The sequence below is a fragment of the Oncorhynchus masou genome, chromosome 6 (genome assembly GCF_036934945.1).
Source record: "Oncorhynchus masou masou isolate Uvic2021 chromosome 6, UVic_Omas_1.1, whole genome shotgun sequence".
Lineage (NCBI taxonomy): Eukaryota > Metazoa > Chordata > Actinopteri > Salmoniformes > Salmonidae > Oncorhynchus > Oncorhynchus masou.
Window position 1 is genome coordinate 33,276,551 of NC_088217.1, and position 55,286 is coordinate 33,331,836.

At 41.8% G+C, this 55,286-nt stretch overlaps 2 protein-coding genes across 3 annotated transcripts; both read right to left on the reverse strand.

The window, feature by feature from the left end:
- Positions 1-613: 613 nt before the first annotated feature.
- On the reverse strand, positions 614-9,210 carry LOC135541926 (proliferation-associated protein 2G4-like). Its single transcript, XM_064968431.1, has 12 exons — positions 8,999-9,210; positions 5,616-5,744; positions 5,091-5,196; positions 3,957-4,026; positions 3,713-3,869; positions 3,467-3,545; positions 2,994-3,072; positions 2,724-2,857; positions 2,448-2,542; positions 2,239-2,366; positions 1,955-2,008; positions 614-1,872 (listed from the first exon to the last, which is right to left on the reverse strand). The coding sequence occupies exons 1-12, from the start codon at positions 9,081-9,083 to the stop codon at positions 1,807-1,809; spliced, it is 1,182 nt and encodes a 393-aa protein (XP_064824503.1). The 5' UTR covers positions 9,084-9,210; the 3' UTR covers positions 614-1,806.
- A 1,060-nt stretch (positions 9,211-10,270) lies between these two features.
- LOC135541927 (receptor tyrosine-protein kinase erbB-3-like) lies at positions 10,271-43,026 on the reverse strand. 2 transcript variants are annotated; one of them, XM_064968434.1, is made up of 28 exons: positions 42,428-43,026; positions 34,668-34,822; positions 32,695-32,881; positions 32,083-32,208; positions 31,167-31,229; positions 30,912-31,030; positions 30,629-30,770; positions 30,292-30,405; positions 30,044-30,161; positions 27,618-27,691; positions 27,402-27,492; positions 24,618-24,835; positions 24,350-24,482; positions 24,136-24,229; positions 23,704-23,858; positions 23,575-23,628; positions 23,290-23,431; positions 22,999-23,118; positions 22,731-22,829; positions 21,784-21,969; positions 19,928-20,077; positions 19,579-19,654; positions 19,297-19,443; positions 16,119-16,216; positions 15,727-15,888; positions 15,510-15,569; positions 12,293-12,557; positions 10,271-12,009 (listed from the first exon to the last, which is right to left on the reverse strand). In XM_064968434.1, exons 1-28 carry the CDS (start codon positions 42,504-42,506, stop codon positions 11,120-11,122), a joined length of 4,317 nt encoding a protein of 1,438 aa, XP_064824506.1. In that variant the 5' UTR covers positions 42,507-43,026; the 3' UTR covers positions 10,271-11,119. The 2 variants fall into 2 exon arrangements, with proteins under 2 accessions (XP_064824506.1, XP_064824505.1); XM_064968433.1 differs by having other exon boundaries at positions 19,922-20,077.
- Between the last annotated feature and the right edge of the window lie 12,260 nt (positions 43,027-55,286).

Here is a 55,286-nt window from a genome sequence, read left to right on the forward strand (position 1 = left end):
TGCCAGGGTAAGCCAACATGAAACAGCCCTTATTTTAAGGGTTTCTAAAATCCCCTGAGATAATATTAAGTTGGAAAAACAATTGGTATTGTGACACCTCCACTATGGGGCTCTATTGTAAACATGGTATTGCCACTGACCTATATCTTACTTACTTTGATTTCTCATGTTTTTTTTCTACTTGACTTTTTAATGTACTTTTCATAGTAATACTGATATTGATTACTGCATTGTTGGGAAAAAGCAAGCAAAAAAATACATTTTACTGTACTTGTGCACAACTTTAAAAATGTGAAACTTTCCATCCATGTAACTGAATAATAATAAAATCTCATCAAGCAAATCAAACAAAGGTTTAAAAACTCTGTGAGCAAGTTATTTTTCACCACACTAAATATCTGCGGTCCTCCTTACAGATATAATTAATCAGAAGAACTCTGATCATAGTGAAACTGAAGGTCCAGGGTCCCGTAGATAATATAGGATTTTCATCTGTGCCCTGTACAGTCCATGAGTTGTGCTCTGATGGTAGAATTGTGTTTCATAGATCAAAAGAATCAATAGAATAATAGTGGAAATTACTTTCTTTTTTTAAATAAAAAAAACAAGGCACTGGTATTATAAAGTTTATTGAATGTTTTCTTCATTTTTTGAAAATAAAACAACACAGGGGATCTGTATGTTGACTTACATGAACTCTTTGTGCATGTCTGAGCTGACCAAATTAGGTTACATGGGGAGGTTATTCTGATGGCTGGCTTAAAAAAAATACTTGTATGCAATTACATCAAAAATGTGTGCATAGTTTCCACAGAAAAGTAAACTAACTACCTGTCACTAAAATCATTCTATTACAACTGTTGTCAATGTAGCTTTGCCAGATAATGATATATCTTACTTAGCAGAATAATGGGTTTTTGCATAAAATATGATTTCATGCAGTTCTGATTGAAGACACTGTTTAAAAGCTCCACTAAAAAGTTTCATGTTAGATGGTTGATAAAAATTAGGTATCGTTGAAAATAAAGACCTATTTCTAAAAAAAAAAAATCCCCTACCAGGAAAGGGGCTGGCAGTAAACGTAGCAAGGTTTGTTCCCCATAACCTATTCAGGTGTTGGTGCGAGAATTCTGTTCTCTAAATTCTGTGCTCTAACCGTTCAATTCTGTCATGTTTGAATAACTAACACTTGAACCAAATAGGATTCTAGGGCAAAACATTTGAGGGGCTAAGTCGGTCTCCTTCATGTACAATGAAAATACCAAGTCAGGTTATCAGGGTTTAGAATTATTACAAAGTGTGACTGGCACCCCAACATTATTTTACAACAAATATCATCCAGTTTAAATTAAAACTTGCTTTATTTACTTTTTTTAAATTTAGAAAGTTTATAAAACTTCACCTATAGATGGCAACCATCCTGAAGTCAGGAAGTTGCATCACCTAACGATAAGGTGTAAAAACACTGCTACAAAAGGTTATTTATCCATCATATTCCAAAAATGTGTTTCCCCAATCTAATATTCCAGTTAAGTATCAATGGCAAATATGTTGTTTACAACAATGTGTTACACAGGTGTGACCCTCATTCAGAATCAAATGAATGATGTGGGACACAAAATTGTATTTTCAACAGATTTGAGATCTATCAGATTTATTCAATGGGCCATATGCTAGAAAAGGGCATGTGGGTCAAAAAGAGCTAACAGTTGGGGAAGATTTAGATTAACTTTTTAAGTTTCCATTCTTTGGGGGGGGGGGGGTGAGTGTATGCATGTGTCAGGGTGTTGGAAGACAGGTAGCCATCTACTCTGCCGCCTTTTTGCTCTCCTCAGTTGGCTGTCCAGTAGAGGTTTCCACGGTCTTGGAGGCCTAGGAGAGAGGAAGGAGGGCACAGATAAGAATGGAGAGAGCGAAGAGTGTATCGACTTAATTAGTTTTTCATATCAAATACCTTCTTTTTCTTCTTCTTCTGTGTTTTGCGACTAGCTGAGCTCTGCAGTAGAGTCTGGGGGAGAGAGAGGGATTTTGTTGTCAATCATGAGACTTCTTCAATGGAAGCCACAACAGAGCTGGCAAGTGTGGAAATACAACGGTCAAAACCTCAGACGCCAACTCACAGTTATCTAGTTCAGGCTCTGAGATGCAAATCCCTGTTCATGGATAGTTATTCATGTAATATGAGCAGTGAAGAGCCTTTCAGGTAGCCTGGGGCTCTGGGCTGGGAGCCTTGCTTACCCTAAGCTCTGCGTCCTGCACTTCGTGCTCTGACTTGTAGAGCTCTGGCTCAAAGGGTCCGCTGGTGATTCTATGGGGGCCGTTGGCCATCAGCAGCACTGTGAACTTAAACTGGGCCACAAACTCTCCTGAGAGACAAAGTGAGAGATGAGACAGGTAAATCGAAACAGAAGAGCACAGAGGATAGGAAAAGACAGATGCAGACTCACCCTCTTTCTCATTGAGCACACTGAAAGGCTGAAGCAGTTCGTGTTTGGCACACTCCACCACGCCCAGGCGGGCTTTAGCCTCGTCCTCAAACGCCCTGAGAGGAGAGCAACAGGACAGACCCGTTAGCTGAGGAGGTTTCCAACAGACATTCAAAGCACCTGACTCAGCATCAGAGATGGTTGATGAAAAAAATGTAAATAAGAGTACGGTCTTGATATGGGGTTGGTTATAACATCTCTCTGACACTCCTAATGTGCTTCCATTTGGTATCCTACCTGAGAGTGAAGGGCATGGCGTCGAAGCGCCGCTCCACCTCACTGAAGAACATGCGGGAGGTCTTCATCTTCAGCCCGTACTGCTTACTGGGGTCCCTTTTGTAAATGGTGGTCCTCTGGCCTCCATCCCTGGCCTGGGTATAAGAGCATAGAAACATTGGACAGTCACATTTAGCCAGGTAAGAAATGTAAAGGAAAAAGATTAGGGGCTTCTTAGGACCGTTCATTGGGGCAGTGAACAAAAAAAATTAACATCTCCCTCTCTTTTACCTTCCCTTCACCAGTGCTGATCAGGACATCCACAGCGTAGACCTCGTGCACCTCAAACTCCGCCTTCTCATGGTCCTTCCTGCAGACGGGCATCAACAGTTGCCAATCAGAGCAACTCACGCAACTCAAAGCTTTCAGTTATCATTCAGTCTTAGTGTCCTCCTGTCTGTCTTTGTGGTATTGCACTTTGTCAAAGCACTATTCTCTGGGGTGACAGGAATTATTACAAAGTGTGACTGGGTGGCAGGTAGCCTAGTGGTTAGAGCGTTGGACTAGTAAAATGTAACTGAAAGGTTGCAAGATCGAATCCACGAGCTGACAAAGTAAAAATCTGTTGTTCTGCCCCTGAACAAAGTAGTTAACCCACTGTTCCCCGGTAGGCCATCATTGCAAATAAGAATTTGTTCTTAACTGACTTGCCTAGTTAAATAAAGGTAAATTAAAAGTGTTCAAGTTCTCAGACATTAATGTACCTTTGCTGGTCTGTGGGGTTCTGAATGATGGTTTTCTCTCCATCGATGATGTGCTGCTTCAGCTGATGAGATAACATACCTTAAACAGAAAGGCACCAAAAAACAACAACATTGCAACGTTTTTCTCCCTACATTTGACTGTTGTCACACAACAGTAAACTTCATACGTTAAAGGTCAGATAAAACTGTTGATTCACTATCTTAGACCCATGAACCAGAGTCAACTTAACTAGTGAAGGAACTCACCCTCAATGGCCGTGCATTTGAATGACTGAGCAATCTTGTTCCATGCCTCCGTCACCTTTGAGTTCTGGTTGCCAGGCTTGACAAGGCGTAGGGCTGCCTCCGCGCACATGTGAGCTGCATTGATCACATCAGCTTTCTTCCCTGTCACTGGAGCCTCCTACATACACAGGGCAGAGGTGGGCACTTTAAGCCTGTTGCGATGAGGGATCAAAAACCAAGTCATAAGGCCATACAAGGTACATACCTTAGTAGCTCCCACAACAAAACTATGAGCTACATTAGAGATGAAGCCGTCAACATGGACACCAAGATCACTGCAGAAATAAAGGGGGCAGAGATGGAAAGGAAAAGGGGAGATGAAAATGTGATAAGTCATGAGGAAAATAGAAGTGCATCAAACATTCAGAATTATTTCTGCCAGGGGTGTGAATACTTATGTAAATGAGATATTTCTGTATTTCATTTTCAATAAATTTGGAAACATTTCTATAAACATGTCATTATGGGGTATTCTGTGTAGATAGGTGAGAAAAAAATTGAATCCATTTTGAATTCAGGCTGTAACACAAACTGTGGAATAAGTCAAGGAGTATGAATACATTTTGAAGGCACTGTATGTAATTGTGTAAAAGGACTAGATGAGATTATTATTTCAATGTTGTGTTCCCAAAGATCATATGGGAAAGACGTCAACAAACAATACAAGGTCAGACAAATACGAAAGAATCGAATGTGTGTGATTATATTACGGTGAGTGAGGATATGCTGAGGGTAAGTTTGGTTACTGGTTTGTTCACGTTCACCTATAACAATACTGCAGGGGGCTCAATGTATCTCAAAGACAGCAACACTAGCAATTTCATTGTCATGGTGGAAGGACACACCCAGGATTTTGTTATAGTAAGGAAAAAGGTTACTTTTCAGATTCTAAGAATGGCACAGCCATACAGTACCACAGCATAAGCTGGCATTTAACCATTAGTTGGGTCTTAGACACATTACACTCACAATATTCCTAACAGTGACATTATTATATATTGACACAAAACAGGAAAGGTAGGGTCAGAGATGAAGAGAAAAGTGGGCAATTCAACAACGAAGATGAAGAGGCTTGTTTAACTACGCAATGGCTAAAGTGACAATTGAATACCAATGCCAGATGAACAAGACATGTAATCCAATCATTACTTAGAAGTTGCCACATGACAGATAGACATACGGCACACATAGACATACAGAGAGACGAGACCTAACAGAAAATACAAGCCAACAGCCAAGCATCAGATGCATGAGAACACAGCACACAAGATGACAGACGAGAGGGGTACTGGGGAGACAGAGTGATGGGGGCCACGTTACTGCAGATGGAGGTTCCTACATTTTGACCAGGTCCCCATCTTTAAGTGTGTAGTCAGGGTCACTCTTCAGGGGAGAGAAGTGGCAAACACAGTTATTGACTGAGACGCTGGTAGGGAAGGCAATGCCTGGAAAAGGGAAGAGAGAACCACCAAATCTTTAATTTAAAATAATCGGTAGTGTTTGTGAGAGAGACCTGACTGATGTCAAATTACATCCCTATTCTTGCCCCATAATCACTCTTCATAGTTATGTCATCTCACTGGCATATTCAATGACCCATCCCACGTTCAGGCTCATTGTGAATGTGTGGCATGGACACATGCAGACTCCTGCCACAGGCTGAACTGATCAGGTGATGTTTCTAATTTGGAGACAGTATGACAACACATTAACCACATCATGAGAACAACCACTGCTTTGAACCACCTGCCCTACATAAACAGCTATGGGAGACAGGGCAAACAGTTTTATCAGTACAGTAAATAGCCCCATTCCTCTTGCACTTCTCACCCATCCTTATCTCCCCTCTATCCCAGCCCCTCACCTTTCTTTAAATCCTTCTCCTTCCTGAAGACCTTGCCAGTCTCGACCATGATGTGAGCATCTCCCTTCTCACACAGGTTGACGACAGACACCCCTGACTTGGCCGCCTCAATCACCACACGCAGGGCCTCTGGATAACAGAAGAGAGGGTGGTCAGGGGAATAGGAGGTGGAGCGGTATCAGACAGATGAGGTCAAAAAGATTAGAGTGTAGAAGTGAGACCAAAGATGTCATTATTACATTTAATCACACCATATGCGTTCTCTATGAATAAGACTACCCATTATGGTTGTATTGTGTCATGAATCAGCAGCCATTTAACAAGTTTCATTGTCAGGTTACTTTTATTTTATTATTTTTTTATTTCACCATGTAGGCTAGTTGAGAACAAGTTCTCATTTACAACTGCGACCTAGCCAAGATAAAGCATAGCAGTGTGAACAGACAGCAACACAGAGTTACACATGGAGTAAACAATAAACAAGTCAATAACAAAGCAGAAGGAAAAAAAGTCTATATGTGTGCAAAAGGCACGAGGAGGTAGGCGAATAATTACAATTTAGCAGATTAACACTGGAGTGATAAATTATCAGATGGTCATGTGCAGGTAGATACTGGTGTTCAAAAGAGCAGAAAAGTAAATAAATAAAACAGTATGGGGATGAGGTAGGTAAATTGGGTGGGCTATTTACCGATGGACTATGTACAGCTGCAGCGATTGGTTAGCTGCTCAGATAGCAGATGTTTAAAGTTGGTGAGGGAGATAAAAGTCTCCAACTTCAACAATTTTTTCAATTTGTTCCAGTCACAGGCAGCAGAGAATTGGAAGGAAAGATGGCCAAATGAGGTGTTGGCTTTAGGGATGATCAGTGAGATACACCTGCTGGAGCGCGTGCTACGGGTGGGTGTTGCCATCGTGACCAGTGAACTGAGATAAGGTGGAGCTTTACCTAGCATGGACTTGTAGATGACCTGGAGCCAGTGGGTCTGGCGACGAGTATGTAGCGAGGGCCAGCCGACTAGAGCATACAGGTTGCAGTGGTGGGTGGTATAAGGTGCTTTAGTAACAAAGCGGATGGCACTGTGATAAACTGCATCCAGTTTGCTGAGTAGAGTATTGGAAGCCATTTTGTAGATGACATCGCCGAAGTCGAGGATCGGTAGGAACGTCAGTTTTACTAGGGTAAGTTTGGCGGCGTGAGTGAAGGAGGCTTTGTTGCGAAATAGAAAGCCGATTCTAGATTTGATTTTGGATTGGAGATGTTTGATATGAGTCTGGAAGGAGAGTTTACAGTCTAGCCAGACACCTAGGTACCTATAGATGTCCACATATTCTAGGTCGGAACCATCCAGGGTGGTGATTCTAGTCGGGTGTGCGGGTGCAGGCAGCGAAAGGTTGAAAAGCATGCATTTGGTTTTACTAGCATTTAAGAGCAGTTCTGAGTCATAACCTACCTAGGGACTGAGGCCAGTCTCTGAAGTCCATAGTTGGAAACCAGCCAAACATTCAGAAAGTATTCTTACCCCTTGACCTTTTCCACATTTTATTGTGTTAGAGCCTGACTTTAAAAAAATAATAATTTAGATTGTAGGCCAGCGACACACACACACACACACACACACACACACACACACACACACACACACACACACACACACACAATACCCCATAAAGTCAAAGTGGAATTATGTTTTTAGAAATTTGTACAAATTAATTACAAATGAAAAGCTAAAATGTCTTCAGTCAATAATTACTCAACCCGTTTGTTATTGCAAGCCTAAATAAGTTCAGAAGAAAAACGTGTTTAACAAGTCACATAAGGTGCACACGCATTGTGTGTAGTCTTAAACATGATTTTTGAATGACTACCTCATCTCTGTACTTCACACATACAGCACCTATTAATATATATATTTTTTTAAATTAAATGTAACCTTTAACTAGGCAAGTCCGTTAAGAACAAATTCTTATTTACAATGACGGCCTACACCGTCATAGGTTCGTTTCGTGGAGTAACTACAATGTTGTTGATCCATCCTCAGTTGTTTTCTCCGATCACAATCATTTAACTCTGTAACGGTTTTAAAAATCACAAATGACCTCATGGTGAAATCCCTGAGTGGTTTCCTTCCTCTCCGGCAATGGAGTTAGAAAGGACTCCCTGTATCTTTACAGTGACTGGGTGTATTGATACACCATCCGATGAATAATTAATAACTTTACCATGCTCAATGCAGTGTCGGCTATTTTTATTTTTTACCCATCTACCAATAGGTGCCCTTCTTTGCGAAGCATTGGAAAACCTCCCTGTTTGTTTGTGCTTGAATGTGTGCTTGAAATTCACTACTCGAATTTTTCTTTAACACAGTGAGTCCATGCAACATATGACTTGTTAAGCAAATATTTACTCCTGAAATATTCAATACTTAGGCTTACCATAACAAAGGGGTAGAATAATTGACTCAAAACATTTGTAAAAGTCTCGAAAAACAAGATTCGACTGACATTGTGGGGTATTGTGTGTAGATCAGTGGCAAATGTCAATTTAATAATTTTGAAATTCAAAATGTGGAAAAAGTCAACGGGTGTGAATACTTTCTGAAGGCACTGTAGCCAACAGTATATCCGTTAAACCTAAATTTCACTTCACTTGAAACAAGTAGCTAACGTTAAATAGCTACCTACCCACACAGCTGGCTAACTATCGAACTCTGTTGTTCCAATTAATCTGTTAGTCAGGCACCATCATATAGCTACAATTTGTGTGGTTGACATGGAAACATAAATGCAGTTATTCCCAAACTGTGAACTAGCTCTGCTATGACTTCTAGAGTAGTTAGCCAACTAGCTACATCTAGATAACAACAAATAAGGTGGTTGGTTAGCTAGCTTGCTTGCTAAACTCGACAGCTAGCTGTCTGATGTGACTGTTAAATCATCTACAGCCCACGTTGTTGACAAAATAACCGCGTTAACATTGTTCACGTGAAGTCAGCTTGCTAGCACCAAGTTACTAGACAACTAGGACTGGGCCCCATTTCCATTCCACACGTTTCTAAATCTGCGACTAGCATGTCAAAGCACATGGCTGTTGGACTGTGCCTTCTTAGTCATTGATTGGACTTGTTCGACAGTACATGTGACTGCCAACTGGCTGATCTCCAACATCACCTTGAATCATAAATAACGATTCATTATTATTTGTAGATCCGTCAGTCACAATACACCCATGATACATTCACTGTTTTGACGCTCTCGAACAAGGCCATTGGTACGTGCCTACCTGTTATGGTGACTACACTGTCACTACGGGCTGTGTGTACGAAACGAATGTAATGCAGAGTAGGTCACCTCATTTCAAGTCATTCCGATCGGACACTTACGGTTGGCGATGTCACCTCCCATTTTGTACTTGGTGACAACCAAGTCCTCCGCGATGGTCTGTTCTTGTTCTTCGTTGTCAGACATATTGACAACGTCTCTCTTTACAACACTTTTCCCGATATGTCAAGCTCCAAGACCAACACACATCCAAAGCTCCACTCCGCTGCTAAAGCCCAGTACCCTCATTCCAGATTCTCCTCCCACCTCTTTCCTACGTAAGAACAAAAAACGTCCCAACAACCATGCCGCCAAAATGAGAAGTGAAGCTTCATGGTTTAGATTGTAGTTTTTCAATCCCCTTCAAGTTACCATACCTATGCACTTAGCACCACAGAATAAACTACATTTCACACATTCATCTCATTCCACAACATGGGTTCCGTCACAGGTCGTCTTTTTGTATTGGCACTGTGACTGAGCACCACCTTTGCTGCAAGTATAACATGCCAAGAAAGGTTCTTATCACTACTGGCTCAAGTAGTAAATATTGTGCAAAATGTGGGTGACACATCATCATCCTTATCATCATATTCTCCGGTGACTCTGGAGCAGTCTAAGCTCTGGAGAAGAGTCCTTTAGATACAGACGGAAAATGATTCGGTGGTTATCATCAATCCAGACAACAGTGATCACTCAGACTCACTGAGCACGATATACGGAGAGAAACCCCATCCCAACAGGGGGCCTTACTGCCTTTGTCAAGACAAGTTGTTACTTTATAATGTGATAAAATACAAATACCACATGATCATCTGCTTTGAATTAAGTTTGTGTTAATCATGGAAATTGGAATTTCAGCACTGTGCCATTTCTTTTGATGCCCTAAGGGGAGAGGAACATTTATGAGTGTCTTACAAGTAGGCTAAACATTTGAAAACATTCTGATTTATTCGATATTCGAATATGGTAAAAACTGATTTGGTTTCTGAAAAGATAAATGAATGAAGAATCACTGAACTGGAGAGCTAGGACAAAATTACAGTAGGTACACACACACTTCCCAGCTGAGGAAACAGTCAGCCTGAGGCATGGGTTTCAGTACCAGAGTGCATGCTGCGCTTTTAAGCATGGATGTTGTTTCTGGTGTTGAGCTCTAGTAATCTGCTCAAACCAACTGCAATAAAGATGACATGGAACGTGCCCCTTTATTTCTCACTTACCCCAATAATTGGGACTGTCAGAAGAAACAGCAAGACCAGCACAATAGAGATGAATTAAAGATCTAGTATCAACAAACTGAATGAGAATTATGTCCCCCTGATAAATAACAATTATGTACATTCTTGAAAGATTTTTATTATTTAAAAAAAAGCTAAAAACATATCACTAAAAGGTAACATTAACATATTAAAAACATGAAAATACAAGTGAAAAAGGAGATTGTACAAATACATCTTTTGTTCTTATGAGTAAACACAAATACAAAGCTTGTAATCTGGCCATTTCATTTAGTGCCTCCCTCACTCACAGTGCATTCCCACTTGTAATACAGAAAGAAAACATCCCAAAGCTTATGTTATTATGGATATAAAAAATGATCAATGTAAACCTGTAACAGACACATTAAAGATACAAACATAGAGATTCTGGGTTCGAGTCCAGACTCTGTCGGAGACCCATGGGGCGGCACACAATTGGCCCATCGTCATCCGGGTTAGGGGAGGGTTTGGTCGGCAGGGATGTCCTTGTCCCATCGCGCACTAGCAACTCCCGTGGAGGGCCAGGTGCAGTGCATGTTGACACGGTCAGCAGGTGCACAGTGTTTCCTCCGACACATTGGTGAGGCTGGCTTCCTGGTTAAGTGGGCATTGTGTCAAGAAGCAGTGCGGTTTGGTTGGGTTGTGTTTCGGTGAACGCACGGCTCTCGACCTTCGCCTCTCCCGAGTCCGTACGGGAGTTGCAGCGATGAGACAAGACTGTACCTACCAATTGGATACCACGAAATTGGGGAGAAAACATGGTAAAAAAAACATCATAAAATAAAGTTATAAACATGCCACACATATTTTTAATATTGGAGGGGTTTGTCCCCTCCCCTGGTCCTTCATTGATTTCAATTGGCATGGAAGAGCTACAGAGGCGTCTATCCTCTTCAGTGCCAGTGAGGGAGATCCACTTCCCTACGTGTTCACAGCGTTAAGCTTCAGGAACAACCTGCTCTGCCAGTAGTCTGGATTGTCAAAGGAGCAATCTCCGCCACTAGGCTCCCCTACCCCTGCACACACTTTTACAAATGCCCCAATCCCTGTGTGCTGACCCCCCATGCCTCCCACTGCACCTTCACCTTCTCTCTGCACATTCTCGTACTCCACTGGGTCCCCAGCTCCAGGGGAGGCCAGGGAATCCATGTCCTCATACTCATCCACCTCTCCCTCTCCTCCTCCTTGCATCCTCAGACCCTCCCTGCCTCGCAGATCTTGCCGCAGCTTGGGCTGCCTGTTAGTGTATTGATAGTCGTCCTCTTCTATGTATTCTACTACGTATTCATTGTCCTCCTCTTGCTCCACCTCTCTCTCGCCTTTCATCCGCTGTTTAGGCGTAGCTCCAGGGTGAGGCACATCTCGTGTTGGGGGATCGTCTGGTCTTTCACTGGCTTCTGGTCCAACACTTCGAATGTCCATGTACTTGTATTCCATATCACCGGAGCCCTGTTGCTCTGTGTTGTCTGAATCAGAGTTGAGAGCTGGGAATTCATAGTCCTGGTGTTCTTCATTCTTGGTTTGGTCTCCCCTGTTCTCCCCAGCTGATGTCCTGTACCCCATGCACTTTGAGTACTCTGTGTCCGGCACAGAAGAGCATTGCCTCTTGTTCATCTTCAGCCGATGTGGGCCATCTTTGGAATGTCCAGGTTGCTGCCTGGGGGAGAGATACATAATGGACGCCTGTTTGTTCATGTACTCATATTCCTCACAGGCACTGTCATGGTCCTCCGAGGGTCCTGATGGGTATGAGGAGACCTTGGACGTCTTCCAGTGAGGAAGGGTGACCTGGGAGCTAAACAGTAGGGTCTCTGTGGAGAAGGGTGACAAGAGAAAAAGGAGTGAGTAAGGTGATCCAGAGATCTGAAATGATCTGAGTACTCTTGCAATTAATACTGACATTCATATACTCAGAGTTATAACAATACCATGCAACCATCCCCAAACATGTCATGCAAAACCATATACACTTTTTATATGGCTTAATGAACATTCATAAATGCAATATGTTCAACAGACAGAAACTCAAAGATAGATGTTTCTATGCATATTGTGTGGTATGTTGGTTTGCGTCATCTATCTCTGGTATATCACCTCTCTCTGGGCTGTCACCCAGTCCGGGGAGCATGTATCCACTCTGGTCCTTCTCCCCCTCTGTGTCAGGGGAGGGGGTCTCAGACATGCTGTCCCTCTGGGACATGTAGGCACTGTCCTCCCGATGCCGCTTTCTCCGCATGCTGCCAGCCAATAAAAAGTATTCACTCATCTCCAGCTCCACCACAGTGCCCCGCCCTTCAGAACTCTCTGACATGGTGCGGGCGGAATTGAGGCGAGAGCGGGACGCTGATGGCCACACCATCTATCCAGGGGAAAGGGGGGTATAATGCAATATGAGTGATCAATCCTATAGGATTGATATAGGGTGGAAGACATGTTAGCATGTTCACGTTTTCATGTACACTCCTGTTCAAAAGTTTGGGGTCAATTAGAAATGTTCTTGGAAAGAAAAGCCTTTTTTTTTGTCCATGAACCTTTTTGGGATAGGGGGCAGCATTTTCACTTTTGGATGAATAGCGTGCCCAGAGTGAACTGCCTCCTATTCTGTCCCAGATGCTAATATATGCATATTATTATTAGTATTGGATGGAAAACACTCTGAAGTTTCTAAAACTGTTTGAATGATGTCTGTGAGTATAACATAACTCATATGGCAGGCGAAAACCTGAGAAAAATCCAACCAGGAAGTGTGACATCTGAGGTTTGTAGTTTTTCAAAACTTGGCCAACCGAATACACATTGAGATATGGATGAGGTTGCACTTCCTAGGGCTTCCACTAGATGTCAACCGTCTTTAGAAACTGGTTTGAAGATTCTACTATAAAGGAGGGGCTCATGAGACCTCTTCGAGTCAGTGGTCTGGCAGAGAGCCTTGGGCTCATGACGCGTGCTCCCGACAGAATTACCTCTCGTTCCAGTGCTTTTTCTGAAGCCAAAGGAATTCTCCGGTTGGAACATTATTGATGTTTTATGTTAAAAACATCCTAACGATTGATTCAATACATCGTTTGACATGTTTCTAAAGGACTGTAACGGAACTTTTCGAGTTTGTCTGGATGAAGTGCCTGCGCCTCATGAAGATGGATTACTGGTCTGAACCCGCTAACAACAAGTGGCTATTTGGACATAAATGATGGAACAAATCAGTAATTTATTGTTGAACTGGGATTCCTGTGAGTGCCTTCTGATGAAGATCATCAAAGGTAAGTGAATACTTACGGTGTTGTTTCTAACTTTGTTGATTCCAAAATGGCGGATATTCCTCTGGCTGTTATGGGTTCCGAGCGCCGTTCTCAGATTATGCTTTTTCCGTAAAGTTTTTTTGAAATCTGACACAGTGGTTGCATTAAGGAGATGTCCATCTTTAATTCTGTGAACAACACTAGTATCTTTTATCAATGTTTATTATGAGTATTTCTTGAAAAATCACAGGATGTTTTGGACTCTGCCTAGAAGGCCAGCATCCCGGAGTCGCCTCTTCACTGTTGACGTTGAGACTGGTGTTTTGCGGGTACTATTTAATGTAGCTGCCAGTTAATGACTTGTGAGGTGTCTGTTTCTCAAACTAGACACTAATGTACTCTTGCTCAGTTGTGCACCAGGGCCTCCCACTCCTCTTTCTGTTCTGGTTAGAGCCAGTTGCACTGTTCTGTGAAGGAAGCGGTACACAGCGTTGTACGAGATATTCAGTTTCTTGGCAATTTCTCACATGGAATAGCCGTCATTTCAGAACAAGAATAGACTGATGAGTTTCAGAAGAAAGTTCTTTGTTTCTGGACATTTTGAGCCTGCAATCGAACCCACAAATGATAATGCTCCAGAAACTCAACTAGCCTAAAGACTGACATTTTTATTGCTTCTTCAATCATAACAGTTTTCAGCTGTGCTAACATAATTGCAAAGAGTTTTCTAATGAACATTTAGCCTTTTAACCTCTTACATCTACGGGGGCGCTATTTCATTTTTGGATGAAAAACGTTCCCGTTTTATACAAGATATTTTGTCACAAAAAGATGCTCGACTATGCATATAATTGCTACCGTTCGAAAGAAAACACTCTGACGTGTCCAGAAATACAAAGATCTTCTCTGTGCGTGCCCTTTCAGGCAAAACCAAGATGAGATGGCATCCAGGAAATGACAAGGATTTTTGAGGCTCTGTATTCCATGGTCTCCTTATATGGCTGTGAACGCGAGAGGAGTAAGTCTGCCCTTTCTGTCGTTTCCCCAAGGTGTCTGCAGCATTGTGACGTATTTGTAGGCAGATCATTGGAAGATTGACCATAACAGACCACATTTACCACGTGTCCGCCCGGTGTCCTGCGCCGAAATTGGTGCGCAAAAGTCACCTGCCAGTATTTTTCCAAACGATACAGAGAGTAAAGCAAGCTTCCACGAACTGCATGTCAATGAAGAGATATGTGAAAAAACACCTTGAGGACTGATTCCAAACAACGTTTGCCATGTTTCGGTTATTATGTAGTTAATCCGGAAAAAGTTTTACGTTGTAGGTGACTGCATTTTCGGTTTAGCCAGACGCAATGTAGAAAACGGAACGATTTCTCCTACACACAGACGCTTTCAGGAAACACTGCGCATTTGGTATGTGACTGAGAGTCTCCTCATTGAAAACATCAGAAGCTCTTCAAAGGTAAATGATTTTATTTATTTGGTTATCTGGTTTTTGTGAAAATGTTGCGTGCTACATGCTACACAAAATGCTATGCTAGCTTTGCATACTCTTACACAAATTAGTCAATTTCTATGGTTCAAAAGCATATTTTGAAAATCTGAGATGACAGTGTTGTTAAGAAAAGGCTAAGCTTGAGAGCAGAAGCATTATTTTCATTTTATTTGTGATTTTCAGAAATCGTTAACGTTGCGTTATGCTAATGAGCCTGAGGCTTTAGTCACAAACCCGGATCCGGGTTGGGGAGTTTCAAGAAGTTAAAATTATAAACTTGGATTAGCTAACACAACGTGCCATTGGAACACAGGAGTGATGGTTGCTGATAATGGGCCTCTGTACACCTATGTAGAAATTCCATAAAAAAATCTGCCGTTTCCAGCTACAATAGTCATTCACAACATTAACAATGTCTACACTGTATTTCTGACCAATTTGATGTTATTTTAATGGACAAAAAATTTGCTTTTCTTTCCAAAAACAAGGACATTTCTAAGTGACCCCAAACTTATGAACAGTAGTGTATCTTTGTATGCAAAATGGTCATGGTTCATCTCCAGTGACTGACCTGAGGGTTATCCAGTCCTGGGGTCATAGGCAGGTATCCAGCCTGACTGCTGTGAACACCCTGAGGGGAATACAGAAATGGGACAGCACAGGATGGAGATTAGCGGAAAACAGGGTACGGGCCAGGGGTTTTCCTAGATAAGTCACATGATCCGGAAAAACTTGTGGCTCCTTGTATAGTGTATGAATATGGAGGGATGCCTCATATGAGCCCTCACCCTGTGACTGTCCATTCCTGAAAGTCTCGAGAGACTCCTGGCCTGTGACCGGTAGAGAGGGGGCGTGCCGTCCTCATCCTGGTCCTCCTGCCCCGCCTCCATGTCATCCAGCTTTGTGCTTCGTTGGTGAGATACATCCGAGGGAGAGTCTGACGGGCTTCCCTGGTGGAATGCAACTTCAGTCATCATAATCATCGACTTCTCCAACAACATCATTTTATCCTCATGAGCTGACATTTGGTTTGGATGAACAAGAGTGTGACTGTCAAGTAAACGGCACAGTCTTTGGACTGTAATGACTGGCATTTGGGAGTTGAAAAGCACATTCTTAGCATATATATTTGTAGGGCTACTGGTAATTGATTTCTCCCAAAGATGGCATTCTGTCTTACCTTGATCACAAGGTACCTCGGCGGGTCCCTGGCCATTCTGGTAAACTCATTGGCCAGTTCCTTGAAGGTGGGACGGACATTCTCGTCAATCATCCAGCCTGTAAATTATAATAATGCCACGTGAGTCCCATTGAAAATAAAGTGCCAGTTGTTTGTGCATTCTTTATCAACTATACTTTCAAATCAAAACTAATTATTTCAATGTAATACATCCAGGGTACTCTAGGGACATGTGGGTGAGGACATGTGCAGCACAGTTCTGGACATATTGTAGCCTGTTTAGGCTCTTGGCAGATGCGCCAACAAAAAGGGTGTTAGAATAGTCCAGACGGGATGAAATAAAGGTGTGTAGGAGTCGCTCAGCTGCAGGTTGTGATCGCATAAGTCTTAACCTGGCAATGTTCCGTAAATGGACATATTAAACTTTGGTCATACCCTTGATGTGGGCATCAAACGAGAGCTGACTGTCAAATATCACACCCAGGTTGTCAACCTGACTGGAGGGGAGGACCTTGACACCATCAATATTGAGGCTGTAGCTGCTGATGTTGATAATAGTGCGAGTGCCAATCAGGACAACCTCTGCCTTTTTGCAGTTTAACTGCAGGAAGCTCAACTGCATCCATGCCTTGAAGTCCTGCAGGCAGCTGACCAGGACTGCAGTGGGCATTGGAAGTAGGGGTGCTGAATTAAAAAATATATATTAATAGAAAAAACATATATTTTAGTGTACCCTGCGTGCACAACCCATGTGGAATTCGAACTGCCAATCTGTGGTCATGAACACCGAGTTAATCTCAGGCTATGCTGCCCTTCAGTCCCTTGGCTTTTTGGCCCTGACGGAGACCTTGATCACCCCAGGGAACACTGCTACTCCAGCTGCTCTTTTTTTTCTCTCATAGTCCGAGAGCATCTGGTCATCACGGTGGTGTCACAGGTCTACTCATTTCTCCTAAATGGAGATTTTCCATCTCCTCATTTGAATTCCATAATGTCACTGTCACTTGTCCACTCAAACTTAACATTATTGTAATCCATTGCCCACCAGGTGCCCTTGGAAAGTTCCTCAATGAGCTTGACACGTTGATAAGCTCATTTCCGGACGATGGCTCGCCGCTCTTCGTACTTGGCGACTTCAACCTCCCAACGTCTGCCTTTGATTAATTTCTTTCCAACTCTGTTTTCGTCTCTCTTTCCTCCAACCCCAACCACAGCCCCTACCCAGATGGTCATGCGCCGTCGCAATCTTCCCTCTCTCTCCAACTACACTCTCCTCTGCTATCCTATAATCTCTCCATTCTGCTAAATCCTTCTCCCTCCTGTCTCCTGATTGTGCCTCTTCATCCCTACTCTCCTCCCTTTCCGCATCCTATGACTCACGCTGTCCCATTTCCTCCAGGCTGGCTCTGCCTTCACCTCCTCTTCCGTGGCTGAGTGACTCATTGCGAGCTTACAGGACAGGGCTGCGGGCAGCTGAGCAAAAATGGAGGAAGCTAAACTAATCCTTTCAATCCCTCCTCTCTACCTTCTCTTCCTCTGTATTTGCTGCTGAAGCCACTTTCTGCCACTCTACATTTCAAGATTCTGCCTCTAACCCTAGGAAACTCTTTTCCACCTTCTTCTTCCTGCTTAATCCACTACCCCTCCCCCTCCCTCCTATCTCTCTGCAGACGACTTTGTCAACCACTGAGAAAAAACACTGAGAAAAAGGTCAACTAATCATTCACTCAGCCTATTGAGTCCACTGATCTCACTCACACAGAACTACCCTACAAGGTGACGTGGAGAGGATCTGTGTCTGCACCACGTAGTCTCTCTAAAGGTGTCCCCCAGAACTCGGTTATAGGCCCTGGTCTTCAACCTTCCCAAGTTCTCGCATATCACCCCACTCCTACACACACTCCACTGGCTTGCAGTTGAAGCTCACATCCACTACAAGACCATGGTACTTGCCTACGGAATAGCAAGAGGAACTGCCCCTTCGTATCTAGAGGATATGCTCAAACCCTACACCCCAACCTGAGCACTCCATTATGCCACCTCAGGTCTCTTGGGAAGCTCCGGCTCCAAGCTCCTCTCTGTCCTGGCACCCCAATGGTGGAACCAGCTTCCCCTGAAGCTAGGACAACAGAGTCCCTGCCCATCTTCCAAAAACATCTGAAACCCTACCTCTTTAAACAGTATCTTAAATAATCGTCCTCCTCACCTCAACCCCCCCCCCTCCCGCCCAAAAATACATAAAAATTAAATAAACTTAAGTAGCACGAGCACTTGAGGCACCGCCCTATCGGACTACCATTGTGTGTGACCTACTAGGACCAATGGCTACAAACTTGTAGCGATCAGTGAGATAGGACCTGAACAAGTTCAGGACAGTGTCTGACAGGCCAAGGGGCTTCCCCATGCAGTTTAGCAGGATGGTGTGACTGACCATGCTGAGTGCTGCACCGAGGTCCAGCAGTATGAGGATGCTGGCAGCCCCAGAGTCAGCATTCATGATGAGGTCATTAGTGACCATTATCATGGCAGTCTCAGTGTTGTGTCTAGCTCTAAAACCCAACTGGAAGGCTCAAGTAGGTTATGAGTGGCCAGATGGTTTTGGAGTGGGCCAGAAACAACTTACTCAGGAAGGGCAGGTTGGAAATAGGCTTGTAGTTCTGTAGGTTGTCAGGGTCAGATCCAAGCTTTTTAAGTACTGGTGTGACTGCGGCCAGTTTGAGCTGAGGGACACATCCAGTGATAATAAACTTGTTTATAATTTCAGTGAAGAAAGACTCCAGAGCAGGTAAGCAGGTCGTCACAAGGGAGGTGGTAATAGGGTCAAGTGAGCAAGTGGTTGGCTTCATTGTCCTAACCAGCTTGACTATATCAGCTGTAGTGACTGTGGTGAAGGTGGAGAATCTTGTCTCAGGGAGGGTAGGACTCAGTAGCTCAACTACTGGTGCTGGAGAGGGCAGGATGGTGTTATTCATGTTTTAAATTTTGCTTTGGAAGAAGCACAGGTATTGATTGCACCTTTCTGGGGAGGCTGAGGTAGAAAAATTGTTCACAGGTTGGAGGAGCTTGCTCACAGTAGATAACACCACCCGGGAGTTACCACTGTTTCTTCGGCAGAGTGGCTAGAGGGATAACTAGGTATATTGGTATTGAGGGTGAAGGAGAGAGGGTGGTCACTCACACTTGACCATGACCATGTAGACATCTATTGTGCAGATGGGTGGCTGGGAAAGACGCTCGCCCTTCTCCAGAAGGTCTGGCACTTCTTGTGGACGCATCGCCGTGTAGGGCTCCGCCCCATATGACATCATCTCCCACACTGTCACTCCTGCAAGACAGAGAAATATAATAGACACTGTAAAATTATGGTAATTCAACATACACACAAGTACTTTGAACTTACTTACCGTTGATATAAAAGTCTATAAAAGCACATGAAACCCACACACAAACAGTGACTCACCATAGCTCCAGACATCACTTTGATGTGTGTATCTGCGGAACAAGATGCTCTCCAGAGCCATCCATTTAATGGCCGTCTGTGGTGAGAGAGACAAGACAGGGAACTATGTCACCATGAATTACATCGAGTTCAAAGCCTGAGGCCATTGGAAAAAAACATATTAGTTAGTGTTCATGGCAGCAATACAAAACACGTATAGAAACAGGGCATTTATCTAGTCAACATCTCACTTAAGACATGACAGCAGATGCTTCTAGCCAATTTTGAGCAAAAGATAAATAATAGGCTGAGACATTATCCATGTCTAGTTTTTCCATGTGACCTAACGAGGACGTCAACACACTTTCACCTCATTGTAGAAGTACTTTTTGTCATCGGGGTAGAGCAGGTCTGTGATGCCGTAGTCAGAGATCTGGACCATGTAGTCACTCTTCAGGAGAACGTTACGGGCTGCCAGGTTTCTGTGGACCATCATGTGTTCCTGCAGATAGTACATACCCTGACAGGGGAGAGCACACACCTTGGTCACATACACAATCACACACACACCTTTATCACATACACTTCTGTCATATACAGTGCCTTCAGAAAGTATTCACACACTTGACATTTTACAAATGTTGTTAAGTTACAAAGTGGGATTAAAATGTATTTAATTGTCCTTTCTTTTGACAACGTTCGACACACAATCCTCTGTAATGTCAAAGTGGAAGAAAAATTCAATGATTAGAATTACCTATGGCAGCGGTTACAGTTGTGAGTGTTTCTGGATAAGACCAAGAGCTTTCAATACCTGGATTGTACAATATTTGCAATAAGTAAATTCTTCAAGCTCTGTCAAGTTGGTAGTTGATCATTGCTAGACAGACATTTTCAAGTCTTGCCATAGGTTTTCAATCTGATTTAAGTAACTGTAACTAGGCCACTCAGGAACATTCAATGTTGTCTTGGTAAGCAGTATATATTTGACCTTGTGTTTCAGGTTATTGTCCTGCTGAAATGTGAATTTATCACCCAATGTCTGCTGTAAAGCAGACTGAACCAGGATTTACTCTAGTATTTTTCCTGTGCTTAGCTCTATTCTGTTTCATTTTATCCTAAATAACTCCTTAGTCCTCCCTCGTCCATCAAAAAAATAAATACAACAATCACGTAATACTAACATACATTATTCCTCTGAAAAATACCCATAACATGATGCAGCCACCACCATGCTTGAAAATATGAAGAGTAGTACTCAGTGATTATGTGTTGGATTTTCCCGAAACATAACGCTTTGTATTCAGGACAAAAAGTTCATTTCTTTGCAGTATTACTTTAGTGCCTTATTGCAAACAGGATGCATGTTTTGGAATATTTTTTATTCTATACAAGCTTCCTTCTTTTCACTCTGTCATTTAGGTTAGTATTGTGGAGTAACTACAATGTTATTGATCCTTCCTTAGCCACTGGCGTGACTGGTAGTCCCAAAGGGCAGCGCACAATTGGCCCAGCGTCGTCCGGGTTTGGCCGGTATAGGCCGTCATTGTAAATAAGAATTTGTTCTTAACTGACTTGCCTAGCTAAATAAAGGTTCAATTTAAAAAAATGTAAAAATATTATCACAGCCATTTAACTCTGTAACTGTTTTAAAATCACCATTGGCCTCATAGTGAAATCCCAGAGCCGTTTCTTTCCTCTCCTGCAACTGAGTTATGAAGGACGCCTGAATTTTTGTAGTGACTGAGTGTATTGATACACCATCTAAAGCGTAATTAATTTAAAAAAAATTTGTTGCCCTTCTTTGCGAGGCATTGAAAAACCTCCATGTTCTTTGTGGTTGAATCTGTGCTTGAAATGTACCTCGACTGAGGGAACTTAGAGATAATTGTATGTGTGGCGTACAGAGATGAGGTAGTCATTAAAAAATCATGTTAACCACTATGATTGCACACAGTGTGAGTCCATGCAACTTATTATGTGACTTAAGCAAATTTTTACTCCTGTATGTTTTTATGCTTGCCATAACAAAGAGGTTGAATACTTATTTACCCAAGACATATCAGCTTTTCACTATTAATTAATTTGTAAATTCAAGTTGTAACACAACAAAATATGGAAAAAGTAAAGTGGTGTGAATACTTTCTGATGGCACTGTACATAATCACTCACCCACTCAACCACACACACACACACACACACACACACACACACACAGTATCTCACCTTGGCAATCTGCACACACCAGTTGAGCAGCCTCTGTGGGTCCAGGCTGTCCCTGTGGTGCCTGATGTGCTCCAGTAAGGACCCCTGATTGCTTAGCTGGGTGACCAGCTGGAGACTAGCACCTGGACAGACACCTAAGAGCCTGACGATGTACTGGTGGTCCAAGCTACCCATCACCATCATGTGCTGCAGGGGTTATCAGAAAGAAATCTAACAGCATTAATAACAGTTTCTTTTCCCCCAGAGATTCAGTGTTTAATAGTTACATGTACATGGTTACAGGTGTGATTGCAGGGTAAAGTGAAAATCCTAGGCCTTGAGCTCCAACATGCAGAACTAAGTGAAATAAAATAATGAAATGGTAATAAAAAACAATATCAATATAAATAGCACTATATACAGTACAAGTCAAAGGTTTGGACACACCTACTCATTCAAGGGTTTTTCTTTATTTGTATTATTTTATACATTGTAGAATAATAGTGAATACATCAAAACTAGGAAATAACACATGGAATCATGTAGTAACCAAAAATGTGTTTAAAAAAAATCTAAATATATTTTATATTCTTCAAAGTAGCCACCCTTGATGACAGCTTTGCATACTCTTGGAATTCTCTCAACCAGCTTCATGAGGTAGTCACCTGGAATGCATTTCAATTAACAGGTGTGCCTAGTTAAATGTTAATTTGTGGAATGAGTAGGTGTGTCCAATCTTTTGACTGGTACTGTACATCATAACAACTGTCGCTGTGATGAATAAATAAATGTCCATTGGGATGGAAGCAGAGGAAAGGCTATGGGGTGGTAATAACATACATATTAACAACTGCAACAGTGATTTATGGCGGTGGGGTGCAGCAAGAGTCAAGATAAGTGGGTATCAGGTCAGTATGCTTTAAGGGGCAGGGGTTCTTGAGAGTGGGTGTGTGAAAGTGTTTTCTTACCTCTGTGATCTCATGGAAGGTATTTTGCCCCATTCGATCATGAATAGTCTTTATGGCCACGGGGATCTTCACTGAGTCTCCCTCAGGAATCCAAATTCCCTGAGAAATATGGAGAAAAAGAGAGGGGGAGAGGGGTTGCCTCACAATGAAATGAAGACAAGTAAGGTAAGTAGCACAATACATGTAGGGCCTACGGGAAAATCGGAGAGGTGCAGGGTGATGATGATAATAGGGGCTTTAAGAGGGCGACGGTTGATGATGTAAACACCTTGTGGACGGAGCCGAACACACCGTTGCCCAGTAGCTTGATCTTACGGAGTTCAGTGACCTTCAGGATCCTGGCATGAACTTTGACCACTTTCTCACCAGGGTCCAAAGGCTCAAAACTCTACAGAGACATGCACGTCATGCACACAATTAATATCGACACATATCAAGACAATAGACTACATATACTCTTATTAAGATATCTTAATTATCTCTCTTTCTCTTACTCTCTCACACACACACACACACACACACACACACACACACACACACCACACCACTCCCTTCCCACCTCTCCACTCTCCAGGTATCGCCTCATGGCTCTCTTGCGCCGGATGGCAAGACCTCGGCGGTACAGAACACTCATCACAAAGATGGAGAAGCCCACTATCACTGCTGCCAAAACTCCCAAAACAATTCCTGTAATGGATTGGCTGGAAAGAGACACATGTATCAGCCAATCAGCACCTGATATACAATAATGAATAATGCTACATTCTAGACTAAACAAAACTTACAGTGAGGAGAAATCAGATTGTCAGTCACAGGTAGAAAAAAATATAGAAACTACACTCACCCATCAGTTAATCTGGTGGAGTCCAAACAGTCCCCAATTCCTGGGCCTGAGCAACTGAAAACACCGAGCAGAGAGATATTTAACACACACGCACACGCACACACTCCACCATTCTAACTCGTCTCTCACCCCTGGGTGCAGTTGAGGTGGCAGGGCTCACAGCATCTCTGCTGGTTGGGGTATTTAAAGATGAGACCCTTCTCCCCCATCACTCCTTCAGGGCATGAGGAAACACAGTGAGGACCGTCCCTCAGACTGGCACACACCACACACTCATTAGCTCCCTGCAGAGAGAAAGTGAGAGTGAGAGGGAGAAAGAAAGAAAGCAAGCGAGCGAGGCGGAGAGGGCGGTAGAGGGGGATAGAGAGATGGAGACAGTTGACAATATCCATGTAATTGTGGTTCAAAATATTATCCACAAGGTGGCAGTGAAGCACTACATTTGAGATAGTCCTGAAAACTTTGAGAGACACTTTTCAACTAATCAATCTAAACTCATAGAACTGTCTTTTTAAGATGCTTTGAGAGAGGTCTATGGGCAGATGTTAGAGGTGAGCATACCAGTCCTATGCAGGTGGGCTGTCCCTCCTGGACCTCACACTCCGAGTGACAGGGCATACACTCTCCCTTCGGACTTGTAAACTCACGCCCCTTCCTGGAGAAAAGCAGAGATTGAGATTGAAAAATAGGTTAAACACATAGTCACGTACACACATTGAGACATACTGACAAATCTACATTATAATAAAGACGCAGTTTTTTAATGAGTACTGACCCAGTGAGAAATCTGCACTGATTGACACAGGTTCCCCCCCGGCTGTAGTTCTTACAGGATAGACACTGGTCTGGCCCAGGACCCCAACACCCCTCCGACGAACACAGAGGGTCACACATGTGCCCCTCCGCAACTACACACACACACACACACAAAAAAAAAAAATATGCAAAAAACTATTAGTAAATCACTAGTCTACCCGCAAAAAAAAAATTCTTAATGATTTTGAAGATGTCACCCAATCTCTCTCCTCTATCCCTCGTCTCACCACATTGGCTCCTGGGTCGGTTGTCCTTGACGTCGATGTTCTTCTGGTGGCGCTGTGGGCGGGAGCTACTACTGAAGAGGCGTGTCCAGTTGACGGTGTGGTGGTAGCATAGCTTCCTGTTTCCTGTGATGTAGACACCGCCGTCATTGATACTCTGCAGTGAGCGCAGCCCCAGGTAGGTCAGTGACGGGATACGCATCACCAGCAGGGCATAGCCCCTGGAGAAGAGGGAGGAGGGAAGAACACAGGAGGAGGAAGAGAAACAAGGTAGAGGGATAGGGTGATGACAGGAAGAGAGAGAGAACCATTAAGGTGGAGGGAATGGAGGATATTTCAGAAAAAAATATGTACAAATGTATATTGGTGCTGGGAACATCAATCAAGTCAGGAAAGAGAAGTAAATGAATCCCAGATAAGGCATTGCTGCTCCCAAACATGAATTAATTGTCTACATGTAGACAGAAAATGTGTGTGTTATTATGTATAGAATTCATATGCTATTGTGGTAGAGACTCCTAATAGCCAATGTGGTCATCAGTGGAGACTGCTCACAGGAGGAAGGGGAGGACCAGCCTCCTCAGTGAATTTCATAAACATTTGAAATGTAAAACATTTAAAAAGTTATTTAGATAAAACTATAGTAAATACAATGACATATCACCAAATAACTGATTAAAACACACTATTTTGAAAAGAAGGCCAACAGTAGCCTCAATAGCACTCTGTAGGGTAGCACCATGGTGTTGCCGGAGGACAGCTAGCTTCCGTCCTCCTCTGGGTACATTGACTTCAAAACAAAACCTAGGAGGCTCATGGTTCTCTCCCCCTTCCAGACTTACACAGTAATTAGGACAACTTCCGGAAAGACGTCCTCAAACCTATCAGAGCTCTTGCAGCATGAACTGACATGTTGCCCACCCAATCAAAGGATCAGAGAATTAATCTAGTACTGAAAGAATAAACTACAGCTAGCTAGCACTGCAGTGTATAAAATGTGGTGAGGAGAAACAGAAAGACAATAGTTGAACAGTTTTGAACAAATTATTTTCTTTCAAAATGAAGGAGAAGCAAGAGCGAAATAGAGAGTCATTTTTTTCACTTTCCCTTACTTAGCTAGCTAGTTTAGCCTACTGAAACACCCTGCTCAAACAGAGGGATGCTATGTTAGCTAGCTGGCTATGACTTTCCAACACAACACTGGAACTCTTCCAAGTCAAGATGTCACTGTGACTAGGGTGGGCAATCTAGTTTCTTTATTTCTATGTTGGCAGCTGTCCATCATTGTCTCTGATTGGGGATCATATAAAAGTTGTCCTTTTTCATTTGGGTTTCGTGGGTAGTTGTTTTCTGTTTAGTGTCTGCACCTGACAGGACTGTTTTGGTTTTCCCCGCTTTGTTATTTTGTTAGAGTGTTTTGAGTATTACATTTATCATGAACACTTACCACTCTGTGTTTTGGTCCACCCCTTCATACGACGATCGTTACACAAGTTAAGCTTTTGGTATTAGTAATTTATTACCACCAGGGCCTGCCGGTGTAACTGCTTACTGACTGTACACTAACTTTACTGTATGATTTTATCGGGTTTACTAACACGTTAGTTATTTTAGCTATGCTGACTATGACGTTACTTTAGCTTATGGTGACAACGATGTAGGCTGTTTGTAGAGGTTTGGCTTGGAAAGTTTTTTTCGCCTGGTCGCATACAGCTGATTTGTTGTGCATTGAAGTCCACAAGCGTAGGGAAGAGCAGGAATACAACGTGGCTGTTATGAGAGTGAACTCTGTTACGTGTGATCAGGGGTGTAATCATTCTGTCGATTCTGTTGAAAACGTTCCTTAAATGTAAGCGAACACAACAAAACGGGGATAAACACACCTGAATTTGTCCAATAAAACTCTTGTTTGCAACTGTTGGACTAATGATCACAGCCTATATCAGCTAGATGCAGGCAAAAGCGTGCAAGGCGGTATTGAATATCACTCTGTCACCTCAAATTTTCACCTCAAGGTTGTAGCAACCTCATGATGGGTATATGGAAAATTAGAGTAGTAGTAGCCTACACATGTAGTAGCCTACAGCTATAACCTGTTACATTGAACTGGGTGAACGGAATATGAATGAGAGTCATCCAATATGCTGTAAAAGAAATAAGGCCATGCTCATGAAAAGAAAATCGTCCTCCATTTTAAACAGCACTGACCTCCACTGGTGGTCATAAATTATGATCAAGTTCAAAATACAATCATCAGGATTATACCTCAACTACACTAAAATCCCCCACTCATCACCAGCTGAGACACTTCTCATACAGTTCAAGACCACTCGTAACCACTTCAGGGTATTTTTGTTTTGTTTAGCATTGCCTGAGTATGACGCTGTTTTTTCAGTTCACACAGTATCAGGAAGATTAGTAGTCAGATTAGTAAAACAACTGTCACACACTACTGGACTTTTTAGAGTGCCCGCCGCTGAAGGAACAAATGAGAGCGAGAGAGGAATAGAGAGAGCGAGAGAGAAAGAGAGAAGAGACCGAGAGCTAGGGGAGCAGAGCAGGGGATGAGAAATGGGGTGAAAGGGGATGAGAGATAAAGTGGTGACAAGACACACAGGACACAACAGGGCAGTCTATGCATGCATGTCTACAATGCAGTTAAGCACAGATGGAGATGGAAATGGGTTCAGTGGATACATACTGTAGAAAGTGATATTTCTTAAGTGCAGAGAGACAAAGACACAAGTCTAATGTCAGAGAGTGAGAAAGACAGAGATAGATGGTCACCTGTAGAGGGTTCTTCCTTGTATGGTTCCCAAGTTGGAGAACACCGACAGGTCAGTCAGATTTTCAGGCCAAGACTGGATACTCAGAACGTCTGGCAACCGCAGAAGGTGTTAAAACACAGAACACCTTCCAAACACGAATACATCATATCACTCACACTGCTGCCACTAAACAGACACATGCATTTGAAACTTCAACACACACACGAGCACACACCTGTGATCTCTCTTACAGTTCTGAAGATCTTCAGTTTCTCTGGGTCCAAAGCTGTGATGTTGTTGTAGGGATCACTGTGTATAGATCATCCAACATAAATAGTGAGGTCCATTGAAAGGTGAACACATCAAGTTTACATTACTGTGCCATCTTGAATATGTATACAGCAGCAGTCAAAAGTTTGGACACACCTACTCATTCCAAGGTTTTTCTTTATTTTTACTACTTTCTACATTGTAGAATCAAAACTATGAGATAACACATGGAATCATGTAGAAACCAAAAAAGTGTTAAAACAAATGAAAATATATTTAATATTTGAGATTTTTTCAAAGTTGCAACTTTTTACCTTAATGATAGCTTTGCACACTCTTGGAATTCTCTCAACCAGCTTCACCTGGAATGTTTTTCCAACTGTCTTGAAGGTATTCCCACATATGCTGAGCACTTGTTGGCTGCTTAACCCTTCACTCTGCGGTCAAACTCATCCCAAACCATCTCAATTGGGTGATTGTGGAGGCCAGATCATCTGATGCAGCACTCCATCACTCTCCTTCTTGGTCAAATAGACCTGACACAGCCTGGAGGTGTGTTGGGTCATTGTCCTGATGAAAAACAAATGATCGTCCCACTAAGCGCAAACGGGATGGCATGGGATGGCATATCGCTGCAGAATGCTGTGGTAGCCACGCTGGTTAAGTGTGCCTTGAATTCACTGACAGTGTCACCAGCCAAGCAAAGCACCTACACAGCGTCATCCATGCTTCACGGTAAGAACCATACATGCGGATATCATCCATTCAGCTACTCTGCATCTCTCAAAGACCCGGTGGTTGGAACCAAAAATCTCAAATTTGAACTCAGTCTCTCAGATTTTCACCCACCTAATGTCCATTGCTCGTGTTTCTTTGACCAAACAAGTCTCTTCCTATTATTGGTGTCCTTTAGTAGTGGTTTCTTTGCAGCAATTTGACCATGAAGGCCTGATTCTCGCAGTCTCCTTTGAACAGTTGATGCTGAGATGTATCTGTTACTTGAACTCAGTGAAGCATTTATTTGGGCTGCAATTTCTGAGGCTGGTAACTCTAATGAACTTATCCTCTGCAGCATAAGTAACTCTGGGTATTCCTTTCCTGTGGGGGTTCTCATGAGAGCCAGTTTCATCATAGCGCTTGATGGTTTTTGCAACTGCACTTAAAGAAACTTTAAAAGTTCTTGACATTTTCTGGATTGACTGGACCTTCATGTCTTAAAGTAATGATGCACTGTAATTTTTCTTTGCTTATTTGAGTTGTTCTTGCCAAAACATGGACTTGGTCTTTTACCAAATAGGGCTATCTTCTGTATATCACCCCTACCTTGTCACAACGCCACTGATTGCGCCGGAGGGGATGGCTGCCCTTTTATTGGCTCTTAACCAACCGTGCAATTATTATTTTTGTTCCCGTGTTGTTTGTGAATTATTTTGTACATACATAATGTTGCTGCCACCTTACCTTCTCTTATGACAGAAAATAGTTTCTGGACATCAGAACAGCGATTACTCACCTCGAATTGGACGAAGAATTTAATGAGTCGGATGGGAAGGATATACTCCAAACGCCCTCATCCCTGTCATTCGCTGGAGTTAGAAACTGAGATTTTGTGGAAAGAGATTGGGGTGCCTTGTGAGGATCATACTAATCTGCCTTTGCTATCTGTACTGCTAGCCAACGTTCAATCGATGGAAAATCCTTGGGATGAACTGAAAGCACGTATATCCTAATTATTTGATATTATTCGGGAATTTTCTTAAAACTGCTTTGCTGGTTAAGGGCTTGTAAGTAAGCATTTCACTGTGTGGTCCACACCTGTTGTATTCGGTGCATGTGACACATACAATTGGATTTGATTTGATTGCCTCAAACGCATGAAGAAGGAAAGAAATTCCACAAATTAACTTTTAACAAGGCACACCTATTAATTGAAATGCATTCCAGGTGACTACCTCATGAAGTTGGTTGAGAGAATGCCAAGAGTGTGCAAAGCTGTCATCAAGGCAAAGGGTGGCAACTTTGAAGAATCTTAAATAACATATTTTGATTTAACACTTTTTTGGTTACTACATGATTCCATATATGTTATTTCATAGTTTTGATGTCTTCACTACTATTCTACATTGTAGAAAATATCAAAAATAAATAAAAACCCTTGAATGAGTAGATTTACTGGTACTTAAATATATACAGTACCAGTAAAAAGTTAAGTATTTTGTATGTTTATTGGATAAAAAGAGCTAGAGCTGAAAGGTAGGAGAGAGAGTGCTGTAAAAACATTGGGCCAGATTGGAACCTAAGCTGGTAGCAATACATCATACATGTTCTCCAGAGGCAGCTAGACTACCCCATGCCATGCCATTTTGATAGAATATTGCTGCTGTCACTCACCCTTTAATCCCGGTGACCAGGAAGTGAAGGCTACCCTGGATCTTGGTGCAGTTGATGAAACTGTCAATGTTCTGAGAGTCCACTGTCTGCCTGGAGGCTGTGCCTGTTCCTTGACAAGCTAGAGATTTGAGGAGAGGAGAGGGGAGAAGAAAGGAGAAGAGAAAAATGACAGGTTGCTGGAGTAGAAGACTCTCTATAAAGCAATGATAGTTGAAGGGTGTATGTGTGGGCACTGGACAGCCGGGTACCTTTGGGACAGAGGCCTCCACAGGGCTCACACCTCTTCACTCCTTTCTTTTCCATCTCCGTCTTATAAGAAGGGCAGCTGCTCACACACGAGCTCCCGTCCACCACAAAATTAGCTGAGGAGGAATGTAATGTGAGAGAGAAAGAGTGGGGCAGAGGGACAGGTAAAGGGAGAAAACCAAATCCTTACAATCCACAAGGAAATCCACAGGAAGATTGGACCATGCTAGAAAATTGATAGATTGAATGAGAACAATGAGTGAGACATGATGGTCATGGTTATGGCCAGAAGTTGACTGGTGAGGGGAAGTGGGGTGAGCATGCTGTGTGTGGACTCACTGGGGCACTGGGCCACACAGATGGAACTGTACTGGTACTTGGCGCTGGGGTTGGGCTCCAGTTTGAAGGTGTGCTTGTTGTAGATGAGGGTCTGGGGACACTGGGGCACACAGGAGCCTGAGTTGTTGAAGTTACGGCAGGCCTGGATAGAGAAAAAAACAGTTATATGATACTGTATGCATTGCTTAGTAGTATAGTTTTAACCCATTAATTTCTATGCAATGACTATCAGAGCTACTTTTAAGACTTCTTTGCGGTGTGTTTGTGTGTATAGCAAACTCACAAAGCAGTCGGTGTCCAGGGGTCCGGTGCAACCTCCTGCACACTCCATATGACAGCATTCACTAGGACTCCTCCCAAAGCAGCGGCCATTACACTGAGGGGCACACACTGTCTTCGTCACTGAGGGGAGGGGGGGCAGAGAGAGAGATACTTGGAGCCAATCAAACTGCTTGAGCTGGGTTGTAAGGACATTACATCAGAGCGAAGCTATCTAGTGTTGTCAGAAAATGAGAGCCAGGGGTCAAAAGTGACTCACAGCTCTGGCAGGTGTCATTCCTGGGCCCCCAACATGGACCGCCGCATGCCTCATCACATGGCTCTGAAAAACATGTCAGAAATGTTAGAAAATGTAGAAACTACATCACACAAAAACATAGAAGAAGACGGCCAGCATCCTGGAATCCCTTCTTCATTGTTGACATTGAGACTGGTGTTTTAAGGGTACTATTTAATGAAGCTGCCAGTTGAGGACTTCTGAGGTGTCTGTTTCTCAACCTAGACACTGATGTACTAGTCCTCTTGCTCAGTTGTGCACCGGGGTCTCCAACTCCTCTTTCTATTCTGGTTAGAGTCAGTTTGCGCTGTTCTGTGAAGTGAGTAGTACACAGCGTTGTACCAGATCTTCAGTTTCTTGGCAATTTCTTGCATGGAATAGCCTTCATTTCTCAGAACAAGAATAGACTGACGAGTTTCAGAAGAAAGTTCATTGTTTCTGGACATTTTGAGCCTGTAATCGAACCCACAAATGCTGATGCTACAGATATTTAATCAGAACAACAGTTTTCAGCTGTGCTAACATAATTGAAAAAGGGTTTTCTAACGATCAATTAGTCTTTTAAAATTATAAACTTGGATTAGCTAACACAATGTGCCATTGGAACACAGGAGTGATGGTTGCTGATAATGGGCCTCTGTATGCCTATATAGATATTCCATTAAAAAATCTGCCATTTCCAGCAACAATAGTCATTTACAACATTAACAATGACTACACTGTAATTCTGATAAATTTTAAGTTATTTTAATGGACAAAAAATGTGATTTTCTTTCAAAAACAAGGACATTTTTAAGTGATCCCAAACTTTTGAACAGTAGTGTATATAGTAGCAGTCCTAGCACTAATCTGAATACATGTCATTTCTGTGAATACATCTACCTCCTGCTATACTCACGTTCAGGCCCGTTCTCGTTGATGATGACTTCAGAGTCTCCATCCTTCACTATGTCCAACCAGTTCACCTGAGGGGTATAGCTCAGGAACTTATTCTGAATTATCTGCACCCCTCCCTCCAGTATCTCTTTGGAACACACACACACACACACACACACACATACACACGCACACACAAAGGAAGACGAACAATTAGTTTAACAGGCCAGAACACATTGGTGAGTAACCAAATCAAAACGGGCACAAATTTGTATTTCTCTCTCCGCAGTGCCTCCTCTCATCTCTCATGCTACAGTTGGGAATTGAAATTTGAATTTCATTGTACTTCCTGGATTGACTGGAATTGACCCCAATCCTGCTACTGAAGTTCGTATGGTAGTTGGCATGTGGACCATGATAACCATGTTGCTGTTCATGATGATGATGTGTATCACTTAAAGACTTATCTTCATCACAATAAAAAAAATGTTTGTGTGTGTGTGTGTGTGTGTGTGTGTGTGTGTGTGTGTGTGTGTGTGTGTGTGTGTGTGTGTGTGTGTGTGTGTGTGTGTGTGTGTGTGTGTGTGTGTGTGTGTGTGTGTGTGTGTGTGTGGGTGTGTGTGTGCGTGTGTACCTGTGAGGTGTGTGAGGCCCAGCTCCTTCAGTCCGTGTTGGCCGTCCTTTTGGTAGTTGACGAGGACAGCCAGAGCAAAGCGATCCTCGTACAGAGTGGTGCCTCTTATGACACGGAGCTGGTCCAGTGGCAGCCGGCTGAACTGGTTAATGGCAATTAGGATGTAGCCCGTCACTTCTCTTATAGACTACAGGGGAGAAGAGGTCAGGGAAGAAGGAAAGAGGAAAAGAGAAAGCGGAAAGAAAAAGGTGTTACTGTAGATGGAAACAGGATACGGATATGTTCCTCATTGTTGATCTTGGAGAGCTGCAGTGTGAGCAGGCATTTGCCACCTGATTCAATTGAATCAACTACACATCAAGATCTTGATTTGCTCAATCAGGTGTGTTAGAACTGGTAATAACGTAATAATCAACGTTTCGACAGAGAAGCTGTCTTCATAAGGGTATAATTCCTTAATTGACCCCCCATAAACATAACAGACATATACCAGGAGCTGTGCCAGGACCACCACATCTGTTGAATCATCCAGCTGTAAAGCATTTAATTTACTGGCTTGTATGCAAAGCAGTAATTGTTTCAAAACATCTCCTGCCATGTCACTGATGCGTCGTGAAACAGTGTTGTTTGATGTCATTGTCTGTATAGTTTTTTGGCCTTTTCCCCCAGCATTGTCCCAGCCATATCTGCGGCAACAAGAAAAATGAAGTCCTCCACATTAGTATGGGGCTTGCCTGTCCTAGGGACTTGGTAGCTCACTATATAAGACACTTCTAGCCCCTTCTTATTAATGGTATCTGTTGCTTTTATACATGTCTTACTACTCAAAAGTCTTTATTCTCGCTCAAAAAACTCACGTGGCTTATTTTTTAAATTGTCATGTTTTGTTTCCAAATGTCTGCGCAAGAGTGAAGGTTTCACGCGAGAAAGTAACGGTTGATGTGATTGGATGTTAATTATTTGACTAGGCTACCTGTATTTGACATTGTGTTGTTATTTCACTGAACACTAGATGGTTTAATTTTATTTTTGGTAGTGAAACGAGGCTACTCAGGCGAGAAAAAAACCTCAGCCAAATGTATAGCCCCATTGGAAAATATAAATGTACTGTTTGAAAATGTGAAGAATTATATATGTATTTTTATATACATATTTTTTTTTAAATATGAATCACATTTTTATTTGGTGTATCTCCGACGGCATTGCGTACCCGTGCCCCAGTTTGGCAATACCTGATGTAGCGGATCATGTACTGTATGGTTGCCTGACATCTTAATTCTAAAATTCAACAACTTTGACTAAAACATCACAACAGCCCTCTTACTCTCTCACTCATCAATTGTTACCATGACAGCTGTAACATTAGGTAACTACAGTACAGATGTACTGGATGTACGGATCTTAATTTGATCACCCTGTTGCAGGAGAACTTGTCGTGTATTTGAGGTTTAAAAAGGCTTTTGAATGTATCAACTCCTACAAAAAAATGTCCATTAATTATAATCCACATAATATTTTACACTTCCTGTTGCTGCAGGATAATTTTCCTGTTGTACCAAACTGGCTCAAATTAAGATCCTATACCTGTGCCATGACAGGCAGAGGCATATACAGTATATGGCTCTGTTTACGGATAACTAACTGGTTTTCATGGCTTTGTGTTAAGTTACCATGGCTGTGTGATCAGTTACCATGGCCGCGCCACAGTGATAAAGGTTTCACAGGGGAATGTAAGAGGACTCATTGTGTACAGGAGACAGTGACATCATCCACAAGAGACACACAATGATAAAATCTCTGTGTTGTTCTCTGTGCCCCAGAGGGAAGTGTGGCCTGACATGTCTGATTGTGTGTTTAGTGTTGGCACTATATATATAGACTTCTATTGACTGGAGTAGATGATACATTCTCCTGGTGCAAGACACACACATATACACACCTGTTGCCATTCATCCACCTGTTCGTCCCCTCACCTGAAGAAAGGTGAAGTCCCTCCAGTGTTCCATCATGGTGATCTCCAGGTTACCCATGACGATCTCACAGCCACTGTACATCTCCTTCATTAGCGTGTACTGCGTCTGTGAACTTCCTGTCACGCTTAGTGCATTTTGGGTGCCGGAGCATATCACTGGGGGAAAGATGGGTAAAGACAGTTCTTCAGTTTTAATGATTTCAATTTTTAACTCTAGCCTATGTTGTTGTACTGACACATTTTATGTAGTTTTGATGTAACACATCAGGTCACAAAATCTGACTATGACTAATACATGTTAGTGCTAGGAATAATAAATAACTTCTCATTCCCTTTAGCCTAGTGTTACATATAATACAGTGACTGACTGTCTCTGGGTCAGACCTACAAGGCCTTGTTAATTGTGGACTGTAGGAGTCCAGTCCTTTTCCCTTTCAATGTCATTGCAACTGAGACTGTTTTGCTAATCAAATCTTAGCCAATGTCCAAAGAGAGAGAGAGAGAGAAAAAGTGAGAGGGAGAGAGGAAGGAAGAGAAGCTAACTGGATAATAACATGTTTTTTAATTGTAGTTGCTGTTACTGTTCCATTAATATTTTTCCATATATATCAATAAGTTATTTATTCACAGATTCACAGACAGATATGTCTCTAAGAACAAGATATACTGTGTTGGGTTTGATGGGACATTGAACTTTAACTAACATGACGTACTGTAAATAGACCATGTTGTCAAGTTCATTTGCACTTTTTACATGTTGTCTATGTGCTGTGTTCCTGTGCTCTCACAATTATCTGAAATAAATGTTCAGCATTAAATCTGGAGACTGTGAGGAGTCACACAGACATGTGCTAGGAGTGTGTTAACATGTACTAGTTAATTCGCTTCACACAGGAAATAACAATCAGTAAAAGCTAGCAGGTGATTCTGGAGAGAGTAGCATAGTGTGTGAACAGTCCAATGAGCAGGCCCAGACATCATAAAGCAGTAAAGCAGAGATAGTAGACACTTTATTGTGTTTGTGAAGGAAAGAGAGCAAGAGAGAGAGAGAGAGAGAGAGAGAGAGAGAGAGAGAGAGAGAGAGAGAGAGACGAAGGACGGGGGTTCAAATAGTTTTAGGTCCAGAGTGAAATGATAGTTTCTTATGGCTCATCACAATATTTCCCTGTGAATGGATGTTAGAGAAAGAGGGAGGGTGTATGTGGGGGGGGGTCACAGGTGCTGACTCTAGTACGGAGGAATGTGAACACACACAGAGCCAGACAGTGCACACTGACTCTACCTTGTTAGAGGGTCAAGGGACATTCCTGAACACTAATTTAGCAGCGTGCTACATTAGACCAGTGCTCTTCTATCCTGGTGCTGGACACCCACAGGGTTGCACATTTTTGCTATCACCCAGCATTTGCATACATGTACAACCCGCATTGTGAGGTTGCATGAGAGTAATAAACATGTAAAAAACAAGGATCAGAAATTATTATATAATGAACCAACAACTAGATCCAAGGTGTACAAGTTACAGTCAAGCACAGTGTACTGTAGGAGTTCTGTTCAGCTCAAATTGGACCATGGACTTTGTGCAATGTATACACATTTGGTCATTGGAAACCCATTAGATTGTAATTATGTTCTTATGTGTACATTTCCCAATGAGAACCATGTTATCTCTACCCCACCTAGGTTAAGCGCTGGGAGAAGCCTGAGCTGGGTCACTGCTATCAGTAGATGGCTTAAAGCTGTTGACACTCAACCAGTTCAATTGCCTGTTGAGAAATAGTCCTGTGCACCTGCACATGTACACCCAGGCACACACAATCACGAAAGTATATAATCACCACACAAACACTAATGTGTATGCAGGCACAATAATTGAACACAAAGAAATTAAGAATCCATGTATACCAGGTCATCAGATGAAATAGAACACACATATAAAATGTTCCATCACAGTAATTTATATTAACACACACACAAATACACAGACAGGCAGAGCAACATGCATGTTCAAATATTGCTGGAGAAGTGAAGAATTTGAATGGGCTGATTGGGTGGGTTCCCTAGGTATTGAGACACTTCAGTATTTGCAGATGGCAGACAGAGAGAGATGGAGAGGGGTGGAAGAGTTCACAGAAAACTCACACACAGTAACCTAACACGCTTGAAAACATTACTGCCATAGATAGTAACCTAACACATTTGAAAACATTACTTCCATAGATAGTAACCTAACACGTTAGAAAACATTACTGCCATAGATAGTAACCTAACACGTTTGAAAACATTACTGCCATAGCCAGTAGCCTAACACTCGAGAAACATTACTCAGTCCTGGATTAGGTTTAGTTGTAATTTTCATTCATGTTTCCAATGTTTTAACACTCAAAAAGTGGAGTGGAAAGAAAAGGGAAGAAAAGAAAGACAAGAAAGAAAAGAGGGAGGAGGAGATAAACACATTTTATAAAGTGATATAAACGATGGATGAGGTAAACAGAAACTTGGCTCAGGACACCAAGAGATTACTGCATACCTTAGAGGTCTATTCACACACACATGCCTCACTGAGATGTATGTTTTTATTACTTTGGTACTATTTCCACAAGTATATGCTGAATTTTAAAAACTTGTAATGCAGTCAGTCTTAAATTAAAAACCTTTCATTGTGCATTTATTTTGTTTGTAAACATCTTTCACAACACAACCACTGATCCAAAAATATAAGTTTACTATGAAATATAATGAGTATTGTATTGATATTGTATTACAGCACTGTAGGAGCTGGAAAAACAAGCATTTCGCTACACATGCTGTAACATCAGCTAATCTTTGTACGCGACCAAAAAACTTTGATTTGTTACATAATAGTCATCATCATAGTGTACATTCGAGTACATATCATACTTTTTATGTTTGGTATTTGGTATTTTGGAATGTTGGTCCACAGAAAACATGAAACATGACATGATACAGAACATTAATAAACAAGAACAGCTCAAGGACAGAACTACATCAATTTACAAATGGCACACATAGCCTACATATCAATACATACACATAAACTATCTAGGTCAAATAGGGGAAAGGCGTTGTGCCGTGAGGTGTTGCTTATCTGTTTTTTGAAACCAGGTTTGCTGTTCATTTGAGCTATAAGAGATGGTAGGGAGTTCCATACAATAATAGCTCAATAAAAACTGTACACTTTCTCAAATTTGTTCTGGATTTGCGGACTGTGAAATGACCTCTGGTGGCATATCTGGTGTGGTAAATGTGTGTGTCAGAGCTGTGTGTAAGTTGACTATGCAAACAATTTGGAATTTTCAACATATTAATATTTCTTATAAAAAGAAGAAGTGATGCAGTCAGTCTCTACTCAACTCTTAGCCAAGAGAGACTGGCATGCATAGTATTTATATTAGCCCTCTGAATACAGTGACGAGCAAGGCATGCCGCTCTGTTCTGGGGCAGCTGCAGCTTAACTACGTCTTTTCTTGCAGCACTCGACCACACGGCTGGTCCATAATCAAGATAAAACAAAACTAGAGCCTGCAGGACTTGCTTTTTGGAGTGTGGTGTCATAAAACCCTAGCATCTCTTTATTACAGACAGACCTCTCCCTATCTTTACAACCATTGAATCTATGTTTTAACCATGACAGTTAACAATTACATTTTAGTCATTAGCAGACGCTCTTCTCCAGAAACACTTACAGTAGTGAGGGGATACATTTTTGTACTTTTTCCCGTAATGGTACAATCTACGGTAAAACCAAGTAATTTAGTATTCTCAACTTGTTCAACAGCTGAGTTACAGAACTTAGGGAATGATTTTCACCAAATACAATGCTCTTAGTTTTAGAGACGTTCAGGACCAGTTTACTACAGGCCACCCCTTCCAAAACAGACTGCAACCTTTTGTTAAGGGTTTCAGTGATTTCATTAGCTGTGGTTGCTGATGCGTATGTTGTTGACTCATCAGCATACATAAACACGCATGCTTTGTTTACTGCCAGTGGCAAATCATTGGAAAAATAGAAAAGAGTAGAGGGCCTAGAGAGCTGCCCTGCGGTACACCACATGTTACATGTTTGACATTAGAGAAGCTTCCATTAAAGAAAATTCTCTGTTCTATTAGATAGATTGCTCTGAGCCCAAGATATGGCAGATGTTTATAAGCCATAACACATGTTTTCTCAACAACAGGTTTTGGTCAATAATGTCAAAGGCTGCACTGAAATCAAACAGTACAGCTCCCATAATCTTGTTATTATCAATTTCTTTCAACCAATCATCAGACATTTGTGTCAGAGCAGTACATGTTGAGTGCCCTTCTCTATAAGCATTCTGAAAGTCTGTTGTTAATTTGTTAACAGAGAAATAGCATTGTATTTGGTCAAACAATTTTTTCCAACAGTTTGCTCAGAGCTGGCAGCAAGCTGATAGGTCTGCTGTTAGAACCAGTAAAGGCTGCTTTACCACTTTTGGGTAGCGGAATGAATTGGTCTTCCCTCCAGGCCTGAGGACAAACACTTTCCTCTAGACTGAGATAAAAAATATGACAGAAATGAGTGGCTATAGAGTCAGTTACCATTTTCAGTAGCTTTCCGTCTCAGTTGTCAATGCCAGGAGGTTTGTCATTGTTGATCGATAACAATAACTTTTCCACCTCTCCCACACTAACTTTACAAAATCCAACTTGCAATGCTTTTTTTCATTATTTGTTTTTTAATACATGAGTCCTGCCTAAGTTTGCCCACTTTGCCAATGAAGTAATCATTAAAATAATTGGCAACATCAAATGGTTCCATCATTCTTTATATCATCGATCTTGGCTTCATAATACAGTTTATTATTATTTTTGTTGAGTTTAGTCACATCATTTCTCAGTTTGCAGTAATTCAGCCAGTCAGATGTGCAGCCAGACTTATTAGCCACTACTTTTGCCCCATCTTTTTCAACCATACAGTTTTTAAATTCCTCATCAATCCATGGAGCCTTAACAGTTCTAACAGTCAGTTTCTTAACATGTGCATGTTTATTAATAATTGGAAGAATACATTTTATAAATTCATCAAGTGCAGTGTCTAGATGCTCCTTATTAATCACATCAGACCAACAAAGATTTTTAACATCATCCTCATAACTCACAGCAAAATATTTTGTATAATCTCTTAAATACTATTTTAGGCCCAGCTTTCAGAACTTTGTCTTTCCTGGATATAGCCACTATATTGTGATCACTGCAACTAATGGGTACGGAAATAGCTTTAGAACAATGTCCTACAGTATTAGCAAAAATCTGATCAATACATGTGGATGATCTTGTTTCTGTAGTATTTGTAAACACCCTGGTAGGTAGATTAATAACCTGAACCAGATTCCAGGCACTGATTACAGTGAGAAGCTTATACTTTACAGACATATATTTTAATCATGTAGTTCTCAAAAGTAATATGAGCATTGCATTGAAAAAGGCAATGACTTAATATGAACAATGTGAAACATGTATTTCTAGATGATTAAGTTTGGTGAAAAAGTGTGTGTAGGATTTTGTGTGTTGTACTTAGAGTTTTGAAAGAACTGCCTTTTTGATGATCTGTTTTGAGGTTAGTACTAAGAGTTCTTAAAATGTACCACATACTGGTGAAAATTGCATCAGTGATGCAGGGTATTATTTGTGATAGATGAAAATGGTAAATATTCACTGTAAGGGGTACAATTACCTGTGTTGCGAAGGGAACACTAGTGTTGACTGAGAGGTTCACATTGAAAAGTTCAGGGGTTACACAATAACATGCTAGAGTACATGCCTCACTAACCGGTGCGACAACATTTTTTTGTGACATATCCGTAAATAAGAACAGGTGTCCCTCTTGTGAAGCAGTAAACACTGAGAGGATTACCTGTAAGGCACAAATTGTTTTGTGTGGGCAGTTATTGTGCAATTACAAAGAAGGAAATTAAATCAAAGCTTTAAATACATATTGGAACCATTTCATTTATAATAATAATATTGCGATATATCGTCAAAAATAATATCCTGATGTATAACTGTATTATAAAACCTGAACAAGTAAATAGTTTTTTATTAACCAAAACTAATGCATTTTCTACAAGGGTGTGCATCATAATTCAATTAAGGTCTTTACCAGAAATCACTAAATTATCAATCATTAAAAATACATTTGTGTCACGTAACAATAATTAAATGATTCAGATAAATATGCTACAGTCACAAACATCTGAGCATTAGAATAGTCATGCCAGGAATGTCAACCCTCACACGCACACACACACACACACAAACATACGTGCACACAGACACACACACACATACATACACAGTTCCAGGTGATAGAAAACAAGCTTGAAGAGATTGAGGAAAATCCAAGCATCAGAGATGCCTGAGAAAGTGTTGTGATAGGTATATTTTTATGACATGGCAGTTATCGTTATCTCTGAACCCTGATATGAGTTTATGGCACACAGGGCCTTGTAATCTTGAGCTCTGTGCCAAATCCCCGATGGCTAAGACAACAAAGCACTACCTGACCAGTGCTCATGGTCACATATAGGACAATTAAGCAACCAGTCCATCAATCAAATTATATTTCATTCTATTTGACTGGAGCCAACCTGTTACATATAGGACCAGCTGTCCCTCAGTAAATAAAGTGTGAGTATTCTAACATGCAGATTCAACTCTGGTCCATTGTGTAATAAACAATTTATTAACATGTTAAAAAAAATGGATCCATGCAACATTTACCAGCAATGAATGAATTGTTTACCAGATATTGATGAGGAGTTCTAGATCTCTAGAGAATACATTGAAATAAGGATAGTGTGCTATGCAGAGGAAATAAAGTATTGATTTGATGCTTTTCAGAATCTACATGAAATATATTTGTACTGTTGTGTGACATGTACAGTATGAGTCTATTTACTTCAGCCTATTATCTTCCATTGACTGTCACCTGATGGGGATCACCTGCGCCCTGACCTGTTGTTTACATGGTTTTCCTCCTGCAATGCACCACCTTATTTACCTACAGCCAGATGACATAAGTAGAGGCAAAGTTCAGCCAGCGTTCGTGGTTGTTTGTGATTCGAATCACAACACCTCACTCTGACATGGAGGCTATACACACTCACACCTGACCCACTATGAATACCAGGTGAAACACTGCATAGATTTGAAAGTATTTTCCAGGAACACGTGTGAGGTGCAAAGTGAGAAAGACACAGAAAAACAGAAAGTAAACATTGTTTTCTTAGACATTTATAGGGAGGAGCTGCTTTTCCTTAACAACTTGCATGGCAAGCGATAACACAGACACAATTGACACAAACACATACAAGCACACTGTTTCGAATGTCGGCTAACTTTAAGTCGACTAACGCACAGCAAACAGGTTCAGCACATATGGAACTGGTTTTGTCTCTAGGGTCAGATTCACAGCACCGATTTAGGTGAGGACAAGTGATGCCATATTGACTATTTTATGTACACAACTGTGGGATTGGTCCCTCCTAAAAAAACACGAACCACATTGGGATTATTGACAAAATAATAGACAACTTTCTTGGGGCGTAAATGAGGTATGCCACAAAATGAGACACTTTGGGCCAATTCCCAAACGACTCTTCATTTTCATAATAGTTTTTTTAAACAGAAATTTGGGCATTGTCGGGGGAAGAGGAAATGACTTGAGAGAAAGTCTAATCAATTTGACGGCAAACCCAATAGAGGCACGAAACTTACCTTCTTGAGTTTGAGCGCAGGTGAGCTGGAGCCATGGTAGCGCGAAGCATAGCGCGAGCACCTTCCGGAGTCCCCTCATTCCGACAGTTGACACAATTTATCAAACATTACGAGCTGGGAGAGATGTACAATATCGACTACCCTCGACGGTTTCCTCCTGCTCATGAATTGTTAGTCAAATAAATCAATTAAATGTAAACATGTATCCCCTGCTATGTACCGTATCTCAAAGAGAACAGGCTAAATAAATAAATCCGGATTTAAGAGTCCCCAATCTTGAACGTTCTCTTTGCAGCAGAAGGCTACTCAGCAGATTCGAATGGATTAAAACATTCATTTAATTTACAGAAAAACTAAACGTAAAAAGCCTACTCGTATGCCTATTGACAAAAATATAGGCTAGAGCGAGTGTATATCGGTTTGGCACAGAGTTTACAATCTTTCAACCTCTCTGATGTGCAAAATCATTAGTAGTCACTGATTGGACAAGAGACCGTCATTGAACCAACCAGAGACAAATGCGCCGTCTGTAGGCTACTCCAAAACGGTCTGCGTCAAGTCTACAACGTAATACTTGCAACTAATTGTTTAAGGAAACGCTCTTCACTCCACTTCTATACTGAAGTGACTGATTCGTAGCAGGTTAGGATAATTTACGCACCAGGCAAGGATAATTAACATAACAGGTTAGGAGACTGGGGTTAAGGTTGGGAAAATAGTCTCCTAACCTGCTACGAAAAACCTTGTATCAAAGTGTCCCGAATTGATCATTATTGAACCATCTTTGTGAGTAAATAAACTTCCTATTCATCATGTTTTTTTTTATTCGCCTATATTAGTCGTATTGGTCATGTCAATATGCAAAATACAAATCATTTTCGTATCATCTTTCTGATTTCTGTAATGTCTTTTGGATATCCTTCCATAATTATATATATAAAGTATTTGAAAAAATAAATTGTAGACATTCTTGTAGCCCTACCAATTAATGATGATTAACAACACTACACACAATTGACTCAACATCGTTAGGTATTCCTGGCTTATCGCGGGGCTAATGTATATCCACCATTGATAAATGTCTGCTTGTTGAGAGTTACATTGCTGACAAACCACGCTGTTCTCCATGAATGGCGGAATTGTACCTAGGTAGCATGGACTGGTCACTCTTTCTTTGAAGGGGGCTGGACCAGCGCTATCAGAATGACAGCATTGTCCACGGGTCAAATTTACTTCTCAACCCCTACAAGCTCGTGCACAGAGGGGGAAAACAGTCTTGCATTCTCTCGTGTGCGTCACTGAAACACTGTTTTTCTCAGTACATCAAATGAATCCAACTATTTAAATGTTGGTATTCTGTGACAGACAGTGATGAACTGATGATTATCCTAGTAGAGGACCTGCATATGAATATACTGTCTATATGTCATCAGGATGGTTGTCGATTGAACAATGACTCAGAATAGTTCACAAACACACACACACACACACACACACACACACACACACACACACACACACACACACACACACACACACACACACACACACACACACACTGAGGGAGAGAGACTGAGTGGATGAGCCAGCTTAACAACTGCTCTCTTGAAACTGGCTCTGCCTGTAACTCCAGTCTGTGTGAGTGTGTTTGTCAGTGACTGAACAGACAGGCACTAATTGAAATCTTTAAGAGTGTATTGATGCACCCATGAGTCAATCTAATGAACATAATTTAAAAAATCCCTATCAAAATCCATTAGTTTAAGCTAGAGAAATTGGTCTGCGTCTCACATCCGCCAATGTCACCCTAATGCATCTGCCTGGAAAGTGGCATAGGTACAGCTGTTTGTCAGACCAGGAGACATCCCAAAAATTTGTCTTCTCACAGAAACGTCTGTAATGTCCCAACATTTTGGGCTACAAACTAATGACCACTCTATGGAAAGAAGAGACTCACGAACATGATAGTGTTCTCCATTTTGCTCTACTACCCCCACAAGTGTCTCAGGAGTTATCTGAACATAACCCATACAAATTAATAGAAGTGTGGAGGTAGTTTTGTGCCAACAAAAATAAGGAGTTTAATATGTGTCCCAAAAAAATAAATCCTGAGCTTTCTTATATCTCCTAGATAATAGGACAGACACTCCCTAATTTTTACTGTTTTTTGCCATTTATGAATGTGTTAATCAATGTGTTTCTATGGGCTATAATATTTTATTCAATATTGTATCAAATCTTTTTTTAAATCTTTTTTTTATACATAAAAGGTTCCTAAAATTCCAAATCATATAGTTAAATGATCCATGGTATGCTCATCTTGAAACAATTCCATATGTTAGCTTAGTAGAAACCACCCCCTCCCCAAAACACCCCAAAATGTTCTTATTTGTGCCATTGCCATAAACCTAATGTTGTTATGCAATGTTAAAAAACGAATAGTAAATATATCTTTATAGCCAGAGGTTCGACCAGGAAGATCTTCTCAAAGATCTTATAATTTCGAAAAAGGACCTCTTGTTTCATCTTGGTTAACAGTGAGGTATGGGGTCAAATACAATAAACAAAGATAGACAGTTAAACACAAGCATGTAGAGGTTGTTTCACAATATCTTCATTCAGCTAGGCTAAAGTTGCCTTCATGCAATGAAACATTTCATAGGCATATGGCAATAACATTTTTGAAATGTTGGCCAACATGAAAAGATGCACAGGTTTATTACAGAAATTACTTAATGTGATTATGTCCTGGATCTAGGTAAGATGTGATGGAGCACTCTATACCAGTGGATCCCAACTCTGGTCCTTGAGTACCCCCAATGGCACACATTTTTGCCCCGGACGAACATACCTGATTCAACTCATTGAGGGCCTGATGATTAGTTGAATCGGTTGTGCTTGTCAAGGGCTACCATAACAATGTGAACCGTTGGGGGTACTGGATAACCGCAGTTGGGATCTAGTGCAGATAGAGGGCTATAGCCAATAATACTCTGATTGTTGATTATGTCATCTACTTTAGTTTAATATGTCACCACATCTGTCAGATACATTTCAGTAACGTTCACACAGAGCCTATGAGACAGGTCATAGAGAAAATTAGTCTATTTTCCTTTGTTTTATTACATCACTTTACAGCTTTACAAGGTAGGGTGTCCATGACACCCCAGATACTTGATAATTTATCAATAAGTCACTAGGTAATTAATCTATTTCCCATTGATTATCATAATTTATGTTCACAGACAGCATCAAATTTTTGTACCTGTCACGCCCTGAGAGACCCGTTTTATTTGATTTGGGGTGGGCATTCTATGTACTCTATTTCTTTGTGTTTGGTCGAGTGTGGTTCTCAATCAGAGGCAGCTGTCTTTCATTGTCTCTGATTGGGGATCATACTTAGGCAGCCCTTTTTCCCTCCTTCAGTGTGGGACCTTGTCTTTGTTTGAGTGCATGTAGTTTGCACGACAAAGCTTTTCATTCGTTGTATTGTTTATTTCTAGGTGGAACATTTAAATAAAATAATGTACGCCTACCACGCTGCACCTTGGTCTCCTTCCGATGACAGACGTTACAGAAGATCCCATCACCAATGGACCAAGTAGCGTGGTCAGGAGGACTGGACCTGGGAGGAAATCCTGGAGGGAGCAGGACCCTAGACAAGGGCCGGGGAGTATCGCCATCCGAAGGAGGAGATAGAGGCAGCGAAAGCGGAACGGCAACGTTACGAGGAGTTGGAGCAACAAGGCAAGAACGAGAGGGGGCACACGGGGAGATTGATGGAGTCAGGGTTCAGACCTGAGCCAACTCCCCATGCTTACCGTGGGGAGCGTGTGACTGGTCAGGCAACGTGTTATGTGGTGATGCGCACGGTGTGCTCTGTGCAAGCTCCCCACAGTTGCCGTGCTAGAGTGGGCATTCAGCCAGGACGGTTTGTGCCGGCTCAATGCTCATGGCCTCTGGTGCGTCTCTTCGGCCCAGGATATCCTGCGCCAGGTCTATGCACGGTATCCCCAGTTCGCCAGCACAGCCCAGTGCGGCCTGTTCCAGCTCCCCGACACTTGCAGTGCTACAGGGGGTATTCAGCCAGGACGCGTTGTGCCAGCTCTGCACTCCAGACCTCCAGGGTGCCTCCACGGCCCAGCATATCCTGCGCCGGCTCTACGCACTATGCCTCCAGTGCGCCGTCATAGCCCAGTGTGTCCTGTGCCAGCTCTCCACACTCACCGAGCTAAAGTGAGTATCCAGCCAGGATGTGTTGTGGCAGCTCCACTCACTAGGCTGCCAGTACGTCTCCTCAGTCCGGTGAGACCTGTTCCGGCTCCACGTACAAAGCCTCCAGCGACGGTCCCCGGTCCGGAGCCTCCGGCGGTGGTTCCCAGTTCGGAGCCTCTGGCGACGATTCACGGTCCGGAGTCTCCGTGACGATTTGCGGTCCGTATCCACAGAAGCGGAGGGATCAGCGTAGGGAGTGGGGGGTGATTACTATTTGGTTAGGTCAGGGTGTGATTTGGGGTGGGCATTCTATGTACTCTATTTCTTTGTGTTTGGTCGAGTGTGGTTCTCAATCAGAGGCAGCTGTCTTTCATTGTCTCTGATTAGGGATCATACTTAGGCAGCCCTTTTTCCCTCCTTCAGTGTGGTATCTTGTCTTTGTTTGAGTGCAAAGGGTTTGCACGGCGAAGCTTTTCGTTCTTTGTAAAAAAAAAACATTCTTGGAACATTTAAATAAAAGAATGTACGCCTACAACGCTGCACCTTGGTCTCCTTCTGACAAACTTTACAGTACCCCAAAAACCAACTACTAGAAATGAACCAAGTACACTCCTCAAACACAGGAACCCAAAGGAAGACTGAGGCCAGAAGCCCCTTGTTGACCAATTTTGCATTATGGAGCAAAAAACAAAACATTTCATAGAAGGTATATAAAAACTGTAGAATGGTTATATATAAGGCCACAAAACTCAAATGATTCAACACAAACAAGTAACAGATGCTGTATGTATGTGAATAATGGACTGTTTGGTTTGTATATGATTTAATAGTGTTACATATTACAACACTCACCAAAAAGACAGTAACCTCAGTTCTGCTGGTATCAGTGGTGCTAGAATGGCTTACATCTGGACAAGCAACTAAATCAGAGTGTATGATGTGTTGAGTCTTGACAGAATACAATCAGAGGGAGGTTTGAGGTCAGGTATTGTTCTAGTAATGCGATTAATATTCTCAGTGCATTCCATTTATACTGTCATTTGCTTTAGGTGTTAACAACATACTGTATCTGACAGGTCAAATAGAATACAACTCCTGAAAAATACAAAGATAAATGGTTTCACCCTGCTTATTTGTAAGTAACAAACTGTGTAAATTAAATATATTAAAATGAGCATGTCAAATAAATTGACACAGTCATGAATACATACATCATATTCATATTCAGTCACCTATCAACTTGGACAATTATGTCTTCCTCTGATCCAACTCAACACAGACAAAAGGAACTCAAGTACGAGCAATATGATGCAGTTTGTGACTCCTAACTAGGGCAGGCAGGCAGTAGTAGCTTGTGTTAGTGAGGAGAGGTGTGCACATTTTCGTGTATAAGTGTCTGAGTCAAACTGCAGGACATCACAGTTGCACATAATTTCCAATACTGACATCACACATCTCACCACTTGGCTAAAAGAGACTCAGCAGTGATGCATCTCTTTATCCAGTTATGGAACACACTCTTGAGTGTGAGAGCAGCTGCATTTGAACTTTTGGCAATATAAGCATCCAGCTATCTATTGTGACCATCTATTACACAGAAATCAGTGCAGTTAGGCCATGCAGTGCTAGCACCATTAGGCAGATTAGAGGAGACCAATGCTAAAGTCCACATGCCCATAAGGAACTGTTTATTCACCTGATCACAGTGGAAACTTGGGAGGACAACTACAAGACCTATATCTCAGACTGATTTCTTTTATTACAAGGGAGCAAAGGCAGGAAAGAAGGCATTATCTTATGGTTCTGGTTACTAGGAGCCCATGGCAATCTATCACTATATGTCAAACAAATACAGCACAACACAGGTCACTACTTAAGGGAACAGAATAGAGTGTGTGAGCCAATGAGGCAGTGACAATAAGTTTCAGACAACCAATTACAAGCATGTGATATCATGATTAGAGAAGTTTTGTTATATTTGTTGCATAAATCCACCGCCTTCTTACCTGGCAAATCAAACACATGCCAGCACACACACACATTCTCATACAACACATATACACTCTCAAAGATACAAAGACACACACACACACAAAGTGCAACACTGTTGCTCACAAAAGAAAAAGGAACAAAAAGCTTATAACAATCGATACAAGGTATGAGTGAAGTGAATAAAAACCCTGTTTAAGTGGAGAAAATCCTCTGTTACTCCACAGGAAGGGAGAGAGAAGGACACGAAGAGAAAGACAAACCACGTCAACTGGATCAAAAAGAACTGACAGATGGAAAGTCAAAGCGACACAGAAACATTCAAAAACACATTCAAGGAATGCATGTTTGAGTCACATTTAGTTTCAATACTGTATCTATTGTCAGGAGCTCGACACAGGAACAGCAGACGTGTGTTTGGTTGTGTACATTTGTGTTTGTTTGTATGCATGTAGCCTATAAGTAGTGAGCATATGGCACAAGTATGACATTTCAGGTAAGACCCAAAAGCAGACTGTGTTGAAGTAACAATGTTTATTACGGCAACAGGGGCAAGCAAACGACAGGTCAAGGCAAGGTGGGGTCAATAATCCAGAGTGGTGGGGCAAGGGACAGGACGGAAGGCAGGCTCATGGTCAGGTAAGCAGGCTCAGATTCGGGACCGGCAAGGGTCAAAACCAGGAGGGCGAGAAAAAGAGAGACTGGGAAAAGCAGGAGCTGAGAACAAAAACGCTGGTTGACTTGATAAACACGACAAACTGGCACAGACAGACAGAAAACAACAAATCAGGGCATAAGAGGCATAAGAAAGTCAGTAATCACTCAAATCCTCATCATCCAACAAACCACCAACCACTCAATACCCTGTGAAAGTGACGGCCACTTCCGCATTGCTTCCTTATCGTTTCCGAGCTTGAAAACCATTGCTACCATTTACACATTGGATACCATTAAAAAAACTACAAAAGTTGAAAAACTACAAGGCTGAGGAGGCAGTCACTTCCTTGTTGCTTTCACAGCACATTGAAGAAAAATAAACAATGGCCGAACCTTAACAAAAAGCAAACAAGCCAAACCACCAACACCCCCCCCCCCCTTAAAACCTGACAAACTCCCCAGTCCTCTCACCCACTATCATACCACCAACTCACCCACCCGCAGTCCCAGTGGTGTTGTCCTGCCTGTAGTGCTAAGAGATTAGTGCTTTTTTAGGTCAGTTCGGTTTTGGTTCGATTATTAAAAAATAATCACTCATATTTTTTTCATGAAATGCACTCTGCATTATGTTGGTTGAATGCTGTAACAACAAAGAATAAAACAATTAATACAAGTACGGTGACGGTAGTGACTGCCCATTACTGCTTATTACTTATTCACCATCATTTAATCACATTACGTCACGTTAATAAAATATTTCAGCTGTTATTACATTTGTTTTATTTGATGACTTTATTATTTCATCCCAAGTCATCATCTCATCTCTATAGAGCTGCTGCTTAAAGCTCTCTGACAAAATCACTATTTTAGTACTTAAAAGTAAATAAGGCATACTTTATGACTGCTGAATACCAACTATCAATCACTTAGGTCATGTATTTTCAGGTAGAGATACCTCACGAAGCAACTGCGCATTCTTCTGTCTCTTACATAGCAGGCATAACAGAAACACGTAGGCCTGTAATGGATTATGGTCTTTGTAGTTAATTATCACTTTTTCTGCGTTAAACTATGTAGAACATTGGCCTGTTGGAAAATACAACTCCCTACTATATTGCACAGTTCAGGCTTGATCTGATTTATCTACAGAGAAACTGCAGCGCAGTATGCACATTGAGCTCACAGGAAATACCTGAATGAAATGGAATTCCAATAATTGAACCAAGGCCGGTCAATTAGTTGTTTTAAAAAATAAAAAAAATAACTGACATTTCGGTTAATTGCTCAGCACTACCTGCCTGGTTCACCTAGTACCTCTCCCTCTTCTCACTTCTTGTTCTTCAGTTGGTTGGCCAGCCAGTTCAGTCCCTTGTAGAGGCTGTACCCACTGGTGGTGCATGTGGCCTGGATGTACCAGTTACGGTGGCACAGGGAGTGCAGGCCCATCTTGTCTGTGATCTCAGCCGCGTTCATGGCATTGGAAAGGTTCTGTCAGGGGTCAAAGGTAAAATGTTAGAAAAAGCAGACATGTTGACCCCACAGTCATGATAGTTATGGGGACAAGGGGGTGATTGATGGGTTGAGTTCAATTTTCTAGTTTGGATTAAGGTAATCTTTCATTAAAATGTTCAAAAAACGATTAGCTGATTTGTTTCTGGGTGCCAAGATTAGGGTAAAGGAGACAGGGTGCAAGCCAGGCAGCAGCCTGCCAGCTTCGTGGAGTCTGCCACTTGCACAGTCAGTGTAGTCAGCTCAGCTATCCCTATTGAGACCGTGTCTGTGCCTCGACCTAGGTTGGGCAAAACTAAACATGGCAGTGTTCGCCTTAACAATCTCACTGGAATAAAGACCTCCTCCATACCTGCCATTATTGAAAGAGATTGTAATACCTCACATCTCAAAATAGGGCTACTTAATGTTAGATCCCTCACTTCCAAGGCAGATATAGTCAATGAACTATAGCCTCACATCTCCAAATAGGGCTACTTAATGTTAGATCCCTCACTTCCAAGGCAGTTATAGTCAATGAACTAATCACTGATCATAATCTTGATGTGATGGTCTGACTGAAACATGGCTTAAGCCTGATGAATTTACTGTGTTAATCTTGGATCTACCCATTCCGGATCCGGGAGAATTGTCATCAACTGACACTAATTAGCATAACGCAACGGACATAAATATTACTAGAAAATATTCATATTCATGAAATCACAAGTGAAATATATTGAAACACAGCTTAGCCTTTTGTTAATCACCCTGTCTTCTCAGATTTTGAAATTATGCTTTACAGCCAAAGCAAGACAAGCATTTGTGTAAGTTTATCGATAGCCTAGCATAGCATTATGCCTAGCTAGCAGCAGGCAACCTGGGCTAGAAAATCAGAAAAGCAATCAAATTAAATTGTTTACCTTTGATGAGCTTCAGATGTTTTCACTCACGAGACTCCCAGTTAGATAGCAAATGTTCCTTTTTTCCAAAAATATTATTTTTGTAACCGAAATAACTCCTTTAGTTCTTCATGTTTGGCTCAATTGCGGAAATTGCGATCACGACAACGCCGAAAAATATTCCAAATTAGCTCCATAATATCGACAGAAACATGGCAAACGTTGGTTATAATCAATCCTCAAATATCTATTCGATAATATATCAACCGGGACAGGTGGCTTCTTAGTAGGAAAGAGAGGAAAGAGAGAAAACAATGGCCGCATTTGTCTTTTATGCACAAAACACTCTGAGAGCCTCCAGCTGACCACTGACGCAATGTTGACGTTCAGGCTAATTTTTCAAAATAAAAGCCTGAAACTATGTATTGTGACACTAGACACATTAGGGAAGCCATAGAAAAAGGAATATGGTTGATATCTCATTCACTGCTCAATAGGGACGCATAGGAACGCAGAGCTTTCTAAATAAGAGTCCCTTCCTGATTGGATTTTTCTCAGGCTTTCGTCTGTTATACTCACAGACAATATTTTTACAAAGTGTTTTCTATCCTAAGCTGTCAATTATATGCATATGCTAGCATTGTAACGACGTTCTTCGTTTGCCGAAAGAGAGTCGGACCGAAATGCAGCGTGTTGTTACTCATGTTTATTAATAGAACAAACGACGAAACATGAAAAAACAAAAAACAACAAACGGAACGTGAAAAACCTATACAGCCTGTCTGGTGAACACTAACACAGAGACAGGAACAATCACCCACGAAGTACAAAGTGAAACCCAGGCTACCTAAATACGGTTCCCAATCAGAGACAACGAGAATCACCTGACTCTGATTGAGAACCGCCTCAGGCAGCCAAACCTATGTAACACACACCCCTAATCAGCTACAATCCCAATAACTAAAAAACCCCACTAAGAATTACAACAAACAATAAACCCATGTCACACCCTGGCCTGACCAACTAATAAACTAAAACACAAAAATACTAAGACCAAGGCGTGACAAGCATCTTGTCCTGACAAAACAGCCCGTTTACATTGGGAACGTTATTTTTCCAAAAATGAAAATAATGCCCCCTAGATTCAACAGGTTATTAAATGAGGCCTCACCTCCTGGTTACACTAGTGACCATATCCCCCCCACATCCCACAAAGGTGGTGTTGCTAACATTTACTATAGCAAATTTCAATTTACAAAAAAAAAACTACATTTTCATCTTTTGAGCTTCTAGCCATGACATCTATACAGCCTACTCAATCACTTTTTATAGCTACTGTTTACAGGCCTCATGGTCCATATACAGTGTTCCTCACTGAGTTCCCTGAATTCCTATCGGACCTTGTGGTCATGGCAGATAACATTAACATTTTTGGTGACTTTAATATTCACATGGAAAAGTCCACAGACCCACTCCAAAAGGCTTTCGGAGCCATCATCGAAGGTCTCCGGACCTACTCACTGCCACAGTCATACTCTGGAACTAGTTTTGTCCCGTGGAATAAATGTTGTGGATCTTAATGTTTTTCCTCATAATCCTGGACTATCGGACCACCATTTTATTACGTTTGCAATCGCAACAAATAATCTGCTCAGACCCCAGCCAAGTGTCACCAAAAGTCGTGCTATAAATTCTCGGACAACCCAAAGATTCCTAGATGCCCTTCCAGACTCCCTCCGCCTATCCAAGGATGTCAGCGTTCAAAAATCAGTTAACCACCTAACTGAGGAACTCAATTTAAACTTGCGCAATACCATAGATGCAGTCGCACCCCTAAAAACAAAAAACATTTGTCATAAGAAACTAGCTTCCTGGTATACAGAAAATACCCGAGCTCTGAAGCAAGCTTCCAGAAAATTGAAACGGAGCTACACCAAACTGGAAATCTTACGACAAGCTTGGAAAGATAGTACCGTGCAGTATCGAAGAGCCCTCACTGCTGCTCGATTATCCTATTTTTCCAACTTAATTGAGGAAAATAAGAACAATCCCAAATACATGTTTGATACTGTTGCAAAGCTAACTAAAAAGCAGCATTCCCCAAGAGAGGATGGCTTTCACTTCAGCAGTGATAAATTCATGAACCTCTTTAAGGAAAAAATTACAGATTCCTCTTTAAATCTGCGTATTCCTCCGAAACTCAGCTGTCCTGAGACTGCACAACTCTGCCAGGACCAAGAATCAAGGGAGACACTCAAGTGTATTAGTACTATATCTCTTGACACATTGATGAAAATAATAATGGCCTCTAAACCTTCAAGCTGCATACTGGACCCTATTCCAACTAAACTACTGAAAGAGCTGCTTGCTGTGCTTGGCCCTCCTATGTTGAACATAATAAACATCTCTCTATCCACCAGATATGTACCAAACTCACTAAAAGTGGCAGTAATAAAGCCTCTCTTGAAAAAGCAAAACCTTGACCCAAAAAATATAAAAAACTATCGGTCAATATCGAATCTTCCATTCATCTCAAAATGTTTTGAAAAAGCTGTTGCACAGCAACTTACTGGCTTCCTGAAGACAAACAATGTATATGAAAAGCTTCAGTCAGCTTCAGTCGACCCCATAATAGCTCTGAGACTGCACTTGTTAAGGTGGTAAATTACCTTTTAATGGCGTCAGACCAAGGCTCTGCATCTGTCCTCGTGTCTCCCAACCGTCCTGTCTCAGCCTCCAGTATTTATGCTGCAGTAGTTTGTGTCGGGGGGCTGGGGTCAGTCTGTTATATCTGGAGTATTTCTCATGTCTTACCCAGTGTCCTGTGTGAATTTAAGTATGCTCTCTCTCTAATTCTCTTTCTCTCTTTCTTTCTCTCTCTCGGAGGACCTGAGCCCTAGGACCATGCCTCAGGACTACCTGGCCTGATGACTCTTCGCTGTCCCGTCCACCTGGCTGTGCTGCTGCTCCAGTTTCAACTATTCAGCCTGCAGCTATGGAACTCAGACCTGTTCACCGGACGTTCTACCTGTCCCAGACCTGCTGTTTTCAACTCTCTAGTGACAGCAGGAGCGGTAGAGATACTCTGAATGATCGGCTATGAAATACTAACTGACATTTACTCCGGAGGTGCTGACCTGTTGCACCCTCGACAACCACTGTGATTATAATTATTTGACCCTGCTGGTCATCTATGAACATTTGAACATCTTGGCCATGTTCTGTTTGGGATTTTAGGCTGGGTTTCGGTACAGCACTTTGTGACATTAGCTGATGTAAGAAGGTTTTATAAATACATTTGATTGATTGACTCGCTCCCTGTCATTACTGTCCACCACCAAGATCAGACCTGAGAGAGAGGACTGAGAGCGAGAAAGACAAAGCAAGAGAAAGAGAGAGAGAGATGAAGGGTTCATAGGGGGAAGTCATTGCCAAAGTTGAACCTAAGGCTCATCACAATATTTCAGTGAATGGATGTTTGAATGTAGCTCACCCTGTGTGTTCTGGAAGTAGCGTCTCCAGAGTGGGCGGATCTTGTCCTGGCCGTCCACGTCTCATAAAATGAAGCGGATGTTCTTGTAATCCACTGTCTCCACATTAAACCCTGT

Excerpts from the sequence above, each read along its gene's own strand:
- LOC135541926 (XM_064968431.1), bottom strand. The coding sequence starts at position 9,083 with ATGTCTGACAACGAAGAACAAGAACAGACCATCGCGGAGGACTTGGTT. Across the intron at positions 5,745-8,998 it reads GGGAGGTGACATCGCCAACC|AGGCCCTGCGTGTGGTGATT; the intron begins GTAAGTGTCCGA and ends TCTGTTATCCAG. Across the intron at positions 2,543-2,723 it reads GCCATGCCCTTCACTCTCAG|GGCGTTTGAGGACGAGGCTA; the intron begins GTAGGATACCAA and ends CTCTCCTCTCAG.
- LOC135541927 (XM_064968433.1), bottom strand. The coding sequence starts at position 42,506 with ATGAGGGGACTCCGGAAGGTGCTCGCGCTATGCTTCGCGCTACCATGG. Across the intron at positions 31,230-32,082 it reads CAACGAGAACGGGCCTGAAC|AGCCATGTGATGAGGCATGC; the intron begins GTGAGTATAGCA and ends CATGTTTTTCAG. Across the intron at positions 23,432-23,574 it reads TCCACCAGATTAACTGATGG|CCAATCCATTACAGGAATTG; the intron begins GTGAGTGTAGTT and ends GTCTCTTTCCAG.